The 71,596-nt window shown below is 41.5% G+C and overlaps 5 protein-coding genes and 1 long non-coding RNA gene across 6 annotated transcripts; 1 reads left to right on the top strand and 5 right to left on the bottom strand.

Annotated features, from left to right (window-relative positions):
* Positions 1-2,026: 2,026 nt before the first annotated feature.
* Positions 2,027-3,723, bottom strand: LOC125378082. Its single transcript, XM_048392925.1, has 2 exons — positions 3,618-3,723; positions 2,027-2,901 (listed from the first exon to the last, which is right to left on the bottom strand). Exons 1-2 carry the CDS (start codon positions 3,658-3,660, stop codon positions 2,324-2,326), a joined length of 621 nt encoding a protein of 206 aa, XP_048248882.1. The 5' UTR covers positions 3,661-3,723; the 3' UTR covers positions 2,027-2,323.
* Positions 3,724-4,472: 749 nt separating this feature from the next.
* Positions 4,473-5,741, bottom strand: LOC124152266. The gene is made up of 2 exons (XM_046525142.2): positions 5,657-5,741; positions 4,473-5,041 (listed from the first exon to the last, which is right to left on the bottom strand). Exons 1-2 carry the CDS (start codon positions 5,739-5,741, stop codon positions 4,473-4,475), a joined length of 654 nt encoding a protein of 217 aa, XP_046381098.2.
* Positions 5,742-8,000: 2,259 nt separating this feature from the next.
* LOC124152278 lies at positions 8,001-12,380 on the bottom strand. Its single transcript, XM_046525154.2, has 4 exons — positions 12,257-12,380; positions 10,967-11,524; positions 10,198-10,263; positions 8,001-9,116 (listed from the first exon to the last, which is right to left on the bottom strand). The coding sequence occupies exons 1-4, from the start codon at positions 12,330-12,332 to the stop codon at positions 8,527-8,529; spliced, it is 1,290 nt and encodes a 429-aa protein (XP_046381110.2). The 5' UTR covers positions 12,333-12,380; the 3' UTR covers positions 8,001-8,526.
* Positions 12,381-17,698: 5,318 nt separating this feature from the next.
* LOC124152277 lies at positions 17,699-21,897 on the bottom strand. The gene is made up of 5 exons (XM_046525153.2): positions 21,572-21,897; positions 19,983-20,195; positions 19,027-19,341; positions 18,541-18,644; positions 17,699-17,906 (listed from the first exon to the last, which is right to left on the bottom strand). Exons 1-4 carry the CDS (start codon positions 21,591-21,593, stop codon positions 18,541-18,543), a joined length of 654 nt encoding a protein of 217 aa, XP_046381109.2. The 5' UTR covers positions 21,594-21,897; the 3' UTR covers positions 17,699-17,906.
* Positions 21,898-29,992: 8,095 nt separating this feature from the next.
* LOC124152301 lies at positions 29,993-35,091 on the bottom strand. Its single transcript, XR_006863502.2, has 3 exons — positions 34,995-35,091; positions 33,286-33,373; positions 29,993-30,017 (listed from the first exon to the last, which is right to left on the bottom strand). It is a non-coding gene; the product is annotated as an uncharacterized LOC124152301 (long non-coding RNA).
* LOC124152299 (cell division cycle and apoptosis regulator protein 1-like) lies at positions 34,712-69,489 on the top strand. Its single transcript, XM_046525196.2, has 22 exons — positions 34,712-34,775; positions 35,908-35,965; positions 36,411-36,604; positions 49,188-49,414; positions 50,293-50,407; positions 52,675-52,891; positions 53,318-53,588; positions 54,349-54,574; positions 56,619-56,890; positions 57,261-57,465; positions 58,713-58,799; positions 59,718-59,846; positions 61,050-61,121; positions 61,717-61,908; positions 62,765-63,025; positions 63,688-63,726; positions 64,358-64,438; positions 64,725-64,764; positions 64,882-65,048; positions 65,824-65,968; positions 66,502-66,723; positions 67,409-69,489. Exons 2-22 carry the CDS (start codon positions 35,911-35,913, stop codon positions 67,699-67,701), a joined length of 3,510 nt encoding a protein of 1,169 aa, XP_046381152.2. The 5' UTR covers positions 34,712-34,775; positions 35,908-35,910; the 3' UTR covers positions 67,702-69,489.
* The last annotated feature ends 2,107 nt before the right edge of the window (positions 69,490-71,596 follow it).

Below are 71,596 nucleotides of genomic sequence, written 5' to 3'. Positions count from 1 at the left end.
TGAGGGCCGACACAGCAATGCCGATGGAGATAGTTCTGAGTAATGCCCCCCTTTCACTACGACCACGAATATCCCGAATCACTCCGAATCGGAAACTTTCGAAATTCGTGATAGGAAGAATGCCAAGAATGGGTTATGAAACATGTACGAATTACAAGCTTCATATACGGATCATGCACGAATTGTAAAAATCGCCTACGACTAAGTTACGAATATGCCGATTGTCTTCTTATTTAATTCTTACATAATTCGTAGTTGACTCGGGACATTCGTATTTGTTTCTGGACGTTTTAAGGTTGAGGACAAGAAATTTTGGGAGTCTCGAATCGCTAAGAATAACCAAGAATGCAAAAAAACGATTACGAAGCTGTTACGGAACATAAGAATTAATTACGAATGGATTACGATACAGCCACGAAATTGCAATTCGGGGACCCTTCCACGAAAGTGTTTGACAAATAAAAACTTTCTCTCCGATTCGACGAACTCCCGCGAACTGTACGAATGGTTGGGAATCAGATAAGATTCATTTAAGAACTTCAAGAAATGATTGAGGTTTATCTACGAACATAAATCCTATTCGGGGTGATTCGGGGTGATTCGGGGTGATTCGGGATATTCGTGGTCGTAGTGAAATGGGGGCATAAGTACGATAGACCAATGACGCCGTGATTTAAATGACTCTTGGCTGACCAGGCGAGTTGTAGGGTCATGGCTTACATTGACCATGCCGGCGCGGAACGGCAATACGTTCAGGTAACTGTAGAAGGGTCCAGTTGAAGATATTGAAAAGATTAATGCACTGAATCTATCTTTCCGTAATTGAGGCTATGGTGGTCCCGCAGTCGTCAAAGGCGTCGGCGCTGTGCGGAGTTTCGTCCCTTTAGTATGCCAATGGGTTTGAACTCGGATTATGATCCTTGGTTTGCCAGCACCAAATCCGTCATATGCTCGTGGGTTTCACCAAAGTTGTAAACGCGTAAGACTTGCATCGTTCCCGCCCACACTAGGCTGACACGTATGACTGGAATACTGTTCAATGTGGCGTAATACCCAACTCACTCACTCACTCACTATTCCCATAGCCATATAACGAGTGGGTGAATCATGTTTAACGCCGCTGTGAACCATAGTCAAGCTCTATGACAAAGTATTAACAGTGACTGACATCATGACCAACGATCCATGCTATTTGGTACTATCCAGAGTCAAAGTCACGAGATTTTCATTTTTGTGAGTCCTTACGACACGAAAGACGTACTGATAACCTATTATGGAATCTCCCTAAGGGGTCAAGACTTTATCAAAACTATTTGGAAAATTGAACTGTTTGAAAGGATGGAAATTATGAATCAAATACGGGCATGGGTGGCCCAGTCAACTATGACGCCGCAATTTACCATGCAGACTTGTTTCCCTTAGGCGTACCAGGATCCTAATATTGCAGGTTTGAATCCGTCATTCGTCCTGATTATGATTGATTGTTTACAAGCACCGTACCCTCTCTCGTGGGTCTCAAAACAACGTCATGCGAGTGGGTGTGAGTGTGTGTGTGTGTGGTTCCATGCAGTTTTTGTTAAATTTCATCAATATCAGGGCGGGGGACATCATGTGGGGAATCGAACCCGGGTTTTCAGCGAGATGAGCGAACGCTTTAACCACGAGGCTACCCCACCGCAAGCTGGAATGAAACATTGTTTTAAGGATCTATGTAGTCAGAGACGAGGAGATGGACACATGTTCACATATTATTTTAAAGCTCAGAAATGATCATATATACACTTTGAATATATATAAGTAAATTACTTCATCCGATAAATCAGTTTTATTCGATTTCGAAAAGAAACATTTAGTTTACAATCATGACACAGTAAATACACCTTAATTAAACATGTACCTGAGTCAAAAATTGCTGTGTTTAAGAACGTATTTGACAAACATATTATAAACGTTATCAAAACGTTACTAGTAGTTTACAGATATCACAAATCAACGGAGAAAACAAGGGGAATCGCATCGTGCAAAAGAATGTTAGCCTTAGCTTAAGTGAGTGAGTATGGTTTTACGCCGCTTTAAGCAGCAATATCACGGCGGGGGACACCAGAAATAGGCTTCATACAATATACCCAAGTCGGGAATCGAACCCGGGTCTTCGGCATGACGAGCTTCGGCGTTAAACCACTAGGCTACCCGACCGCCCCTTTTGCTACAGTAAAGAGAAGTAGCTTTGAACAATCCGTTTTAACAAAGAAATTGTCAAACATTGCACGAGCATCTCAGACAGTTGACCACACTGAAACGCTGACTCCACGCTCTACCAGGCCTACATAGGACATATACTAGAGACCAAATTGCTTGCAACCGGTGGAAGCTCCTGGTCGTCGTTCACGCTGATAATACGACTTGGACTGCGGGAAATTGCCTCCAGCTGGGGCTGTGTGATAGCCATGCCCATGAGGGTCGGAAGTGTCACTACCCACGTCTCCACCCCCATATTCTCGGCAGCAATAGCAGCAGCTTCCGTAGCAGCATCATTATTAGACGATCCATCGATGAGGACTACCAACACCTTCTTCGCTCCAGCAATACCGTTGTTGATCAGCTGGCTGGTTGCCTCGGTGATGCCTAAGTCGACCGCGGAACCGGCAAAGGGGATGGTGTTGTCGGTGGCTAGGACGTTGATGGCGCCGGTTAACATTGTGTTATCGCTGGTGATGGTCTGTCGTGTCTGAGCATTGTCCTCAAAGATGGTGAAGCCGACGGGACATCTGTCGAGGGGGAGATTGGCGACGAACATGTTGGACCAGTCAATGACGGCGGGGTTGTAGAAGACATTGAGGCCCTGAGAACGGGTTGTACTGGCCGAGTGGTCTAACAACACCACAATGTCCACCATAGTACCTATTGAAAGAAACGAAAACGTAATTGCGGTGAAACAACCCCTCCCTCCTCCTTTAAAAACCGACCCGTGAAGATTCCGGGATAGAATAGGTCTTCAGCAACCCTTGCTTACCGTAAAAGGTGACTACGCTTGTCGTAAAAGGCGACTAACGGGATCGGTTGGTCAGGCTCGCTGACTTGGTTGATGCATGTCATCGATCCCAATTGCGTGGATCGATGCTCTTGATATCAATCCCTGGATTGTCTGGTCCAGAGTCGATTATTTACAGACCGCCGTCATACAGCTGGAATATTGCTGAGTGCGGCGTTGAACAACAAACCAACCAACCAACCAACCAACCAACCTTTAAAAACCAAACCTCGTGGCGATTACGGGTCAGAATAGGCCTCGATGGGTTGACAATTGACAATGACAATACAACTGCAATTCTATTCTACGGGGAAAATAAAGCTGGAGTATGGACGACGGCGACATAAAACACTATTCACTCACTTAATTTTTTCCCACTTAAAAGAAAGCATTTAAAACTCTTGGTGCTGCGTATGGTTCCAGAGCTTCAGACCTAACGGTACATGGGTGAAATATTGTCTTATAATGCCTTTGATTAGTTGGTAAAATATTGTAATCAAAATTGACAGAACACATCTGTTTTTTATAACCTGTCTAATGTATGACTGAAAAGATAGCAGTTTGACTGATAAAGTAATGTATCTACCGGCGGTAGTCGTTGCCTCATCAACCAGCGTAGTCATAACCATCACAGCCGTAGTCGTTGTTGTTTGCGTTGTAGTTGTTGTGGGTGTCGTTGTAGTCGCGGTAGAGGTAGTTAATGAAACTACAAAATGAATAGGAATAGAAAGCGTTACACGTCGTTTAGAAATTGATTTTTTCTTTTCTTTATCAAATAATTACTATTAAGATATCTAGACCTTTTATATAACTGGGGATGAAGGGTGGTGTTCACGCACCTTGTTATCTATGGGGGGGCACGGGTGGCCCAGTCGTCTAAAGGCGCCGCGATTCGCTGTGCAGAGTTGCGTCCCTAGGGCACGCCAGAAACCTATGATTGTGGGTTCGAATCCCGGTTCGCCCCGATTATGTTTCTAGGTTTGGCAGCACCATACCCGTGCTCGTGGGTTTCACCGAAGTGGTAAACGTCTGAGACCTGCATCACTTCGGGCTTTCCTCCCACATTAAGTTGACACGCCGTGATATAACTGGAATACTGTTAAAAGCGGCGTAAAACTCAACTCACTCACTCACTCACTGTTATCTATGGAGAATTGCGACATGTAAATTGAACACCTCGGGGTATTGATTTTCGGATGTAGTTTTCATTCCGTTTCCGGTATGAAATTTTTATGGTATCCAGTATTGTGAAAAAAAGTACATACCTTTGGTCAAATTGTTCTGAAATGCCTGGCTCACTGTCAAAGAAAATATGAATAAAATTACGGGCGTATAGTTTCAATTTAGTTTTATGTCATTATTTACATTTTCAGCTATATATCTTAACCGTTAATTCGGTTGGTAATATGGACGTTATTTTTCACGATCTGATAATTCTGTTTTACTCACGTGTACAAATAAGTTGCTTAATTGGCTTCACGAAGTAAATAAGGAAGTAATCGTTGGCCGTTATTAAGACTCGATTACGACTTCCGGTCATTGCCATCAACTCTTGAGAGGGGGCGTAACGACCGTAACCGACGCCAATGATAGCGACGTGATCCGCCCTCAGCTGCAGGCTCTCAGACAGTGTGGCGAAGTAGTTTTCGGATTGCTGTGGGGTGACGTCAATGACGATGCGGGCGGCTTTTGGACGAGCGTCTGTCTTGAAGTACGATCTGATGGACCTCAGAGCTAGAGAGCGTTTTGCTCCCTTAAACTGCGGTCTCCAAGACTGAATGGCAAGGTGAAGGTCGTTTGGGTTGTTGGTAAATGGCGCAAGGAGCCTGACGGTGTTGCTGACTGCGACAATGGATATTCGGACTTTACTGTAGTCACACTGTGATACGAATGTTTTCAGGAAGTGGACAAGCCCCGGGGAGAGGACGATTCCTCCCCAACTGTGATACATGGTCGCCTTGGAGTCGGCAACGGCAATCACGACGTCGGTGTCGATGGCCAGTGAACATGCTGAAAACGTCATCGAATAAAGCCACATGTTAATTATACAGTTGTGGTCAATGAAAGTGTTCTGTATGACACGATACCTAAATACGGTAATGTACTTTATCTTCAGAGTTGTCAGTTCTATTTCAATATACAAGACATCATCCTCTGAAGCCAATATGCCCGCACAGACATTTTGCATGTGCTTAGTTTCAGGGGTCCATTCATTTAAACCCCCCCCCCTTATTTTGTCTTTTACGCCCAATGCAATATGTTTTAGTTGATCATTATTCTTTTGCGTTGATTGTTTATATTTATGAACGTATCGCATGATGTTCATCCAGAAATCGTTCATTCGACATCATTTGAATTAATCAAAAGTTGTCGATGTTTATCAGTGGTGTGTGTAGATCACGTTCGATGGTTTTGGTCTCAGAAAACATGACACACCAATACTAAAAGTAAAATAGTAAAACCTGTCTGATATTAATTAGTTCAGCACTTGTATAAACCGACACCTGGGTAGTGCAACCATGTATATATATATATATCTGAGTATACGGACACTCTGTAAGATAGCATTTGTCCTTTTCAAATATATTTCTCCATTAAAGAAGTGTTTCAGTCCCGATTACTCACGTGAAGCGGAGGCATTTCCCCCCAACAGGAAACACACGACCAGGCAGACGAGATGAAGGCGAGCAGACGACATCAGGACCTCCATCTGTCATGGAGCGAGCAATAATACGTGAATGTCTACAAGGGAACAAACAGATATCTAAAACATCTTAATCAAATTATTCTAATCAAAATAAATAGCCTTTAGTCGCAATGGTAGAACCACACTTAAATGGCACTCAAGCCTAACTCAGTTTTGGACATTTGACGGTAAATCCACCGAGACAGACCTTGCTGAAAATGGTGTACGTTAAAAAAATTAAACAAACATACAATGCTCTCTCTGTGGACGCAGTACAGACTATGGACAGACGAGAATGATAACGCTTCCACTGTTCCATCTGATATAGCCAAGTGGCCACTGCCCGGGGGTCAAGATCGAACTGGACTGAGGTCAAACATCCAGCGCTGTCCCAATTCCGCAAATCGAGCGTAAGCAAGAACGATGTCACTTCATGTTGATTAGAACAGATTAATATAATTAAGATGATAAACACCGCCCGGAGACATGGCTTGTACGTAACATGCAGGTGGGATGTACGTTGTAGTAGTGTAGGAGATAAGGTTCTGAAATGTTTCACATTTGTTTACAAAAATGAAGGCCCGAATCAACAAATTTGTATCAGAAATGAATAAAAATACTGTGTTGTACATCATCTCTTTTTCTCCTTAAACCACCAACAGCGGTACAATAGCGGCAAAATAGCTGGGACAGTCATATGAATGTACCACTAAATATCAGTGAAGACACAAGCTGTTCGCGAAAAGAACAAGCATGTCCTGCCCTGCTGATAGTTCACGCCATCCACGCAAATTCATAAAGAAGGTAAAATGTATTGTCTGACGCCGCGCAGCAGTACACCTGACGGCGGCCTGTAAACAAGCCAGACATTTAGGTGATCGGGGGACCAAAAAATCCGATAGTTACAAGAACATCGCCTTAAGATTGAGTAAATAAATGACTACTTGTATGATTTTATATTTTAAGAAAACGTCGTTCCGTTGCTAACTGTGAATAACACCAAAATAGAATAATTGTGTATTGTTTTAATCCAATCCTCTTTATCTTATTGCTGTAGGAAATATGTGTTACTGATTGTTACTGTTGTTTGTTACATTCCCCTATCAGCAAATCTTGCTGGGATGCTGTATGGGAAGTGCAAGTCATGACCTCGTGAACCAGTTATTTCAGCTCTACCGTATGATGTTCAGCCTTACAATACGTCTTGGTGACCTTTAACTTTATGACATCGTAATGAGGTGAATTTTGCAGATGATTGCACTCTCAAACAGTTGTGCCGAATACTCGCTTTCCTTCTTGACTGGGTCCTTTATTTCGTTTCGACAGTTCCTACTTTCATATGTTCAAGAATGTTTTCAACAGATTTTGGAAATATTCTTGTGTTTAATGGCATACAGTAAACTACGGTAATAACGAACTCAAAGTGACTACTAATTTCAGTTCGTTATAACCGGAGTTCGTTGTAAGCATATATATATATATATATATATATATATATATATATATATATATATATATATATATATTCGCAATGGCCGAGACTAAAAATAAGTTCGTTATATCCGTCAGTTCGTTATAAGCACGTTCGTTATAATTACTGTACATTAGTATCTGTATCGCCAATAAAAGGAGTAGGGCTTATTTCCGAATATATATAAACTACATAAGATGACGCGGTATGCGAAGTCAAGGCCCGTAATGACGTGTGATATGGAACATCATTTAACACGACTGACTTGCTGAAAGAGTGAGTGAGTTGGGTTTGACGCCACTATGTACGCTGTGTCTGTCATATCAGGGCGTATCGGCTTGGTGATAGAGGAAACCTGTTGCGATGCAGGTCCTGGATGTTTACCACCTTTGGAAACCCATGAGCACGGGTATGGTGCTGACAAACCAACAAACATAATCAGGGCGAACCGGAATGCGAAACAACCATCACAAGTCTCGGGTACACAAAAGGGGCGTGTCTCTTGATGGCGAAACGCGGCGCCTTAGACGACTGGACCAAGATATATTATACAAACATTTCAATCGTGCACATTTGGATCATGTGAAATCATGTTCTCTTCTAGTTCAAGGATGTCGTGAAAGCCAGCATCTTTTAAATAATAATTATGATGTTTAACTTATTGAAATTCTGTCCCGCTTGTTCGTAGCAGCACAGCCGTTGCATTTAACTGTTACCAAATTGTATTGTGTAAACACCATGAGACAACAATAACAGTGAATACAATAAACATTATTCCAGACGTTTCTATACAAAAACACAAAATTAAGACAAAATGGCAATCATTTATTGATTCTAAACAATGTATTCATCTTTCATAAATTACATGACATAGATGATTAAATGAAAATAAATATTTACATTCAACACATGCATCACAATAAGCTAGATCCGTGCCCTCCATGTGCAAACACTGTTGCAATTAGCCATGACCCGATAACAATACATCAAAACACCATTTAAAATATCTTTAGTTGACATCAAAATCGCGCAAGACTACTGATAGTCAAGACAGATGATAATTAGGGGTCGATAAACTGGCAATGTTGATGTGACATTTACAGAAAGTGTTCATAGTCCATAAAAGTCGTAAGTCGTAATCCAAGTACCAAGATCCGTATCGTGATTTAAACTTAATTAAGACGACCAACACCCAAAGAAGTTAAAGTGAGCATTAACGTATCAGGGAGACTTCACAATAACGCTGACCCTAACCCGTATTCTATGGGCAATAAATTAACCCGACACCGTAGATCACCAATGATCTTAATGTGAGAAACACACGTCCCCGTTTCATTACTAGAGGACAGGGGGACAGATTGCGGTAGGAAGACTCGTTGTCAAATCTACAAGATTTGCGTCGTCCCGATTCGGGAATGTCCGGACAGGATCCTGTGCGATGGAGTCGAGAGTCGCCTGTGTCACCGCCAGGCCACTCAGCGTCTGCAAAGAGACAGCGTATACGGTGATGCCAGCAGCGGCGGCGGCTTGGGCAGCAGCTTCCACGGCGGCTGCATCGTTCGGAGACCCGTCAACAACGACGTAAATCACTTTCTGAGCTCCTGCGTTGCCGTTGTTCGTAAGTTCATTGGCAGCCTGGGTAATGGCACCTGCGATGTTGGATCCGGCGAAGGTGATGGTGCTGTCACCTGCTACGGTATTCACTGCGTTCGTGAAGGTGGTCGCGTCACCTGTAAGTTGTTGTCGTGTTGTCGCCGTGTCGGAAAACGTTGTGAGTCCGATGGTACAGGCTCCGTTAGCGGGAGCTATACGATTGGCAAATGCATTGGCAAAGTTGGAAAGAGCAGATGCCCAGGTGAAGGTGAGGCCCGAAAAACGTCTGGTACTGTCTGAGTGGTCTAACACCAGCATGATGTTTGACACGACAGCTGAAACACGGATTATAGGAGTATTTATTAAATTATTAATCCCAAAACGATTCAGGGACAGTGAGCTCAGTTTGATGACGCTTTAAGCAAGGATGGGTAATAGAAGGTGAGAAAAATCAAGTATCATCGAATCAGCTATCATCAGATCCTGGCATGGATACGGAACGCAACTCCGCACGGCAAATTACAGCCTCTTACACCACTAGGTCACAGAGCCCCAAAAGCAATGCTTGTTTGTGTAAGTGCATCAATATTGTATCAGAATCACCATTAACAAGCACATTTTGTCCAAATACCAGGTTGTCCTGATATAGCTGATAAGTTGTGTCAGCTGATCACGCCAGTATTAGAGAGCTTTCTCCTCGAGTGAGTGAGTTATGTTTAAAGCCATTTTAAACAGTATTTCAGTTATCACGGCGTGCCGACTTCTTATGAGTGGAAAACCCAACGAGAGTCAGTGAGTGAGTATTGATTAACGCAGTGTTCCGTCGGGAGACCAGAAATGCGCTTCACACATTGTCCCCAATTGGCATCGGACCCTGGTCTTCAGCGTGGCGAGCAACTGCTTCATTAACAAGGCTACCCCACCGAAGACAAACTAGAATCAAGGACGAATGTGGAATCGACCAGCATGTCCTGGCAACATGTCTGCGCAGAATTGCAGCGCATTGTAGCGCCCAGCGTGTGCTCGTCGGTTGTCCTTTTCCACGGGTGAGGTGAGGTGAAATGGGGTTTAACGTCGCGTCCAAGATTATTGCACTTATATAGCTACGTGCATGTACGTGTGTGTGTTTGTGTGGCTGCGGACTGATGCCGATTTATAGTGCTAGCACATTGAGATACCATGCCGCAGTTTAACATGAATACCCCACTCAGACACAGTATACTGACTCCGAGCCGACTTGTTTTAGCCCCTTAATGCCGAGCGCCAGACAGGGTAACAACAAGTACCATCTTTTAACGTCTTTTGGTATGGCGCGGTCGGGGATCGAACCCCGGACCTTCCGCTCTACCACTAGACCACGGAGGCGGTCTCCACAACTGGAATACAAACGACATGACGTCAGAGCCCAATACTTACAGAGTGGAGTGACCGTCGAAGTTGTAGTGGGTCGTCTCGCCAATATTTGCTGGTACAGCTGAACAACTATAAAAAACGAAGCTTGTTTATATAAACACGCATAAAAAGTCACTTACTACAAAGGAATAGAAGCCGAAAAATATATATTAAGAAATACATTGACTTTCGTTTTCTTTTAATCGTATCATTTTCTGTCACTGGGTGATGAAATAAAATGTTTGGAATTCGTTATCATAATACATGGAAAAATAATTGTAAAATGACTGAAATAGTTTGACGTTTGGTAAAGTGCTTAAGTAAAAATTTCAGTCATTTTACACATTGACTGTAACACATGTACGTGTATTCATAATGAGCCCATTTGCTGTTTCGGAGAGGGATTCAAGTTTATATATATATATATATTCAAAAGGCATAAAATAGCATTACTTTGATCAGAGCTTCGGGTTCCTATGATAGTAGTGTGATAGAGGGAGTTGAATTTAATTAACGCCGCTTTGAACAGTATTTTAGTAGCACGGCGTGTCAGCTTGATGTGGGAGAGCCCGAAGTGATGCAGGTTTCAGACGTTTACCACGGGTATAGTGCTAACAAAGCAAGAAACATAATCAGGGCGAACTGGGATTCGAACCACGATAACAGTGTCTGGCATGCCACTTAGTCACCCGTGCCCCCCTGTGTCATGTTGACAGTTGAACTTAATGGCTTGCTGGTTTAAAAAGTCTAGAAGTGGTCAACAGACTGTGTTCCTCCCTAACGTCCTACTCACGATAACAGATGGTCCTCTTGATCCTTGGGCTTTGTTGTATCAGAAGGTAATCTGATGTCGTGGAGACGACTTGTTGGCCGTTCCCTCCCGCCATCATGACCAACTCTCTGGTAGGACTCTGTCCGAAAGCCACGCCGATGACAGCAACTTCCTCCGCCCTCAACTGGATGCTCTCGGACACTGTAGCTATATAATTATCAGACGCTCTGTTGGTGAGGAAGATTGCGAGTTTGGCTGTGTTTGGGCGGGCGTTTGCTCTGAATTGGTTGCTGATGAAGCGGACAGCGTCATAGGTTCTTGCTGCTCCGAATTCCGGCCTCCATCGTAACGCGGTCTGCAGCGTTTGTGGCTGGTTTGTGAAGCCGGTGAGTTCACGTGTCGTTGTACCGTATGCAACCAGCGAGATCCGGACCTTGGTCAAGTCGAAGAGAGTGACGAATGAGCGGAGAAAGTTGGCTAAACCAGGGGAGATAACTAACCCTCCCCAAAACGACTGCATCGTTGATGCACTGTCGTGGATGGCGATGACGATGTCGGTGTTGATGGCCACGTTACAATCTGAGGGAACAAAAGCGATGGTTGTGAGTCAGCGTAAGTCAGTATAGTTGATAGCGGCAGAAAACTTTTTAACGAAAACATGTGAACATCAACTTTGTTGGTCACTCGATGAGCTAAAGAAGGTATTGACAAAGTAGGACTAATATCCTTTATTTGAGTGAGTGAGTTGGGTTTAACGCCGCTTTTAACAGTATTACAGTTATATCGCGGCGTGTCAGCTTAATGTGGGAGGAAAGCCCGAAGCGATGCAGGTCTCAGACGTTTACCACTTCGATGAAACCCACGAGCACGGGTATGGTGCTGACAAACCTAGACACATAATCGAGGCGAACCGGGATTCGAACCCACAATCATAGGTTCCTGGTGTGCCCAAGGGACGCAACTCTGCACAGCGAATTGCGGCGCCTTAGAGGACTGGGCCACCTGTGACCCCAATATCCTCTATGTATTCTGCTACGATTATTATTATTATTAGTAGTAGTAGCAGCAGCAGTAGTAGAAGTAGTAGTAGTAGTAGTAGTAGTAGTAGAAGTAATTTTTAGCACGGTACTGATAAAGGCAAAGGAGACCGACTTTCCAAACAACGAATCGTGTTCGTTCAGGACCGTCCCTAAGACCTTGATACGTACACAGGCACGCACACACACGCACACGCACACGCACACGCACACGCACATGTTCATGCTCACTCAATGCCTCTTTTCTTTGAACACGTTGGTATAGTTTACTCACAGTTGCTGCGGGCACTCTCTAACGCCACACACAGGAAGACCAGTGCCGTCCCGATGACCTTGACTGACGGAACCATGGCGGTGACGTTGTTGAAGATGGGTGGTGTTTAATTACTGGTATGAAGCAGACAGCATGAATGAGTCGTTGCTTCATCGGTTGTATACAGATATAGATACTTTTTCATAAAGTTTGGTAGACTCATATTGTGATTGAGTTTTATGAACGTTGCCTTAAACTCTTATGTAATACACACGGCGTGCCAACTTCAGGGGAGGAAAAATCTTTGCCTCAAACAACAGACTTACTGTCGTATACTAGTATGTCACCTAGTTAAATGAGAATTGCAAGAATCACGCCGTGGAAAGTTGTCCGATAAAAATGTTGAAAGAAAAATGACACAGAAGAATGAAGTCGCCATTTTGAATGTTCTAATCCTAGACAGACGAAAATAAAGTTTGTTTGTTTGTTGCATTACGCCTCACTCAGCAATATTCCAGCTATATGACGGAGGTTTGTAAATAATCGAGTTTGGACCAGACAATCCAGTGATTGACATCATGAGCATCGATCCACGCAATTTTGGTACGATGACATGCATCAACCAAGTCAGCGAGCCTGAACACCCTATCCCATTAGTCGCCTCTTACAAGTCGTTTGAAACGGTAAATGTTAGAGAATAAAGTTCACACAACATACTCCCTTGATAACAGTCATTTAGATACATTTCATAACGCGTTGTTACAATTTACAAAATTGTCCAAATAAAGCCATCACACTATATGCTCTCGGACCTACCTGATGTGTCCCGGTGCGTTTACTGTAGTAACACGGCAAGGGCCGGCTATTTAAGCTGTCCGTCGTAATTAGCCCATGGCATGACGTAACGCTAGGACCTCATGATGCAAAGAGGCGAGATAACGGTTGTTTACTTCATAATTCTTACCTGGAGTTAATGAGGTGTAACTGATAACCATGCCTGTCATCATGTTGTATAACGGTTAATGTTATTTGTCTCATAGGAAACAACATTCTACGAATGTTATTACGCTAAATCTAGACAGGTCGGGGTTAGAGGTTCGGGGTGACTGTAGATACAGTAACAGATGAGTAAGTTGGGGATTGGATGGTCACAACGGCGTGCATTAGGACTCGTGTTCTCATTATGAGGTGAGGTGAGATGGGATTTAACATCGCGCTCAAGATTATTTCACTTACACAGCGGATTGTGTGTGCGGGCGTTTGTGTGGGTGTGTAGGTTGGTGGGTTAGTGGATGTGGGTGTGGCCGCTTAAACGAGTCAGGAAAATGCCGGTTTTATAGCGCTACCCCTCTGAGAAGCCATGTCGCAGTTTAACATGGAAACTTCACTATGCCATTCTGACTCTATACTCGTAAACAATCAAGTGAGTGTACATAAAAACGTTGCTATGAAAAGTATTAAAGTGAAACTTAAACACCTAGCGTATTTATTTTCCATTTTAGGGAAGAATCGGTGCCTGATGCTTGTCGAAAGCGTGCGTTCGTCACGCCGAAATCCCGTGTTCGAATTACCACAAAGTACAGTGTGTGAAGTGAATATTTGGCGTACCTCGATGTGATATTTATGACTGGAATATTGCTAAAAGCGGCTTAAAACACTACTCACTAGACACATAATGGTGTCACAATCCGGTGCACAATGACGTATACGGTGTCGCCTCGTTATACCGAACTCCTTGTTCCATGACAAACTCTTCTCCTTGTTTCTTGTTCCGACCGGGCGCATATTATTCATTCTATGGAGCTGTGTACAATATATCATCAAGAAATCTTATCTAGTGAAATTTAGTAAAATAACTAAGTCGCATTCTCGCGTGTTGGTTACATTTGACACTTTTTGTTTGTTTTTGATAGCGCGACAAGGCGACAATATCCCTTCTAGGATTCCATAGATGAGTGGGTGAGACAACGATGCAGTATAATACGAGAGACTAAACACGCCAACAGGTACTTGGGACCGATGATTTGTTTTAGTTCAGTTGTGATGTCGGCTACAAAACGAATGTTAATCTAGATGTCACCGTGGTGAACATGTGCAGGACCACTTTTACGTAACAGTTAAATAAACATAAAGTTCACAATTTATTTTGAAAAGATATATCATACTTTATACATATACATAGAAGTAATTATTAAACAATGATACAGTACGCGTGTACAAGTCAACCTTTACCCGGACAAATCGTCCATCCTCCCTTTTAATATAAAAATATACCACGAAGCACTCGTAGTACTAAGACGATCTAACTCTCATACTTAACATAGTGAGTTAGTGAGTGAGTTGGGTTTCACGCCGCTTTTAACAGTATTCCAGTTATATCACGGCGTGTCGGCTTAATGTGGGAGGAAAGCCCGAAAGTGATGCAGGTCTCAGGCGTTTACAACTTCGATGAAACCCACGAGCACAGGTATGGTGCTGACAAAACTAGTTACAATCGGGGCGAACAGGGATTCGAACCCGCAATCATAGGTTTCTGGAGTGCCCAAGGGATGCAACTCTGCACAACGAATCGCGGCGCCTTAGACGACTGGGCCACTGCACACAATTGGGATCGATGACATGCATCAACCAAGTCAGAGAGCCCGACCACCCGATCCCGTTAGGCGCCTCTTACGACAAGCATGAGTTGCCGAAGACCAATTGTAACCCGGATATTCTCAGGGAACAATGGCGTTTCATGCTAGGAAAGCCCTAGTAAACGGTGACTGAGTGGGTGAGTTTGGTTTAACGGCGCTTTGAAAAGTATTCCTGTGATATCGCGGCGGATAGCCAAAACTTGTTTGATTATTGTTTAACGCCGCACTCAGCAATATTCCAGCTATGTGGCGGCGGTCCGTAAATAATCGAGTCTGAACCAGACAACGTAGTGATTGACATCATGAGCATCGATCCGCGCAATTGGGATACGATGACAAGCATCAACCATGTCAGCTAGCCTGACAACCCGATCCCGTTAGTCGCCTCTTTCGACAAGCATTATCGCGAAAGCCAGAAGTAATTCAGGTGTGGAAAATCGGGGTCGACCGTTTCATATTCGTGGAAGATTAAGGGGCAGAGACTGCAGCTTAGTTGTGGGGGGAAAAGATGTTGAATGTTTTGAAGCACTGACACCGCCAACACGACCAATATAAAGTGGTCGGCTATGACTGTACGAAATATGCTGGACCCTGTGCAAGAGGTCTAACCGCCCTCCATCATTATCATCACCTCGCTGTATCTGCCGGGGGCGCCGGTATCCGACAATCGGCATATCACGATAAACGTAATCCCTTATCTTTCAGCACCGTTGCCTGATCTGCCCCCGAACCCCGTCGGCCCCAAGACACACTCGTCTGAGTCGCCACGGTCATCGCTAAAATTGCGATTATTTATGCAAAAGACCTTATAAAGAGTATATGGTTCATATCTGTACGACCCGTGAAGATCAGGGGTAGAATAGGTCTTCAGCAACCCATGCTTGCCGTAAAGGGCGACTATGCTTGTCGTAAAAGGCGACTAACGGGATCGGGTGGTCAGGCTCGCTGACTTGGTTGATGCATGTCATCGATCCCAATTGCGTGGATCCATGCTCAATTGGATCAATCACTGGATTGTCTGGTCCAGACTCGATTATTTACAGACCGTCGTTATATAGCTGGAATATCACGGCGTTAAACAACCAACCAACCAATCATATCTGTACGTAAAGGTTGCTGGTTGGCCGTGTGCTGCGTTGCAGGGCATCAGTGTTAGTTTGGCGTAGCTTCAGCAACATTGTGCTATCAAGCTGGAGTGACTGCAGCCATGTAATGAGAGGTATATACATGACACGTGGTGACAAGATGTTGTCCAGCTTGATATCGGTGAAAGAAGAAAGAATCTTCAGTTACGTTTGATTAGTATATCTTAGGCTGAGGGAAACATTCGCGACAGAGCTGTTCAATACTTGATATGTTTTGCAGCCTGATACAAATTAACTACATGTGTATGACGTTTAATATTTTACCTCGTTAATACATGCAGCATTATTTAGGGAATCGGGGGGGGGGGGGGGGGGGGGGGGGGGGGTGTACTTGTACGAGGCAGATTTCATAGAGCTAGTCCACCGAGACACCATGCCGCAGTTTAACATAAGTTTGACATACCCTGCTCAGACACAAAATACTGACTTAGTCCTTTGTTTATCCCCTTAATGCCGATCGCCAGGCAGGGTAACAACAAGTACCATCTTTTAACGTATTTTGTAATGACGCGGCCGAAAATTGAACCCATGACCTTCCGCTCTCCGGGTAACTTAACATCGTTTTAAATCGGAAAATAGTAGGGGGTAGTTCTTATTGGGTATTATTTAAATCGTACCTTTCTCGAACCTACAGACCTCTGCCCTCACACACCACTATTCAAGATGGACTTGGACAAGTTCCTTGGTAGTTTTCTTACACTTTGGACTAGAACGTTTTTTCTTCTCCCGTGTATCCTCCTCAAGCGGAAGTGTGCTGCCTATTCTGATCACGGTGCCGTTGTACAAAACAACCTTAGCGCTACGACTGTCGTAAGTCTGTCTCTACTGTGGGGGCACGGGTTGCCCAGTCGTCTAAGGCGCCGCAATTCATTGTGCAGAGTTGCATCCCTTAGACATACCAGAAACCTATGATTTTGGGTTCGAATCCCGGTTCGCCCCGATTATGTTTCCAGGTTTGTCAGCACCATACCCGTGCTCGTGGGTTTCACCAAAGTGGTAAACGTCTGAGACCTGCATCACTTCGGGCTTTCCTCCCACATTAAGCTGGCACGCCGTGATATAACTGGAATACTGTTAAAAGCGGCGTTAAACCCAACTCACTAACTCACTATGTTAAGGTTTGGGAGTTACGATAACCTTAGCGCTACCATTGGTCTGTACAACGGCCCCCATAGCCAGACATTTCCCCATAAAGTGGATCAACGTCTATACTTCTTTGAGTGGATGTACGTAACACTAACATTGAGTGAGTGAGTGAAAATGCAGTCAGAAATCTTGCAGCCTGTAAATACAACACGTTGGGTCCAGTGATTGAGACCATACTAAGATAGATAGACTGCGTTACCAAATACCAACATTCACAGACTAAAATGCAGTCCGGGAATTTACCATTACTGAGTTAAGCTGTCAACTGAAAACTAAGCATTGTCTTGATCAGCCGTTAAATGTTTGAATCCCCAATAAGCGTAGGGGGAGTCACATCACACATCCGAGTCTCTCTACCGTATTTCCTCTAAAACAGGTTTCACTTTATCAATCTCTCTTGGGTATGTACCCCAACACTTCACAGCCAATACACAAAGTATGCGCTTCACAAACAGAATTCATGTGGGGAGTTATCAGGCCCCCAGTCAATAAACGTTCCTGTATCGTGTATTGACAATTACAACACAGCCATATGGTAAACGTCATAACAATTTATTGTAAAAATAACAAAACTGCAATGTAAAAATAAAATAAAATATAACCAATTTAAGTAAAAAGTCAGAAAGTTGTACAAGACTTCCCAAGCAATCACAGATCAATGTAAGTACTCTGACGTATTAAACACTATATCGTGAATCTCCATGTAATAATAGCCAGGCTGTAACTTTAGGCTGCAGCCACCTTCTGAAAACAAAAGAAAAGAAACATTAAATTCTGAATGAATATATGGTATTAAATAATATTTGTAAATACTATCCAATGAATTAAGAAATGAAATAAAAATTGAAACGTCTCCGTAGCATTATAAAAAAATCGTCGAAAAAAATAAACGTCACAATTAAGGAAGGGACGCATTCTTACTTTGACGCAATGCCAGTGAAGACACTATACGAGTGGTTTGGTTTGTTCTGAATAGTTAATTTGCAACCTACAATGAAATCATCAATTACTACAAGATGATTAACAATAATAGCACTAAAAAACGTTGATTACATTACCAGCATAAAACCGACTCTCATTTATTCATGAAGATTCGAGGTAGAGTAGGTCTTCAGCAACCCATGCTTGCCGTAAAAGGCGACTATGCTTGTCGTAAGAGGCGACTAACGGGATAGGGGGGTCAGGCTCGCTGACTTGGTTGATGCATGTCATCGATCCCAATTGCGTGGATCGAATGTCTGGTCCAGACTTGATTATTTACAGACCGTCTTCATATAGCTGGAATATTGCTGAGTGCGGCGTTAGACAACAAACAAACCAACCAACGAACTCATTTATTCAGCACGAAATGTAGATATTGATAATGTCCTGTACTAACCTAGGGACCACGTTTCACCGTCCTCCTGCTCCTCAGTCTGTTGGCGATGTTGGAGGATGGGTGGGAGCCGCCCGATCCGTTGTGGACGAGGAAGGTGCCACTGTCTGCAAGAGAGAAACATGTGCATCGAAAACAATAGTTTTTTTCTAAGTTTGAAAAATTGACAAAACAAAGTTTCGTGTTATCCTGGTTTCAAGAGAGCTATCTGATTTTATTCAGATTCTTTTAAAGTCAGTTTTTCAAAATTTTAAATGATGAATAAATGGCTTAAATCTATTATAAACCGTCTACTCGGTATGTTCGGAGGGTTTTTTTCATATTTCCTAAAATGCAGCGATTAAACCAATCTCATTAAAAATCAGATCTTTTGTTTAGCTGAAGCAAGATCAAAGATCTGATTTTAATGAGATTGCTTTGAACATAACCTTTGGTCTTAACCATTGAACCACACTTCTTCAACGACTAAAAAACTAAACCGGTGCCTACCATATTTGGAGTTTGGTTTCCGAGATCGCTTCGGTCTGGTTTCCGCCATGTTGATTGTCTCCTCCAGTTTCCTCTTTCTGCATCCCGCAGCCGACATAGTGTCTCTCGTGTCTCTCTCCTCCCTGGTCACTACTCTCTCCTGGGTCAAAGCTTCTCTCTCACGACGTTGTTTACTTTCTCGGACCAGTCTCAGTCTCTCTGCTTCCTGCACTTCGTACTCAATGACCCCGACACGCCCCCTCATGTGGGTAGGCAGGGTGGGCGCTACCGGACCGGTGGATGACCTCATACTGGTCTTCTTTATGATTTCAAGGTCTGGAAGGAATAATTTAATCAAATTACAAAATGTTCCCAGATTCCTTGAAAATATTAATTAAGGGTTGAATAATTTAAAAAAAAATATTTATGTTGTTTAAATTGATGTATCGGTTTAGTATTCAACACAATGAATTCTCGTAGTTATAATATCAAATTATAAGGGGGCGTGAACAAAATGTCCCCAGATTCCCTTGAAAATATTAATTAAGGGTTGAATAATTTTTAAAAAAACCTTATGTTGTTGAATTGAAATATCGGTTAAGTATTCAACACAATGAATTCTCCCAGTTATAATATAAAATGATGGAGGGGCGTGAACAAAATGTCCCCAGATTCCCTTGAACATATTAATAAAGGGTTGAATAATTTTTAAAAAATATGTATATTGTTGATATATCGGGTAAGTATTCAACACAATGAATTCTCGCAGTTATAATATCAAATGATGGAGGGGCGTGAACAAAATGTCCCCAGATTCCCTTGAAAATATTAACTAAGGGTTGAATAATTAAAAAATATATACTTATATTGTTTAAATTGATATATCGGTTAAGTATTCAACAGGAAGCAATGAATTAAATTTATTCTCGCAGTTATATCATCAAATGATGGAGGGGCGTGATACTTAGAAGTCGTACCGTTTCGGACATAGTCAAGTTGTCTTTCCATCCAGATAATGGCGGCATCCACGGGACTAGTGCATGTTTCGGGAACGCTGAGATCGGAATGAATGGACGCGAGGTGGAGGTCGGAATGGAAAACCATCCTTCCAGCAAACAGGAGCATGTCTGTGCCGGCCATGTTGTATACTCGGGGCCAGGCTGTGTCTGGGTACGGGAAACAGTTGACGCCTGGAAGAAAATTCGTCACTAGATAAGAAACTTGGTCTCATAACTCAAAATGAATCCTTCACATACAACATAACTCTTCACAACAAGGTTAATTCAGTATCATTAATTCATAAAGATCAAGTTAGCAGATTCATTAATTTTTTTAAATCAACAAAAGTCCGAATTCACCTTGAACTGACTCTCCCAGTATCTACTGACTCATAAAGGCCTTGTTGATTTCTCTTAGGCCACTACCCGTGAGTGAGTGAGTGAGTGAGTATGGTTTTACGCCGCTTTTAGCAATATGCCAGCAATATCACGGCGGGGGACACCACAAATGGGCTTCACACATTGTACCCATGTCGGGAATCGAACCCGGGTCTTCGGCGTGACGAGCTAACGCTTTAACCACTAGGCTACCCGACGCCCCGCCACTACCCGTGAAGAACCGGGGTCAAATAGGTCTTCATCAAACGATGCTTGCCGTAAAAGGCGACTAACGGGATCGGGTGGCCAGGCTAGCTGACTTGGTTGATGCAGGTCATCGTATCCTAATTGCGTGGATCGATGCTCATGGTGTCAATCACTGAATTGTCTGGTCAAGACTCAATTATTTACAGACCGCCGTCTTATAGCTTGAATATTGCTAAGTGCGGTGTTAAACAACAAACAAACAACACAAAATCTTAGGTCACACAGTACGTTTGCATGTATATCAGTCCTGTACAAAACATTTTTAATAAATTGAGGGACAAAAGAAAGCATTGAAAATTAAAAGAACTTAAGTCTTTATATTGTCGGTAATTCAATATTCTTAATTCGTACATATCATTGCTATTTTAGTGAGAAACACAGCTAAACCAGTTCACGCTTATTCGTGAATTGGCAATACCGGTTCATATAAACCAAAATGACAAAATGAATCTGCAATTATTTTGCATTGAAGACATGTTTTAAATTGAAACGCAAATCTTTGTGTTTAATAACACAGTGCATCCGTGACAAGTAATACAAATTCGTCATTCTTGGAGACCAAGGTCCACTTGCATAAAGCGATCTTTGCGCTAAGACTATCGTAAGCCTATGTTAAAGTATGGGAGTTACGATTATCTTAACGCTAAGATCGCTTTGTGCAAGTGGGCAAGTTCAATTGGCAGTGGTCAGATAACAGAAGATTCACAAATTAGTTAGCATGTGTTGCGTAAGTGAATGTTTCACATATTGTCTATACTGGTGCCGAAATGTTCTCAATATACAATATGTAAGGATAATATATTGTATTATATGTTTCATTTGTTGACGTTAAAAACAAAAGCATGAAGAGTGTAGAGATGTTACATTATGCTGATAATATAGAACGATAACATGACATACAACTAAATCTTAATAGTTCTTACCTTTTTTTCTTTTAGAATCCATCCGAAAGTTGATCAGTCAGTCAACCAAAACAATAAAGTAGGTTAATATCGTTTCAAACAACCAATAACGCAGTGGAAGTGGTGATTTGGTAGAGCGTGGCAGTAGATCGACTAGGGTGCTGAATGACAATTGTCTATGACGTCACAATAGCGTCAACGCCATGACAACATCCTCCAAAGCTAACCAAAATTTGGAAGCGTTTCGTAAGCCTTTTCTGTCTAAATCGAAAAATATTTGTAGCGTCTGCTTCAATACAGTGATATTAAGGGGAAACGAACACTGTAGATTACCCACCCTTTTGGATCCCTCAATGTTACGATCAATATTGACGAAGTAAATCAAATAAATCATGACGTCATCTTCGTTATGACGTCATAGACGGACCACTTCTACTTACGGCCAACCTCGCCCCTTTCCGTACCCGCAAAAAATTCTATTTTCACCGGAACATCCGATCGTTTTGCGATAGGCACCTCTGACATTCGTGACCGTTCCGTGACAAGCCGGTTTCGGAAAGGGCAAGTTGTGACGATTGCCTTCTGTTGGAATTTATCCAGTTCCACAGTTGGAACGCGCAATTACCGGTCGACAGACCCCTTATATGTTGTGGTTCCATACGACAGTTTTCGATGTCCGGCAGATGTGACTACTTGACCTTGACTACAACAAAACGCCCATCAAATGGCAATCCAAAGAGATGTTTTAGGTTAAGATAACACATGTATTGATAAATTTGAAATAGGGATATATTGTTTGTGTATTGTTCGCCTTGATCACGGAATTAAGCGAAGAGAGATATTTCACTAAAGCAAAAGAAAAATTGCAAATATTACAACGGTTAATTTGTTACTTAATTCGCATGTTCACAGTTCCTTGTCACAGTAGAGTGAGTGAGTTTGAGTTTACGCCGCTTTTAGCAATATTCCAGCAATATCAAGGCGGGGGACACCAGAAATGGGCTTCACACATTGTACCCATGTCGGGAATCGAACCCGGGTCTTCGGCGTGACGAGCGAACGCTTTAACCACTAGGCTACCCGACCGCCCCTGTCACAGTAGACATACGGTAGGTATGTACAGAGACCGTGCAGTATAAATGATCAGGAATTAATTTTTTTAACATGTCAGGGTCTTTTTATGATAAGAAGTATATTTTTGAAATTGTGATTAGATGTCCAACCTTTAGATAATCAGTCAGACAAATTAATTTATTCGTTTGAAAAAAAAAAATGTTTTCATGAATAAATCATTATAGAAAAATCACAAAATACCTTTACTCATCACTTTATAAGACTAGAGTATTCCTTAATAGAATTATTTGAATATAACATTATTTCGGGGACTACATGTTTGTCTATTGAATCATCTTGAACGGTTATTACTACAGTCCCATGTAACCGCAGGAGCGACTGACAAAGCCGTCTCCACATGTATCGGGTGGTCAGGCTCGATGCTCATGATGTCAATCACTGGAATGTCTGGTCCAGACTCGATTATTTACAGACCGTCGTCATATAGCTGTAATATTGCTGAGTGCGGCGTTGAACAACAAACAAACAAACAAACATGTATCACGCGATGTAATACCATAAATTTCCGAGATAGGATTGATCCCCATCAACACATACTGGGCCCCGTGGCACAAAGTGATCTTAGCGCTAAGTCGATCGTAACTCCCATTCTTTAACACTGACTTACGACAATCGTAACGCTGGTCGTTAAAGGCTACTTAATGGAACGATTGGTCAGACACAGTGATATGGTTGCTCTCTGTGTTTCATCGTTGTTTACGCGACACCAATCACTGGACTGTCTGGTCCCGACATGATTATTTCAAGGCTACCGTAATATAGCTGTAACGTTAAACAAATAAACAAATGAATTGCGCTAGATGCTTACACTATTTACAACACCAATAGTACAAACCATTACACTGCAGTGATGTATAACATTCAGTACTACTTAGGTGATGTGGCATTCTGTATGACTTGGTCAGAGAAATGTAGACACCTGACTTTCCCCTGGTAGAGTGGTAACGCATGCGACATTCTCCAGGATAGACAGGCAATGCAAGCGACTTTCACCAAGACAGGCGTCCAATGCATGCGATATTCTCCAAGACAGACAGGAATATTAATAGATACGATCTTCTCCAACACAGACAGGAATATTAATAGATACGAACTCCTCCAAGACAGACAGGAATATTAATAGATACGAACTTCTCCAAGACAGACAGGAATATTAATAGATACGAACTTCTCCAAGACAGACAGGAATATTAATAGATACGAACTTCTCCAAGACAGACGGGAATATTAATAGATACGATCTTCTCCAAGATAGACAGGCAATGCATGCGACTTTTTCCAAGACAGATATAGGCAATGCAAGCGACTTTCACCAAGACAGGCGTCCAATGCATGCGATATTCTCAAAGACTGATAGGCAATGCATGCGACTATCTCAATGACAGACAGCTAATGCATGCGACTTTCTCCTAGCCACACAGGCATACAATGCATGTTATACTTAATAGGAGAACGAGACGCATTGTCTCAATATTACTCATTTCACATATTCAGAAAACTGTTGCAACCAAAAAACAGTCTGGCAGATTAGTTAGTCAATCATTCTTAAATGTAAAATTCTATTCCTTGTACGTTTTGTTTGTTTGTTTAATGTTTAACGCCGTACACAGCAATATTCACCATATTTCAAACATGTTAAACATTGCGAATTTGATTCACTCCGAGTCAAATTTTCCGCTGTTCTTGCTGTCAGTGTACATTTACACGTGATTATGTTGAGTTTATTTCTAATGAAATGAACAGTTGATGTCATCTCTCTGCAATAATGGAGTTTAGAGTCAGGGCCTGGTGCTGGTGCTGGTGCGCAGCTCGCGTCCCGTACTAGTATACTGGTTACAGGAAACCGGGGTTCTTGCTCTAGCGCAAATCAACCGTCGAACTAGTCAAATTCCAGCTGAAGGGCCTTTCGTGCCCAAGTCGTGTCATTCCGGGACAGACCAGTAAAGATAGGGTAGAATAGGTCTTCAGCAACTCATGCTTGTCGTAAAAGGCGACTAAGCTTGTCATAAGAGTCAACTAACAGGATCGGGTGGTCAGGCTCCCTGATTTGGTTGATGCATGTCATCGTATCCCAATTGCATAGATCGATGCTTATGATGTCAATCACTGGATTGTCTGGTCCAGACTCGTTTATTTACAGACCGCCGTCATACAGCTGGAATATTGCTGACTGCAGCGTTAATCAAACAAACACACAAACAAACAAACATTCCAGGACAATCTTCTTGCAGGTTGCGAAAAGTGGCGAGTGGTGACCGATGCATTCGGTCTCAATCTTCCGTCAAGCCAGGAAAAAAAGTTTTCTCTCTTTGCAGATGCCTAATCGAAGATGACGTCACGGTGTGTTCGGAATTCATCGTCAATATGACATTTTGTAATTTGCCTAAATTGTTCCTTCCAGACCTTGAAACCATAAAGACCAATATGAGGTCACCCACCCTGCCTACCCGCATGAGGGGGCGTGTCGGAGTCATTGAGTACGAAGTGCAACGAACAGCAACGATTGTTTATGCACCCTCGTTCAAGCATTGGTAAACAATGGCAAGTCACCACATAATGTGATTTGCCAACTTTCTGAACACAACAGAAAGCTTAAATGAACTCTCGTGCAGAATGCGTTTTAAATGAGTTGCATTAATTAAGTTGATCACGAATGAATTAACAATGCAAGTTTTTACACATTATGAAGAAATTTTCTTTGGATTTGTTTTCAGGAAAAGGATTCTCTTGGGGTGGGGACTGAATCGTGCTTTATACTGCAACAATTTTACATTTAACTGATCGTTTCTGAAGCCTTTCTTGTAAGCCGGCCCTGCAATTTGCTGTGCTTGGTTTCGAGACCAATGTCCAGTGGTCTAGGGCCCACTTGCACAAAGCGATCTTAGCGCTAAGACTATTGTAAGCCTATGCTAAAGTATGGGAGTTACGATCATCTTAGCGCAAGGATCGCTTTGTGAAAGTGGGCCCAGGCGTGTCTTCCTTTTGGATCGACCATTTGATTTTCTGGTGGTGGAAGGGGCCTGCATTTTTGTACTGAGACCAGATATTTCTTTTCAGCGATAGCTGAAAAACAAGATACATTTTTTTATTAGAACTATGAGCCCCCAACCCCCAACTTAAGAATATCAAATGGTCGGCTGCCAGGATCCGTTTGTTGCTGTTTCGAATCAAACTTCGTAATACACGATTATTTCCCTTTTCTGCTATAAAGGTATATCCAATCCGGGTATTAGGTGTGCGCAAGCCCATGAACCACTCCACCAGCAGCATAATGTACTGTTCACGGAAACGTCCGGGAAATTAAAAGTGTATCAGTGGCATCTGTATATAAGCTTGTGATACAGTGTTCGAAAACATGAACCTCACACATGCTGTCAGGTACAAAGACACCCACACACCCTGCGTCCATTAGATCCTAACGATAATCAGCTCTGAAAACAGGCATGATGTGTGCTGGAACATTCTGGCTTGCAGCGACGGTGTCGCTTAATGCCCAAGTCAGCAATAATACAACTGCATCACTATGGCCTGTAAATAATTGGGAAGAGACAAACCAGTGGTTGGTATTAAGAGCAAAGTCCCACTCAACCGAGGACATGACAACACGATCCATTTCAGTCGCCACTTGCTAGTGACCAGTTGTACGAAGCTCTTAGTAGAAGCAGAATCAACCTGACTTGATTAACATGACACCCAATAGTATTTGGAAGACTCATGTTTCTAAGGTATCAATTCAAGTAACACACTGATTTTAGTAATACCTGATCCACATTTCATAACAGTGAATCAGAGCTCCAGATAACTGGAGTTTTTACTCGAAGGTTTCTATTTTAATTGGGTTATTACATTTTTCATTGGGTGACCAATATTTTTTCACTCATCTTTTCATCACCAGTCTTTTTTCCAAAAATTAGTGAACATTTCCTTGATTTACTAAAAAAAAAGAAATGTTTTAGATTACATAACGGTCTAAATAAAAAGGATTGATTGTTTCCGAAATTGGCTCCTTTGTCAGATGCTGAAAAGGCTTTATTGGGTATTTAGGCATGTTGTACGAGTTTTTCATTTAATGCATGCGTTTCTGTACGCTGTCAATTGAAAGTACAGTAAACTACGGTTATAACGAACTAAAAGGGACTAACTTGGTTTGTTATAGGCACATATTCAGCCTAAATGCAGCAAATGGACGGGACCCAAAAACAGTTCGTAATATCCCTCAGTTTGGTACAAGTGTGTTCGTTATAAAGGTAGTTTACTGTCATTGAGTGTTGAATATTTTGGGGGTATTTTACGCAAATACTCTACTTATCTGTAGCTCTGATTAATACTAATGACTCCACTTCTGATTTTAGTGAATTCAAGTAAAGGTTTGTTCTGCTGGTGACAGAACATTCCAATACACACCCATAAGTTCAGAAGGGTCTTTACAGGAAAAATGGATAAAACAGAGAAAACACTGAGATTTTTCTTGTTTTTATTTACAGCATTTTCACTTGAGTTCTTTCACTGCCAGACCTGAAAAACAAAATACAAATCTTTAATTTCCAATTCAATGGAAGGCTTGATCATGACTTTGACTTGTTGTTTAACGCCGCACTCAGCAATGTTCCAGCTATATGACAGCGGTCTGTAAATAATCGAGTCTGGACCAGACAATCCAGTGATTAATATCATGAGCATCGATCCACGCAATTGGGATCGATGACATGCATCAACCAAGTCAGCGAACCTGACCACCCGATCCCGTTAGTCGCCTTTTACGACAAGCAGAGTCACCTTTTATGGCAAGCATGGGTTGCTGAAGACCTATTCTACCCCGGAATCTTCACGGGTCGCTTGATCATGAAATATTTCCATTCAGATTATATGAATCATAGAAAAAGATGTGCAAGATGAACTGGAAAATTCTGCTTGTTTTGGGGCCAAAGATCCTTGGAGTGAGTGAGTTGCATTTGACACCATTCTGAACAGTATTTCAGTTATATCACAGCATGTCAGCTGAAGTTCATGTGAAACCCACGTTTCTGACAAACCCAGGGATTTATCAGGGATTTATCAGGGATTTATCAGGCCTGCTCAGTCTGCAGCATATGCCAGTACATATTCCCAAATTGGAATTACTGCATATAGTAATAAAAAATGTCATGGCTTTGTGCAGGTGTTCAATTTCAGGAACCAATTCGAGCAAATCATTTTTCTTTCGAAACTGCATGCCACTGGGACTTAGTTTGAAATCCTGGACAAATCCAGGAAACCACGGTTAATTTGGATTCACAATCCTAAGCTTAAGAGATTGAAGTGCCTTAGTTTGGGCAATGTTTTATAAAAACAAATTTTTAATGGTACTGTTTTCATTTTGTGAATTGGACTTAATTATTACATTTAGGATAATGGCTAGAAACTCATGACTGGCAGCACTTTCTGAACAGGGCACACCCAATATCCGAGGTCGATGTAAACAACCTCTAGTGCCCCTAGACAGCTTGGGTTGTATACTCCCAAGGGAGTTGAAAATGATAATTGGAATGTAAACGGATCCACTTGTAGAAGAACAAATAAACCGCAATTGAGCAGATACTAGTACTGAATACATGTGGTACGTATAAACATTTAAGATAATAATAATAACAATAATAATTGTATAATTAACTATCTGAACACCAATGAAAGTCTCTTCCCCTATCAATACAATGCCCTGTGATGATCACAACCTCTTGCAACAATACCACATCAGTTTACAGCAAGTGGTCATGTGTGAGGGACCAGTTACTCACCTGGTGGAAGTGACTGGCGGAGTTTCTCAGCCTTTTCTCGGTCCTGGATGACAAGGGTGTACAGGTAACGACTGCATCGCACCTTGAATTTCACATTATCCTTGTTCTTCTTTATTTTAACAGCTGGAATGACAAATAAAGATATTACAGGTTACAAGTACACGATCCATAAACTCAATGTGAAAAGAAATATATCCATAAGCATGTTCTAAATTTGGTGAAAAGTAAGAATTCACAATTACCCAGTGGGTTATTTCAGACATTGAGCAAATGAATTCGAGTCAAATGCTGTTTTGGACAGTCTTTCAGTCATATCAAAATGTGTCAGCTTAATATGGGAGGAAACTTAACACTTGGGTTAAACAAATGTGGGCAGTACGGAAAGACCAAGATCATATTCTTATACGGGGAAATACAGGATTTAAACCTATCGGATCCTTTCATACATATCAGGGTTAGAAATTGGCACTAGTCTTATAGTCCTTCCCAAACTGCCCAATAGTAAAGGTTTCCTAAGGACTAGTAGAAATTTGCCATTTTTATTTTAAAGGTTTTGCTATATGTTATCATTATAAGAACTAGTGGACTGAAACTGTTAGTTTCTACCGCTGCATATTACAGTCTGCCAAACACTTTTGAGTCTACCAGCCCAGACCTGGCACGACAATCTCTGTAGATCTTAGTGTTAATGAATGGACTTATTTGCAAATATTACTAGACTAGTTCTAGACTCTGGCTAGCAGCTAAAGTCACAGACTGATATCACATCACCTCCTCAATAATCTGGACATTTGCTTACATTTGGCATCTTTCCTCCTTGCTGTTAGGAGAAAGTCCTTGATTTCTGAAATCTGCTGAGGCTGAAATATGAACATATGAATTAAGTTGACAAGCATGGAGCATGTGGAGCTAGACCGTAGTTTTCTTGCATTATTAGCAGAAACATTGATGTTTGCTTCAGATTAAAAACAATCTCTCACTTTGTATCTCAGATAAGAGGTGTCAAGTTTTCATCATGTGCAAAAACATCTGAGCTTCTGGGAGTCATGGAAGCTACTATCGGCATCACATGCAAGAATTTTAATCAAGAAGACATTGTTGGCATGAAAACAACTTAGATTTAGATCATATTAAATCATTATGATTATCAATTTCCGAAGATTTATCATGTTTAAAGTGAAAAGACAAAATTGCTGTGTGCCCAAGTTTGTTTGTTTTTGTTTGTTGTCTAATGCTTAACTCAGCAGTATTCCAGCTATATGACAGCAGTTTGTAAATAATTGGATCTGGCCCAGACAGTCCAGTGATTGGCACCAATGAGCATCGATCCACCCAATTGGGATACAATGACATGCGTCAACCAAGTCAGTGAGCCTGACCACCCAATTCTGTTAGTCCCCTTTTTACAACAAGCATGGGTTGCTGAAGAATTATTCTACCCCGGATCTTCCCAAGTAATCATTTTGGTTTTTACAGACAAATGTTTCTCACAAACACTATTATTGAGTATAAATTTTAAACAGTGAAGACTCACCATCCTTCTTTGCTGAATCTTGCCTCTGCAAGAAAATAAATACAAATGAATAATTACACTTCGTGGGGGGTTTGCATTGTCATTAGTTAAAATAAACATGATAAAGCTAAATAATGGCAGCCTCCACTGTGTTTTAGTCCTTGAATAGGAAGTTAGGAACAGGAATGTGTATGTATCCCAAAGCATTGTTGGGACAATACCTTTATCTCAGAAATGAGTATTTAACATGGTGATGGAAATACTACAAAATTGAAAATGTCATTGCAATAAATTGCTACCAGAATATGGTTAAGTGTCATGCCCCCACTAGAATGCTCCATTTCATAATATAATTCCCTGATGCGAGGTTATCTCAATACCGTTTCAATAAAGGAAACAGTTTCTGCTTTTGTGGCAAAGCTTGGATTTACTCTACATACAGGTGACAACTAACAGGAATAGTGGAATCAATGGTTACTTAAATAAAAGTGCTAAATTATCCCTGGATGCGAGGTTCAGCGACTTATTCAATGTCAGCAATATTAAAGGGCCCTGTCAAACAAAGCTATCTTAGCACTAAGGTAATCATAACTCCCATACTTTGACTTGGGCCGTAGCGCCAAGGTCACTTTGTGGAATGAGCTGAGATGCACACAGTATCACAGAGACAGGGTTCCTGTAAATAATCAAGTCTTCACCAGGCAAACCAGTGGCAGAAAGCATGAGTCCACTAACCACCAGATCAAAGCACGTCACTTCTTACAACCAGTAATGAGATACTGGTGAGTGACTGTACCTTGTATTTTTATCAAAGACAGGCCCCAAAATGTCTTTTGTAACCACATAGTCTTAGCAAACACTTCTCCTACCCTGAAAGGTCTAGATTTTAATCATCTGACATTTGCATCAGTTAAAAAAAACAATCTCTCACTATATTTCAGATAAGAGGTGTCAAATTTTCATCATGCACAAACATCAACAAGTCAAAGAAATTTGAAAACACTTTGATTTTTACATAAAGTGCATGAGACAGATGTTTTACACTGGGGCTAGATCTATGCATCTTCCCGAGGCAACGGAGTTAACTGACTTTAGAAGTCCAGTTTCCACCCTTGCCGAGCTAGGCTGGAATTCCTGGGCTCGATCGTAGCGCCACCAGTGGTTATTATGAGTAATGTCCCTTATAAGCCTCTCCTATCAACCAATCACATTCCACCTCTCGTATTACTTTCATTTGTTTCAAACAAAACAGCTGCGCCCAGTCAAGACGATCTGATCGAAAATCAAGATCTATATTGTGATAAAACAGGTCTTACATCGCCAAGTGCATCAAATCACGTATCAAATATCTGTTGACGAGTTGGTCGTGCACATGCTTTGCAAATCCTGCAATCGATCAAAATCTGCACGACTGTTTACTAACCGGATTTTGATTTCGTTGCGAGATTTTGATTGGGCTATGCATAGACTCTTTAGTCCAGCCAAAATGTAACTCCATAATGCCAGCCTAGTTCGGCAAGGATGGAAACTTGACTTTTATAGTCAGTTAACTCTCTTGCCTCGGGAAGATGGATCTATGAAGTTGAGAGCAGTTAGGGGTGAAACTATCAATCAACAACTGAGTCAGCATGCAGTATACCAGATACCTTCCGCCCTTTCGGTACAATCTCCTTCCTTAATAACGGTTTCTAAGTTTTTCAGCTGCTTATCTTAATCATTTCGCCAAAAATAACAGGCGGGTTTGCTGCACAACACAACATGCACAAGACCATGTAATTACTTTTGTAAATTATTGTCTTTTTAGTTGCCAAAGTAAATCGATTTGAATGTTTGTCGAAATGTGTGCCAATGCATGTAACTGAGGTGGTTGCTGCACACCATAATGTAACATTTTGATGTTTAGGATTGCCTTCATATTCAATTTCAAGGTTTAACTATATTAAACCATACAAATGCAGGGGTGGGGGAGATCAAGCAGAGCAATTTTTCTGTGTACTTTGAGCTTTATCCCCACTTTATTAGAAGCACACAAACATTTTTCACAGGTGTTGCGTATAATCAGCCCTCTTAGTAGCAACATTTTGGTGGCGAAATGTGACTTAATTTTATCTACTGCTTGCCACTTGCCTACCTTAAAGCAAACAACTCGCAACAATATCTGTTTAAGATATAAATTGCAAATCTTGTTTATCAAGTCGGGATTGCATGGCAAATAACTACATCATTCATAAAAAATGTTTCACATCATCATGATCATGATGTTTACTTATTTACAGTTAATACAATTACAGGGGTTTCATAAAGAGCTACAGTACTTGTAACCATGTTGCATTTTCATGAATTAAACTTGATATTGTATCAAAAGGAAATATTTAAATTGTTTGATAGGCATATCTTAGAAGTTGACTGAGATAGACAGACAATTTTATGGATAACAACTTCTTTAATACTGTGAAAAGAGACGTTTCGGTATAGATCCTTATACCATTGTCAAGCAAGAATGAAATATTTACATTATTGTTTAATGTACCAGTCTATTACAACTGAATTCCCATTCTCACACAATGAATCCCCTGCAAACATAGGTATCATATCAAATGAAACCAGTGGAAACTTGTCCTATCTCAGATTCACTGTCTTGCTCCTTGGGAAAAAAGGGTTTGCTCCTAAGAACGTTATGTTAAGAGTCGCTTGGCTCCTTAACAAAAAAAACGAACTTAGCGGGCTGATAATGCATCATACTGGAAGATATTCAATAGACACTATGGTCAACAGATCCATAGACTATTATGTCTTGATGTTTGCATCAGTTAAAAAACAATCTCTCACTATATTTCAGATAAGAGGTGTCAAGTTATCATCATGCACAAACAACAAGTGAAAGCGTTAGATAAATAGTAACACTGTCCATAGGAATTCGTACTGGCCGAACACAAATAAAAACAGTTTGGGAACCCTTGTGTCATGCTCGGCCTGCTGCCTTGCTATATTAGTTGCTTATTCTAAATATGGCCATATATATGGAAATGCAGTACGTATCTGGAGACAAACGCTGAAATATACGGGCTGCAGTAGTCATACTTTACGGATTTTCTCTAAACAGATCTGATCACATTAAATGATTCCTACGAAAACAATCTTCATTACACGCCCGCATCAGCACGTAAATATTCAGTTATAAACGTGTCATAGGAAAAACATAGTACGGCTAAGTAATGCCATCATCAATGTTATATCCAAATAACGTTGGTGATATATAACTTCGCATTCTAGTTCAAAAGATGAAGGTGGATTTTATCAGCATGTCAACACACCTAGCAGATGCAGCTATGGATTCCGGTTGAAAGGAAGTAGAGTGGCGCCGCTGCCCCGAAGGGGGAGACAACTCTTACCGTAGTTCCACTAAAATGAGATCTCATAATTTGGTGATTTAGCAAAACACATTTCTAATTTATGCAATGCTTGACCGTAAAAATAAATAACATTACTGTTTATATTTTCAATAAAGTATGCACTGCAATATTTTCGTGAAAGGTGTCCAAATAAGTTACACTAGTGAAATAATAGGATGGCAGGCTAAGATTTCATGAACACTAAATAATTAACACAACATAAGTCAAAGCCAAGCCAAACCGAATAGATGAGGGTGTATTACTAATATACTCAGTCTGAGCCGTCAACAGTTATTGCCATATCGGAATGTTATTATTATAATTTGTAAATATAAATTTATCTATTATTTATTATCAATTCAAATAAATGTATTTCACAAAATATCACGTGATCAGCAAGCGAAAACGGCTACTATTGCCTGGGGAAAACGGCACCTTATTTTTTTTAACCTTGGTCAAATAAATGAAAATAAACTTACATGGTAACTTGCAAACACCAATAATTGTGAAATGGAAAAACAACGTTACATTAGAAATAAGCCTCTACTCCAACTATTGATAGACTATAGAAGATATAATACTACATAAATCGTTCGTATCATTATTAAATGAGGTGGCGTTTTCGCCCGACACGTAGTAGCCGTTTTCGCCAAATGCGGTGCCGTTTTCACCAGAGAAATCGGTGATGTTTTGCTGAGGTGCCGTTTTAACCTGCACCCGATCAGCACCATAAATTGTGTTGATTCCCCTATTCACACAGCAGATGATATTTTACACTCATAGCAGCTGTGAAAACGGTCTAAAGTCCAAGAACATTCTGAAAACTATAATTTATTCCACATTTTAGAGTTGCTTGGTCGGCATATCCATAAACCAAGTAATTAAATGGATCGCCTTTCCATTTCCTAAAGTAGCAAGCAATTAAAACGATAGTCTTTCTGTTTCCTTAGGGAGGAACTATTTGGTTGTGGAGGGGAATGTTTAAATCAAAGACCATATGATAATATGGTCTCTGCTTAAATGAATAGTTTGTTCTCTCTCTCGCTCCATTTCTGTCATTCGATTGGTGAAACGAAAAACAAAAATTTAAACATTTTTATACCAAGTACGGTAAATTTCATCTTTACAAACAGTACTATTCCCTGACTACTATTGCTATTAAAGGTAAGTTAATTTTATATGTCGTAATTAATAAACTTCTTATGGATACGCCATTTAATCTTTTTCAATTTATAAGCTCATATATATTGTGGTATTACATAAAGTGTAACTCTTGCAGTTTGTGTAGCTCTTAAAACGTAATTTGCATTATATATGTAATCAGTTTTCATGCAACGGGTATGACTTCTCAGAACGCCATTGTGAACTGGAAAACACACAATATTATTGAAGTTTCCCAGGCATATACCCTCGTACGTATGATGTATCATGAATTTATTTAAAGTGAATAAAATCTGATCGTGGATTTTTATAAGCATGTCTCACTTTTACTCCTGATATATGTTCTATGTTGGAAGAAGTCGATGAAATGGAGAGCTTGTGAAGCCATGTGAGAATGTTGCCTTTTCGCACCAGGCAAGATACAGCATAATATAAAAACTGTAAGATTGGCGGGTAATTTGTACTTGTACATTACTGCGCATTTGTGTGCTCCAACCAATGCGGCAGATGTTAGATGTGTTCAGGGCTCTGCACTTTGTTGTCAGTTGAAATGCAGCTTGCGTTTATCATGAACAAATAACAACCAAAGGGGGATAACTAGGAATGACGACGAGCAATAGTTGGTATAAGATATAAAACAAGGTTTATCCCTATAGGCTAATGAATTTACTAACCACCTTTTGCAGTCTCTCTTCTTCCAGGTTCTTGTTTTCATAGGGTAGAGTATCTTTGCATATGAAAGTAGGTTTACGCTATATTAGTAGTAGATCTAGTTGGATATGATTGATCGTAATGACGCATGATTACTAACATATTCAATATTTCATACACAAAATGTTTCTTGTTTCAGTTTTCATGACACCTAAATTAGTATTGATCTATGCTGATTTTCTTAACCGAGTTTGGTAAACAAAGTACTTGTCATTAGCGACTCAAGGGCGGGCAACTCTATGGCTTTTTTTGTGGTGTGATACATGTGGATTAGGCTATGTGGTTTACATTTCCTGTTTTGGATTAGGCACAATCAGTATGCATTTAACCTAGGTTGGGTCAAGGGACTTCGTCTAAACAAATGTGTTCTTTTCTAATAAATTTCGAATGGAGGAAGGGGTAATTCCACTTCAAGAACATCTCAGAAACCATCATAAAAAAGTTAACGTGTATACTTACGAGTAGCCGCGACATATCACTACGACTCCTGTATACGATCAAGCGATGAAATATTGTGCTTAGATTTGCATAAGTTAATAGTCAACATGGGATGTGGATTACAAGATTTAACGATACCGTGATAATATAAAGTCACACTAATTACTATACAATATACATACACCCTTTGTCATGTTTATGGCGTTAGCATCACATTTTAATTTCTCATTTCAGGAAATGGCATCTCAATTCGGAGGAGCAAAGAACCCTCCTTGGGCCAGACCAGCATCAGGTAATGTAGTTTCGGTGTATTGCATCTAACCAGGAGCACTTTGGGGGATTTCAATTAGCATCCCGCAGAGGATCAAACTTGCGTTGCCAGCTTGAAGCTTAGCAAGGCTAATTCTAATTAGCCAACACTTTACCAGGAGAAAACAGGGCGCTTTTTAAAATAATTAGTACTCCTTTACCAAGTGATCTGTACTGATAGTTTACCTTTATGCGCAACCAACTTCCGCCAGTATGATGCTTTTTCTTTTATGAATGTAAATAAATATTGCATTAAATTGGAGACTATAAGACCGACATAAGTCTGCACTAGACTACAAGCAGCTTGACATGTGCATGTATGTTGCTGTACAAGTGATGTTATCTTGAATGTGTCCTTAAACCCCTTAGATTAGATTGCTTTGTGAGAAGGCGCCAGCCCAATTTATGGTTTTGTTCTGAATTTGCAGTTGGCCCAGAGTACATGTCATCAGCAACAGGACCAACCACCGTTACCCCAACATCTCTAGCTCAGGCCCAGAATGCACTTCTGAACGCAGGCTCGGTGACAGCAACACCTGTCTACAACCTCGGCACACCTGGTGGTGGAATCTCGCAGCCACAGTACAATGCACAAATGGCAGCACTGGGTTTACAGGCACAGGTAATTCAAACTATTAAGAAGAAACAATTTTTATTGCATCTACTGCTTACCATACGAGAAAGAAAAGTGTTGTCAATGGAAAAATGATATTTCGGTTTCGGTCTACTTTTGCAAGGACCCATTGCCGCTGTCATGTGACCGTCTGTTGTGACATCACATCTGGTCACATTGCTGCTTGTCGCCAAAAAGACATGTTGTGCCCTGTTTTGTTACTCAACTTTTGGCTTAATTTTGTTGTTATCGCTCTACTGCCCCGTTAAATTTTGTCGGCAATGGGTCAAGTATACCTCTTCATTTTATGTTCTCTTTTCTAAATAATCTGTATGTTTTCCACATGAAAAGACTTTGTCTTTTTTTTGTTCATGTCTCGTTTCCCGCCATTTTGTAATTGCATTACATGTTTGTCTCCTATATTCGAGGCAGTCATTATTGTTTGCAATTCTTTGGCTAGTGTAATATTGGAGTTTCAATTAAGTATGACCTTGGCTCTGTGCACTTCTGCTTGACAGTACCTGGAGTCCACAGTCCTGTTGTTTGATCTTGAATAGGGACTCTCTGTCCAGTTAATGGTGGCAAGTCGTGGGCTTGCCTGTCATGATACATTCTCTGTGAGTCTTGACGCATTTTCAGGTTATCTTGGATGTTGTCTCTGTCATGTTTGTTGTTGTGCATCTTGCATGGTAGGTTACTTTTAAATCTTCTACCGCTGAGTAATTCTCCTGGTGATGGTAGGTAATTATCTATTGGTGTGGTCCTTAGACACAGCAGCGCCATATAAGGATCCATATGTTCTTCTTTAGACTTTATTAGGGTACTCTTCACTGTCTTGATAGACCTTTCTATGAAGCCATTTGACTGGGGGTAATGTGGTGAACTGGTTGTGTGGTCGAAACACCACTCTTCAGCAAACTTTCTGTAATCTTTGCTATCAAAGTGTCTGCCATTATCGCTGATTATTTTGTCTGGTACTCCATGTTCTGCAAATATACTCTTAGTAGCTGTGATTACAGCAATACTGGTGCAGGGCTTTGGTAACTTTCTTATGACTGGAAACTTTGAGTAGTAGTTTGCGACGATAAGAAACTCGTTGTTATGATGATGAAATAGGTCTGTACCTAATATCTTCCATGGTCTTGTTGGGATCTCATGAGGCATCAGGGTTTCTTTAGCTTGTAAGCCTTTGGCATGTAGGGCATGATTTTACAGCTTGATCAATATCTTTGTTTATTCCATCCCAGAATACACATGATCTGGCTCTCAATTTGCACTTGGTTGCACCTTGGTGACCTGCATGTATCTTCTGTAGTACTTCATGTTGCATTTCTTGGGGAATTATGACTCTCTCCTTTAGGGATGAGGCCATCTTCAACTGATAAATCATCTCTGTAACACCAGTACGGGCGGATTGGTCCTGGTATTTCTTTGAATGTGCTAGGCCATCCTTCAACAATCATGTCTCGTAGTTCGCTGAGCGTTTGGTCTTGACTTGTGCATGACTTTAGCGTTGTTAGCTTGTCTGATGAAAACTGTACTGGGCTAACCTTGACGTCCAAGTGAATTTCTCTTGTATTCTTATTATTTGGTAGTCTTGATAGCCCATCAGCCAGTGACATTTCATTTCCTGGTCTGTATCTGATTTTGACATCATAGTTTTGGAGACGTAGAAGCATTCTCTGTAATCTTGGTGGGGCTGCAGGTCTGATGTAATTTACTATGCCAAGGAATTCTTGTAATTCTTTTGGGGTCTGTGGTGTCTTGATTGACTTTATGTCTTCAACTTTCTTTGGGTCTGGGTGAGCTCCTCTCTCATCTTTACCATGCCAAAAAAGCTGATCTGCTTTACTTTGATTTCACACTTTGGGCTGTTGAATACAAGTCCATGTTCTTTAGCTGTCTTCATGAGGTTGTCAAGATTGGCATCATGCTCTTCTTCTGTTATGCAGTGAACGGCGACATCATCTGATATTCCGAGTGTTCCTGGGCATTTCTCTAGTATGATATCCATTTTCTGTTGGAACACGTCTTGTGACATAGCAAGTCCGAATGGCATTCGTAGGAATCTGTATCTCTTAAAGGGGCTATGAAATATTGTCAGCATGCTGCTCTCCTCATCAAGTTGTATGGACCAATATCCATTCTTTGTATCCATCTTTGAAAATGTAGTAGATCCAGCAAATTTATGGGTAATCGCTTCTAGTGTTGGTGTTTTATGATGACACCCTTTTATGGCTAGATTCAAGTCTTTTGGGTCCAAACAGATCCTTAATCCACCGCTTTGTTTGCGTGAATATACAAGGCTTGATACCCAGTCTGTTGGTTCCATAACTCTTTTGATAACCCCTTGGTTTTCCATCTTTGTCAACTCTTCTTTGATTTCATCTTTCAACTGAATTGGGCACTTTCTTGGCGAGTGAACTACTGGACTAACTTCTGGATCCGTATGATATGTTCCGGGAAAATTGCCTATGGTATCAAATCTGTCTGGGTACTGTGATTTCAAATCTTCTATTGATTTGATGTTTGTTAGATTCTTTGTAGTTCTGTCATCTTTATTGATGCTGTTTTCTCTTATCTTCTGCTCAGGAGCATTGTCTTCTGTTTTCTTGTCAATGGCGCAGTTTATTGTTATCAGTTTCATATTTTACAGTCTTTTATTACATTAAGTAATACGTTACCACTGTTATACCGAGGCTGTTGTCTCCCACAACTGCTGCTATAGCGAAATCTACCACAGAGATCTCAATTACCTCATGCAGCACGTGCGTAGCCACCTAGCTGCCATGTGACACCCTTCACTCTTGTCTCCTTCGTCTGCTTAGCAAGACGTGTTTTCTCCTGCTGAAGCGTTCCTTGAAGATTTGGTGATATTTATTATAGTTTATTCTCTAATAAACTGTGCTTTTATGGGGTGTTTCGGTAGCTACGCTTGGTTATAATTTTCCCGCCCTTTTTTCTATATACTTGCGGGGTTCGCGTATGCACGTTGTGTTTTACGTTTCCCCTGTTCTTGTATGTTTTGGGGGTTAACATAACTTATTTCTTTAATAAAAGTTATATGTGTATGTAATATGTTCACATTGCTCGTTTATTTTCTTGTGAAAATGCTCGTTTGTGAATCGTTGTGGTGCGTGCGTTGTAACCATGTTTTGTTCTTTGTTTATAGCAAACAATCAATGTCTGACATGGATATGTCCCCAGTATCCACCCCCTCTACCCCTGCTCCTCGGAGTTGTGGGGTGTGCAGAAAGTTTTTGTCTTCCCGGGATGCCCACAATCGTTGCCCGCGGTGCAGGGTTCCTTGCGGGGACACCCGGTGTACCCTGTGCGAAGGTCTGGGGCCTGCGGAGTTTGAGCGGTACCGGCTGTACGTACAGTCCGTCTCCACCCCTGTGGTGGCCGGTTCGTCCGGTCGGGGTCCCCGTGCGGGTACCACCTCCTCGGCTGCGGCGGATCCCCTCGCGGCCCTCGGGCTGTCTGGGGATTCCGTCGCCGCATTATTGTCGAAACTCGTGGACTCCAAGCTGGCGGCCTTATCGCAAGATAGGCCGCTGGCTGTTCCGTCCCCGGCCTCTTCGGTGGCCGCGGGTTCGGACGCGGGGTCCACCGGTACGGCGGCGGCTGCCGTGGTTACCGGTCCTTCCCCCGAACCGTTGCTTCCGCTATCAGTTAAGGACCGCGTTGCCATGGTGTATGACCTCTTTGAGGACATGCCAAAGCCCCTGCCGATACCGCGGGGAATCCACGGTTCCGTGGGTTCCTCCGAGGTATACGGCGAGACGTCCGACAAGGCTTTCCCGGCATCAACCTTGCTGCGCGGGATTAAGCCTTCTTTGGAGAAGGCCTTCACGGCTGCCTCCGGTCGGGGTCTCCCGTTACCTCCCCCGTCGTGGAGAAAAGGGTCTTTCCCAGTACATGACCTTGCCTTTCCCGAGGCTGGTCCTTCTGCGGAAGCCCATGTGGAGCGTTTGGGGGTCCGTGCCCCACCGGTTGCCACGGTACCACAAGGTACCTTGCAACAGCTGGACACCCTCGCTCGACACTCCATGCTGGCAATGTCTCACGGAGACACATACCTGGCTGCAGCGGCCAGTCTGGTCGAAGGTTCTCCCACGGACCGAGACCAGCGCATTTACAACTGCTTGCTCGGTTTGAATGCTTCCCTGGAGTACGTTGCCGGGGCTTTGGCCTTTGTTTCCGGCACGTGCCATTTTCTTCGGCGCCAGTCGTATCTGGTTGCTTCAGGGTTGGACGCTGCTAATCAGGAGGTGCTCCTTTCGCAGCCTTGGTCTGCTCGGACCCTGTTTAATAACAAGATCCCTGGGGTTCTGAAGGAACAACAGGCCGCTGTGTCTGCCGAGGCCTCTCGGCACACACTGGATCTTGTGGGGTCCTTGCATAGGCGCCTGGGTGCCGCTCCGAAGCGGAGCGCGCCCCAGGATGCTGCGTCCGGCAGGCCTAAGGGGTCGGGTCCTTCTTCCTCCGGGAAGAAGCCCCGCTCTGAGGGCTCCGGTAAGGGTTCTCAGCAGCCCTTTCGCGGGAAGAAGGGGAACTGGGGGAAGCCCAAGTCGTCTAAGGACGGCAAGGGCCCCTCCAGGTGACTCTCATTGGAGGGGTTCGTATGCCGACAGCGCCAACTTCGGTTGGCCCGTAGGCGAACCCGAGTCACTTGGCCCTGGAAAGTTGCGCCTGCCGCAGCCCGTCCGGCCCCCCTCTCTTTCCCCAGTGGGAGCCAGACTCCAGACTTACTGGGAGAATTGGGAACAAGTGTTCGACGACCCGTGGGTGGTCAACACGATTCGGTACGGCTATCGGCTCGATCTCAAAGCGAATCCGCCGCTCACCGTTGCCCCGTCGGCAGGTTTCTATTCGGAAACCGATCTTCCCTTCCTCGCCGATGCCATCGGCAGGTTGGTGGAGAAGAGGGCAGTTCGGGAGTTAGCTCTACCAGAAATAACACCGGGGTTTTACTCCAGGATATTTCTCGTTCCCAAGAAGGACAGTGCCGAACTCAGAATGATTCACAACTTGAAATCGTTCAACGAGTTCTACCTGCGCAAACCGCCCAAGTTCAGAATGTTGAGCTTGACGGACCTGAAAGCACTGATCATGCCGGCCGACTGGCTAGCTTCGATCGACCTGAAGGATGCTTATCTGCATGTTCCGATTCACTCGGATCATCACAAGTATCTCAGGTTTGTCTTTCAAGGCAGGCACTACGAGTGGGTTGTCCTCCCATTCGGTCTTTCATCCGCTCCCTGGCTGTTCACCCGGTTAACCACCCCCATAGTGGGGTTCCTCCACCGGAGGGGTGTCCGGTACTTCGCGTACCTGGACGACTCGCTAGTAGCAAATCGAATGACGGACACCCTGTCACGCCATCTCGTTTTCGCACGTCAGCTCTTGGAGCAATTGGGGTGGATTGTCAATCTCCCCAAGAGCGAGTTAACCCCTTCTCAGAACTTGCAGTTCATCGGAGGTCGGTTCAACACGGTGTCCCATCGCCTCTTTGTCCCCCCAGACCGGTGGCACAAAATTCAGGCGATGATTGCCAAAGTCTTAGCGGTGCAACAGACTGTTCACTTTTGGGAACAGCTGTTAGGGCTACTTGTATCAGCCCAGGACTGCACCGAACGGGGTCGTCTCCAACTCCGCCCGCTGCAACGGTTTTTAATCCAGTTGTTAGCAACGGAGGTGAACAGTGCGACCGTCGCCCTCCCGGATCGGCTCCGACCGCATCTGGAGTGGTGGACGCTCCCTTACAATGTCTTATCAGGAGTCTCTATGCGGCCCTACCGGGCCACGTTGAACCTGTATACAGACACCTCTCTAGTGGGCTGGGGCGCCCATCTAGAGGGGGTGGTGAGCTCGGGGCTGTGGTGCGTAGACGAACTAGGTCTTCACATCAATTGTCTCGAGTTCAAGGCAGTGATCAACGCAGTCAATCACTGGAAGCATCGTCTCGTCGACGCCCGGCTCATGCTGGCGACCGACAACACGACGGTAGTGTCCTATGTGAACAAACTGGGGGGAACCCACAGTCACTCGCTACTCGATCTCACGTTCGAGTTTTACGCTCTGGTGGACAGTGTCCCGTGCCAGATACGCGCCCGTCACATCCCAGGTGTGCGGAACGTACTGGCCGATGCTCTATCGAGGCCTCAGGATCCGAGCCCCACAGAGTGGATGCTGAACCCAGTAGTGTTTCAGTGGCTGTGCGAACGTTTGGGTCGTCCGATGGTCGACCTGTTCGCAACACGGTTCAACAATCAACTCCCGTTGTTTGTATCACCAGTCCCGGACCCGAGGGCCATCGATCACGATGCTCTCGCGTTAGACTGGACGGGCTTGGACGCTTATGCTTACCCGCCGACAGCGTTGATACCACACATTCTAAGCCGGCTTCGAGGAGTTCGCTGTCGAATGTTACTGATCGCGCCCATGTGGCCGAACAGATCGTGGTACCCCGACTTGCTGACCCAGGTCACGCAGTCGCCACTCCCACTGCCTGTGAGACCGGATCTCTTGATCCACCCTCACACCCGTCAGCTTCATCCAAACGCAGGGCAGTTCAATCTGCATGCGTGGATGTTGTCACCGAGCGTCTGAGGATTAAAGGTTTTTCTCGCCGGGCGTCTCGGGCATACGTTAGTATGCATCGTGATTCTACCCAGAAGGTGTATAATGCACGTTTGGTTATTTTCACGAAGTGGTGTTGTAAACATCACATTCATTCGCCAGATAAGGTATCTGTGCAGGATATTGCTCGTTTCATGTCTCACTTGCGAGAGACCCGGAAACTCTCCGGGGGTTCCATTGCCAACTATGTCTCGTCCGTTGCTACGGTACGGGACGTTGCTATGGGTACCAGTCTCTCCAAAGAGCCGGTGATACGGGGTATTATCAAGGGTTTCAAACAGCACGATCTTAAGAAGGGCCGCCTTCGGGCACCGGCCTGGGATCTTTCCCTAGTGTTGCAATCACTTACGGAAGCTCCGTATGAACCCTTGCATAGTGCTTCGTTCCGGCATGTGACTTGGAAAACAGCATTTCTCCTCTCCTTTGCCACGGCGGCACGTGTATCCGAAATTCATGCACTCGATGTCGCCAAGGTACGATTCGATAGGGGTGACGAAGGAGCGGTCCGCCTGGGCCTGCTCATGGGCTTCGTCGCCAAGAATCAGAGAGTCGGGCAAACGGAGAGAGAATTCACTGTAAGATCCCTCAAAGAAATCTTACATCCTGCTGATACTGAGGACAGAGCGCTGTGTCCGGTTAGGGCCCTTAAGTATTATCTTAAGGCTTCGAATGAACGTAGACAAGGGCGTGACCGTCTGTTCATATCGTGTAACCCTAATCGCACGGTTGACATAACTCGCAACTCGATTGCGTTGTGGCTTCGTTCTGTCATCAATCTGGCGTACCGGTCTCGGGGGTTACCGGTAGCGGGGTCAAACCCGCACGAGATCAGGGCGCTAGCGGCAACATTTGCCCTACACTCGAATATCTCTGTTCACAGAATATTACGAGGTTGTTACTGGCGTTCTGACTCGGTTTTTGCCAATCATTACCTCAGAAAGGTTTCTGATGAAGACGTGGAGGGGGTGCACCGTCTTGGGCCGCTGATCGCGGCACAAGCGGCCATCTAGGGGGTGTGTCCAGCGCAATTCCAAACTCCGCAGTCGTCAGTCCTTGCACGGTGGTCAATCTGGGTCGTCTCCAATGTTCCCACGCCGTAGGTACAGGAGTGGGGGTCCTGCAAACCAGCGCACTCACACCACAGGTGAGGCGGCTTTTTGTGTGTTTTGTCCTTATTTGTATTTTGACAATTATGCATTTAATTGTCTGTCGTGTATTCCAACCTTGCGATACATGCTTACGAATACTGGAATTAGGTCACGCGCCTAATGCATACTTTAAGTAGGCTTGCTCTGGGATATACGGTCTGAAGGAAATTAATTTCCCTCTTTTCGACTGTTTAACCTGATCTAAGATTTAGCTCATGCGGATACAGTGTTCTCATCCGCTGCGGCGATGAAATACCTATCCAGTGGGGCCGTTTGGAGTCACCAATCGTTTTGGCATTGACGATTGAGCCTTACGGTATGCGCTTGACAGTGCTTTGGTATTCCCATAGGGTAACGCCTAGCTAGGTGCATGCGCATCGAGTGCTTCCGCCTTGGTGTTTACTTCCGCTGGTCGGAAGGAACGCTAGCAGTCAGGATTCGGGTTGTAGGTGCTCCCCACCGCCTACTGTGGTAGTCAGCCTCGGTATAACAGTGGTAACGTATTACTTAATGTAATTTGTAGAATTTTCCTATTCGGAATATTCTATAAGTAATACGTTACCACTGGGCTGCTGCCCGCCCGTCCGTCCCCCGAGCACTTGCTCTCGCAGGAGACAAGAGTGAAGGGTGTCACATGGCAGCTAGGTGGCTACGCACGTGCTGCATGAGGTAATTGAGATCTCTGTGGTAGATTTCGCTATAGCAGCAGTTGTGGGAGACAACAGCCTCGGTATAACAGTGGTAACGTATTACTTATAGAATATTCCGAATAGGAAAATTCTACAAAATCCTAAGATTGCTGGGCCATCAGTTTCTGCTACGTAGAACTTGGCATGCATCCAGTTTACATTCATGTATCGATATGGTAATGCGATCATTCCATACTGTGGAATCCTTGTTCCGTTATATGCTGTGAGGATTGTTCCTGGTTTTGCTTGTACTGATCCAGGTATAGGGTATCCTACTGTATCTATTTTCTCTGGGAACATGCGTCTGAATATCCGTAGTGGAAGAATATTTCCTTGTGCACCTGTGTCCACTTTTACTTTCAATTCCGTCTTTATTTCTTTTCTTCTATTTGCAAGTTCAATGTCCAGTCTTGCAAATACTTCGTCTCCGTCATCTTCAGTGTTCACTGACGAGATTCTGAGTTCCTCAAATTCTTCACTAAGTTCGGCATAGTCATCAGTCCATTCATTTACGACTGCATCAACATTTCTTCTTTTGTAATGATAATCTTTTCCAAACTACTTTCTTCCAGGCCTTGATTGGGATCTGTGGTTATATTCATGTCTTCCACATCCTCTGCCTCTCCGTGATCCTCTGTATTTTGATCTAAAAACATATTTCCAGTGATTCTTGCCACCACAATTAGAACAAGTTGTTCCTATGGCAGGGCATTTCTGTTTGATGTGGTGCGATCCTCCGCATGATCCACATTGCTGTCTGTCTCTCTGTATGGCATGAATTCCATTCTGTTGAGTGTGAACATCCTGTAACTGTGCCATGTGTTGGATTGATGCTTCATGAGTACGCCCACATTCAATGGCTTTTTCTTATGTAAGGGTATGTTCATTCCCTAGCATTTCCTTCTGTAATTCAGGATATCTAGTGCCGATAATTAACTGTTCAATAAGCCTCTCACTAAACTCTGCTTCTGTAAATCTGCACTTGAATGCTTGTAGTTTACTTCTTGTTACAAAATCATCAATACTCTCATTTTCTCCTTGTCTGTATCTCTGTAGATAAAATCGTTGAACACGAAAGTTTATTTTAGGCTCTATCTGACTCTGAAATTTGTTCCAAACTTTTTCTGGATTATTCTTTTCTTCTTCTGACAAACACCATGAGTTGAACATCTTCAAACCTTCATCACCGGTATACAGTAAAATATGAAAGCTCCCACTTGGTCTGGGTTAGACCAGTCCATCTTAGGTCCAGAATCCATATTGTTGTCAATGATCAAGTCAAAAGTTCAAAAGGTTATGAATTGTCACTATTATGAAGTTTCCCGATGAATATGTGTGTTTGTTTACATTTTTTCCGGAAGAAGAACTTATGTCCGGTACGTCATATCCGGCAATCTTGTGACGTCATTTTACTCTGCTGCTTATTACTTTTCGCGGGTTTTTCAACCAACGTTCTGAGATAACATGAAAGTTCTAATAATGTCAAATAATACATCTTCAATTCAAGAAATGTGTTCCCAATAATCCAGTTCTAGTGAACGATGATATTTGTTATGAGAAGTATTCACATACACCGGTAGATTGAATGATTTTGAATACAGTTCCGATGACAGATTCTTCAAAATGGCGGTGCGTCGTTACAGACGACAGTTCATGTTCAGAGTACATACATTTCTTGCTTACTGCGATAGAGTGTTATTCCAATCCATGAATATCCTTATGAATGCCTAAGAATATGATATTTCACTCTCGCGCACAATTTCGAAGCACTCACTGATATATGATATTTGATAGATCTAGATCTATTTATTCAGTTCACCTGTCAGCCCAACGTCTCAATTGTGAGTCCCCTAATTTTGTCTGTTTTTCCAAACAATGAAAATTCTGCAATTTCAGCACCATCACTTATCCTAAATGATCAAACAAACAGGGTGACGAAGCCAAATTTAACAGATGATTTTGCGTGTTTTTTTTCTGTTCAGTGTCCAAACTGTTCGATGTATACACATCTCTTCCAACGTTGTTTCAGCGGTGAATATTCACAATTCACAGTTCTAAAGTCGGCGAGATACGTTTCTCACTTGCTGCCACCATGTAATATTCTCAGGTTGTTGTATCAGCTGAGAACTGCATAACGAACGCTGGGTTTGGTTAATCACTGTTTACTGATATATTAAGAGACGTCTGTACAGGCTGATGGCTTACTGGGACTCATGCCGCGCATGAGTATAGATGTACAATGCTGATAGTCTAAGATGCTAGTATCCTGACGGATAATTATGGATCATATATCATTATAGGTATATTAATGTTAATCTAATACAGCTAGGTATTACATTGTGTTTGTATAAATACCTTTAGCCTTTTTGGCATTATCTAGAGTTTTCACATTTGTTGTTGATACACTTCAAACTCATATTTTTGCTGATTTTAAACTTTGGTTTTGTTATCGGTATGTACAAATCTACTTTCACTACAATTTCAAGTTTTGTGTAATACATGCTTGCGCAGTGCATTAATTGTCGTGACAAAAAATCCTCAAAGATCCTCATCCACGTTGTTTAGATTGCACTTGTGTGTGCACTCCGAATTTAATATGTAATTTTTGTTCACCTTTCTCCCGTCAAGTTTCTCAAGTCATAGACAGGTCATGCACAATATATTCTACAGCAGTCCATGCCAGATTTGCAGGTGGCTTCGAGCCACTTTTCCCCGGTTATCACCTCAACCTACATCTATCTACACCCTACCGGGCTCACCGACTATGACTACATCATCCAGGCTTCTAGCCAGACCTGCAATGTCTTCGACGCTTAGTCAACTGGCCTCTGTACCAGCCAGCCCTGCCACCAACTGCCCCAGCGCCGGAGACAACCCAAGCGCTTACCAGTACATCGGCACCTGCTGTAAAACTAGGCATGGCACAAGGAAATGGTTGTTTATTCCCCTATTCCAGACATCCACAACCAATGTCAGTCGCAACACCATATCACTATGGTTACGCGCAGTCATCCTGCTGGCTTACCTGATCGCTAACCTTGATCCTCTGAAAGCGAATAATCCTCACAAGATCAGAGTGGTCGCCTCAACCATGGATCTACATAGCAACTGTTCTATTAGAGCAATCAAGGAAGGATGATTTTTTAGGTCTTAGCCAGCCATGATCTTTGAGGTGTGGGACTTGAAGACATCGAAGGCGTTTGTAGCCCAGTAGGTTACCAACCACTGATGCAAGTAATGAACTCTTCCTGCCCGGAGAGTCTTACCCGATACACGCAGTGTTATTTTGACATGTCCGTTAGGGGGATTATCAGGCATTTTAGCTTTGGCTCAGTAACACAGTTTGTTAGATTTTAGCTTACGCTAATTTCTTTTTGCTGTTTGTTTACATGGATTTATCCTCAATTCTCATTTCTTTCTGATGGATAAGATTGAACGAGTATAACCATTCAGCACTTGACTTGCCATACGGTTCCCTTGACACGCATGTGGCTAAACTGAAAACAGAAACAACATTTTTTCTTCATCAAGGGTCATTGCTAGGCGCTGTTTTCTTTGTCGTTTGCACGATAAGTATACAAACGTAAAAAATATTTTGATTATACTTATTTTACTTAAATTGGTCAGTGTAATATAAGTTGCCTGTTCAAAGCCATAATATAGGTATTACTATATAACATGAACTGGAATTTCCAATTTGGGAATATTTACTGACATTTGCTGCAGACTTTGGGCCGAATATTGGCCTCTGAGCAGGCCTACTAATACCAGCAGGGATGGAACTTAGCATTATCCCATTAGCCTGGACCATTTTGGCTAATTTTAAAGGTATCCTAAGGGCTAGTATTGGGTATTGCTGTATTGCTGTATATTGCTGTATATTGTCACTTTTCAGGCTAGTAGACATTCTTGGTTAACATTCCCGCCAAGATACATCCCTGTAACCTATTTTAAGATTTTTTCAAGTTTTGTCATTTTTGTGATTCACTATTCCGTAAACTATAAGTGAACACATTTTCCAAGTTTTAGCAAGTGTCAATATCATAAATCTGTTATAAAAATCCTTGTAATGTTTAGTCTATGTGTTATTTAGTCTTTCTTCTCCTTCAGCAACAACTACAGCAGGCTGCTGCTTCAGCTGCAGCTGCAGCTGTACTTCCCCAGCCGGGCATTGCCATCCCCACCACCCTAGCCACCTCCCAAGTAGCCACAGTGAGCTATCCACCACCACGCATCACACAGCCACAGTCACCCAAACAGAGAGTCTTCACAGGAACAGTCACAAAACTACATGACAATTTTGGATTTGTAGATGATGATGTCTTTTTTCAGACTACGTAAGTGAACTGTAAGAAGAAGTATTTAAATGAGATATGGTTCAAATTTTTATTATTCTAATCATGCTGAATTAATTTTGAAAAGAATCATTCACATTATATAGCTAATATTTGATATTACTGGAAAGTAAATAAGACCTCGTTACTTGATTAAGAAACTGAGTATTATTGTAACATTGTATTATTACAGATTTAACTGAGTTACATCTTCCCAAGGCAAGGGAGTTAACTGACTATGAAAGTCCAGTATCCACCCAAGGCTGGAATTTCTGGGTTTGATCGCAGGACCACCAGTTTCTATTACGAGTGATATCCCTTCTGTGTCCATCCTTTTGACCAATCAGATTCTACCTCTCATATAACGTACAATTGCTTCAAGCAAAATGGTGGCACCCAGTCAAGATGATCTGACCGATAAGCAAGATCTATATTGTAATTAAAACAGGTCTTACCTCACGAAATGCATATCGCTTTGGCATCTTGATTAAAAACACGGAAAGATTTGGAAAATATCTGTTGATACCGAGTTGACAGAACACATGCTTTGCAAATCCAGCAAGAGACCGAAATCTGCAAAGCAGATATCTATTTCGTTACACGGTTTGGACTATGCATAGACACTTTAGTCCAGCCAAAATATGACTCCATCATTCCAGCCTAGTTCGGCCAAGGGTGGATACTGGACTTTTGTAGTCTGTTAACTCCCTTGCCTCGGGATGACGGAGTTATGGGAGTGTAATTATTTGTCAGATGTAAGATGAAGTGAACACTTTATTTCTGAAAACATCTCATTTGGTTGGTTTGATGGTTTGACTTCTCAAATGTTTGATATCGTGTTTGATGTTGTATTGTGAGTTGACATTTTATTTATTCTACAGTTGTGTCAAAGGAAGCTTGCCAAAAGTTGGATCTAGAGTTCTAGTGGAAGCCACCTATAATGCCAACATGCCCTTCAAATGGAATGCAACCAGAATACAGGTCTTGGCTAATCAGGTAAGCAGGGGTTTCCCTGATGCAGAATTCTTGCGTATATGACTCTCAATTAAGGAAAAATACGTCCAGAAATAAATGGCTGCGTCATGACTGACGCAGTTTCAAAATATCTATGTTGTTGTTTACCAGCTTTCGAATGAAAATATTACAACTACTCACCTGAACTTAATTTATAAACATTTTCCGAAGACAATATATGCAAACGTCTTACAATTTACGTCTAGTTTTTAATTAACCGTCGTTTTTAGAAGTAACATAACTTCGCATAACACCACTGCCATGGGCTAATTTGCATAGCCTGTCACATGACCAGACTATTCTCTCGTTGTAAAACAAACGCTAAAATCAGAACAGCCGGGGGCTTTACATATTTTTTTGCATAATTATATAAATATGCTACTAAAACTGTGCGACTGTGAGGTACACGACAAAATATATTTATTCATCAAAGTGAACGTAACTCTCACACTCCGTGTGGCTTCGATGACAGCACTTGATGTAAACAAAGGAAAACTCCGCAAATGGACAAGGTTTTTCACGTTTCGGCATATTTTCTCACTAAAAGTTAACCATGACATATGTTTATCTAGATGTGTAGACTTGTAAAAAATGAAACAGAAGAAAATATTATCATTGTTGCGGTGAATAATGTGATTTGGTTAAGCGGAACCTATGGAACGGGGTAAACGGAAGTTGTAAGTATCGGAGGGACACATGTTTTTGCCGAAATTTAGGTTAACATTATTGAATGAAGTTTTAAATAAAATTAATAAAATAGATGACAAACATAAGGTCCGACATACAGAGAACACATTTTTATTACCAGATAGTGGATTAACTTGCGTAATTCAATTCGGATTTGTTATGCTATTTACGATGACGTATCATGACAGCCTGAAATGAGACTGAAGAAAAGTCTGTGCGTATTATACACGAGAGATATTTTTTTCAGGATTTAATTGCCCATAATTAGGGATGCGTATTATACACGAGAGCGTATTATACACGAATAAATATGGTATATACGAAATGTAAAGCTTTGAGCGTGTTTGTTGTTGCTAATAAACTGTATTCAACCAGAAAATATAACGAGTGTTCACAATTCTTCAGTTCAACTTCACTGTTGATAGATAATACAAGATAACTAGATAAAAGATGTTAATGAGTTAGTGGTATTAAATTATAATCTGACATAAAATGTATTTTAATATCCATCCATGATTAAAAATTATGTCTCACAGTTGAGACTGAGTTATTTATTCATCCTGTATTAGTGTCACTGTAAATTGTTTCATGAGCTGTGAAGTAATTAAAGATTGTGAAAAAATATTTCTCTGTAGTATAGTCAGCTGAGAACATTAATTAGCACTTGTTAACTTAAACTAAAGACATATAATATTTAAAAGATACTTAACTTAAAGTGTAACATTAACAGTGAACACTTTAAATTTCATTAATCATACAATAAAACATTTGATTCTCAAAAAATATTTTTGACTCACAAAAATTCATAGGCTGAGTCAAGGTGACTCTCAGATATTGGAGTCTAGGGGGAACCCTGGGCAAGAGGTGTTTTTTGCAAATTTGTGATATGCTGTAAGTGGTATGGGAACCAGGAAAGTCAGAGAAACAGTGCAGTGATCTGCACAATATTGGGTATGCAGACGATCTCGTGTAAACATAGCAAATCATCCACATAGCAATGCTCTGGAGTAGCTGTGAGCTAGTTGTTACTAAAATAGTGCAAATGTTGATCTTGAAGAGCATTTGGATGGGCAACTCCTTTCGGGAGCTTGACTCCTGAGAGTTTCTTGGGCTAGGGTTCTGCCCCAAACTGAAGCACATGTAGCACATATGTTGTCTCCTTTGGCAAGTGGCTTTGTTCAAAATATGCCTCTTCACCCAGCAGTGAATGGGCACCTGGTATTTGACTGTTAATCTTCTAGTGCCTTGCCCCAGAAGCTGAGAATGAAAATCAAATCAAGTGTACACTGATCCATTGACCAGGTTAATATTGTTTCCCTTTGAGCATACTTTATGGTGTGGATTTGGCACATTGTAGATATGCACAGTATTATTGCTGCACAGTTTGAGTTTGATAAGGGTATTTTGTTTGAAATAAAATTGATTTACTCTTACGTTTCTTCATAACTGAAATGCACATGATATCTTGTTCATGTTGTAGAAGTGTAAGATGCTATTCTGTGACTATGACAACAAAACCCTGCTCAATCATGTTGCTGAAAATAGTTTTTTTCCATGTCTAGGGAGCACCAAACATCCCCACAGGACTTAAAGGTGCACCTCAGCTGACAATTGGAGCAGGGTTGAACCCCCCGGGTGTGAGTATCCCACAACCCGTGCCTCCAGTTGGCAACATGAACCCAATGCCTGGGAACCAGATCATTACACAGTCGATTGCAGGACCAGTCCTCTCACAGCAGCCACCCCCTCTCATGGCACAGAACCCACAGCCATCTCTAGGTACTGACGATTTCTATGTTGTGGTTGCTTCCACCAGTAGACTTTTATGAGGAGCTAAACAATTACCATGTACTTGAAAACCTGTGGCAGCTAATTTTCTGTTCAGTTTGACTCAAATGATAAATGTATTTTCAAATATCATTATGAAATCTGTGTTTTGTCAAATTTGTTTGGATCTACTTATGTAGCTTATGTTAATCTATTCTGAAAATAATATACAGTATAGTGAAACTTCATCCTTTGAGTACCTGATTATTGCTTGTTACACCCAAGCTATCACACTAACTCTCAATTACCAGAATATATTGCCAGCATGATATGCTTACATTGCCCGCATTGCCAACATTACCAACTGTTTCTACCTCAAGGTGTCAGTTATAGTTGTATTCAGAATCATTTGTCTGAACTTGTTTTCCCTCCTGTCAGGTCTACTCCCAGCTCAAAGGTCAGGTGGTGGTCCACCTCACCGCAATGATGCAGGGCGATTCCAGGGGGTAAAAAACAACAGAGACAAAGAAAGAGAGAGGGAGCGAGAGAGGGAAAGACGTGAAAGGAAAGAGAACAGATTAAAGCGTCAGCGATCTCCATCTCGTTCTGTCAAGTCTCCAGCTCCAAGACCTAGGAGTCCTATACGAAGGCGGCCTGCTAGGGTTATTCCAAGATATGTTGTACAGATACCCAAGTTGTCACTTGAAACGTGAGTACAACTCTAGTTTTTCACAGGCTGTTCAATGAATATGATATTAATGTGTTTGTATCCTGTGTGGTTCCCTTGAGACAGCAGTGCATATTCTAATCAATTAAAATTTACCTTATTTGATGGTTTCTGAGAACAGCACATCAGAGCAGAGCTTCAGGTCGATTTAAATCATCTATGAAATGTGAAGGCCCAAATGTGTAGGTTGAAGGTACGCGAAGTGCTCCAAATTGGGTTCTCTGACTTATTTTTCATTGATAAACTATGTGATGTTTCAAATGGGCATTTTATGGATGCTTAACGTTATAGAACTTTTCATGATTATTTTATTAGCGCTTCACAAGTGGGAAAACTTCTATGTTCTCTACATTACTTTTAATTCCACACATATTAGTCCGATGTAGACATTTTAGAATTACTTCAATTGAATACCATTGCATATTGTACATATACAGATACTACTGTAGCTATGTCTCTATTGTGTTATAAAATGTATTCCCACAACCTAATTCGAAGCTGACATACATATCGTTTTGTACTTTGGGCCATATGGCCTGCATACTAAATAAACTTGATTCAGGCCTGCTGACAATCTGAGGGACTGTAAAAATAAGTTACCCTTTTAGATGTTTTCACAACATTAAATAACTTGATATTGTATGTTTACAATGTTTTTATCATGATTTGTATGAAATGATTCATTTTTGTCATGACAGTCAACATGGTTAATGTTCTAATGTCACTGTATTTATCTTTGCAGGAAAGGAGGAAATGTAATTGCTCTCAAGTCACGTTATAGTAACTTGTACATACCAAGTGATTTCTTCCATGCTGGCTTCTCATGGGCTGATGTATTCCCTGTTGGCCGACCTTTCCGCCTCGGCTCCAACTGCCAGTTCCACATCATGCAGAAAGATGTAGAGCCGCTTCAGCCCAATGACGCTGTCTATGAGGCCCCAGATGCTGACCATAGCTTCAGTTCCAAGGTATGTCCAACAAGTTTCCAAGGGAAATGTTTGGAAAGTTGATTGACATTTATGAAAAACTAAGCCACATCACATGTATGTTTGAATAGTAATGAATGTGATGTCACAGTTTGAGATTGAGAATAGCCAAATTTCAAGCTCTCTGCAGGGTTAGATTCGGCCACTAGCTAGTTTGATAGACTGAGACTTGTGAAAATCTAGGACTGCTTGTTATCTCCCTCAAAGTAGTTACATAAGTCACTAGCTTGATATGAGTATTGGAATTGCATGCAGGGATGGGGGGGGGGGGGGGGAGGTGTTACTTAAAAATACCAATCTGATTTGAAACCTGTAATTGACCAATCAAAATCTACTATTTTTTCCAAAACATAACAATTTTTAAACTTTCATCTGGAAACATTCTTGAACAATTTCCTTTAAAACAATTCACCCGAACACATTCCTGCATCACCATGGTCACCTACTAAACAAATGTGTCACGTCAAGCGCAAATCATCGGCTACCAAGTCAAAGAAGTCCAGCATGCTGACTGTCCCATCTGTCGTTACACTGGATGGTTCTCTCCGTTGATCCTTCCGAAACTACTTTGTCTACACCTGTGGTGGACCCTTCTACTGCTCCTAGAATGTCTGCTTCCAGCCTCCTTGCCTCTCCTGCTCCTTCGCATGTTGTACTGGGTAGTGACAATCATTTCTCCAGCCCCTTGCTTACCTTGAAGATCTCTCTTACGTCCTATTCGAGCGCTCTGAATCTACTTGGAAGCTGTGAGACCACTTTGACGCTCCTGGAAAAGGTTCTTCATCCCACTTTCAACGGCGGCCTTAACTGAAGTCTCCACAATTTCCTTTTGGCTCCGGTCGACCATAATACGGGCCTACACTTTTGCTTGTTTATTTGCCTCCGATCACGTCCAATCCTCACAAGACTTAAACTGTCACCTCCACCATGGTCTTTAACAGGAACTGCACCCTGTCAGCCATTATGGACACAGCAGCTGTCGAATGAACACCAGCACAGATAACTGATGCCTGTACCCACTCCTGCTCTCTCGTACTACGGAATAATTATACAGAATAAATCTTTAGCTCCTGTGTTTATTGTTCTGGTCCCCAGACTGAGTACCCAATTGGAGAGTGGATTCACTTGTCTGTATAGACTTAGGTCTTCAACATATAAGTCGCCTCAAGTCACAGCCGTTATGATAGTCTCCCAACCCTGTATTCTGCTCACCTCTGCCTTGAGCATGTGTTGTTTGATACTGGCTTGAAGATCCTCTTGTGGATATTGCTGTTCCTCTTCTCGTCTTGACATGCTTCAATCCCTCGAGCAAGATTGATAGCTTTGATGCAGCCTTAATAGAGATGCCGAGCAGTCACACTCTGATGTCCATGGGAGATAGTGTTGTGTCCTGTCTTGTAGAATCGATCGACTGGATACCCCTTCGGATCGATCATATGTAGTACGCTATATAGCCCGTTCTTTACAGCCATGCGGTCGTTCATGTAACGACGTCATACCTGAATATACACTCAGCTTGTTATACTCGATGTCATGCTGTTAGTCAGACTGAAGTATCAGGATTGTATCACAAGTTTTTGTGTTTTCCCGCTCATGAGTTTCTCTCTAATACGACACTAGGCAGTGTTTTAGATATTGTATTTATTTCACTGTTTGGCACCAACTTCCTCGTGTTTGTCTCATGGTTGTAGTCTATACAGGCTGAGGTATCTGCACCCCTCTAGCCTGTTAGCTCTGACAAAATAGGATGATGTGGCAGGGGTAAACACATGATCAGGTTGTGTAGGTCAATATGCACATGATTACAGGGCGTGACCCATTTGTTTGGGTGTTGACCATGGTGATGCTGTGATGTGTTCGAATGAATTGTTTTTAAGAGGCTGGAAACTCTTTTCAAACACATTTCCACATAGGATCAAAGAAGAAAGAAGAAATGGAGAGTGTGAGGTAGGATAAGTATATAAATATACAATTTTTTATAAAAAAAATTCTTTTGCGTACTAAGCATATGATATTGTGTTTGCAGGTAATGCTGCTAGCCTCACCTCTGATGGAAGAACTGTTCCAAAAGTCCTGTGCTTTGGCCCAGACAGAGTCAGATTCGTTCCAGCACCCAACACGTCTGCTACAGTTTCTAGTGGGAATCCGAGGGAAGAATGAGCCGATGGCTATAGGAGGTGCATGGTCTCCATCACTGGATGGTCCAAATCCAGCTGAAAACCCCCAAGTGTTGATTAAAACTGCCATACGCACGACTAAAGCATTAACAGGATTAGATCTCAGTTCCTGCACCCAGTGGTGAGTTTATGGCATAGAGTTCCCAAAATAATCATGCAATTTTTTTCTTTGCTTAAGCTGTTTATTTCAAATGACTGTTTTATCATGTTTATATAGCGCTGAATATATATTTTTTTCTATTTTGGTTTAAAGAATTTTGTTGTTGCAAATTTTAATGTCTTGTAAGGTATTTACGATATCAAGATTCCACAAAAAATACAGCTTTTTGTATCTTTAATTTTTCAAACTTTTTTTCAATATCATAGGTGAAATAGGTACCAGTTTTTGTGTCCTTTGTGATGTGATTGTTCATCTATGAGCACCTTTTTATCCCCACCCCAACCCCTGAAGAAAGATCCCTACTAGCTTGCATACCACTCCTTTATCGCAGGTATCGGTATGCAGAGATCGCCTATCTCCGGCCTGAGACCAACCACAAAGGCAGACAGGTTCCAGCTCGTGTTGAAACTGTCGTACTTTTTTTGCCCGACGTGTGGACTTGTAGCCCAACCCGCCTGGAGTGGGGCAATCTGCAGGTGGCCTACTCCAAGCAGCTTCAACGCAAGATTGCTGCCATCGAAGGGACAGACCCACAGGCACTTGACTAAATTATAACTTTTTCTTTCTCAATGCAGTGTGTTTGATATACCACTCTCTGTCTGTACAGTCCAGATGTAGGAGAACTGCCCACCGGTCACTCTAGCTAGACCGAACTTGCTCAACACAATCGGTGTCCTGCCATGGTTGGCTTGATGCCATAAGATTTAATAGAGAGGTTAGACGTGAAGGAGGTGTCCAGACTTGTTGATCTACGGTAACCTTTGGCCGCTCCTGTAATCATGTTCCCTTAGTTCAAAGTTGTGTTTAATTGTTACTTTATTGATCTTTCAGATTAAGTCTAAAACTTGAAAAGTTGGTACGTTAGACCCTTTGACAGTATACCCATGTTATGGACATTGAATCATCCTGATCTTTGGCCGAGGTAGGGCTGGTCACACATCAACACTATAATCACTGTTTCCTACTAACCCAGCTGGATGGTTTGGCGCTTGCTGACTCATCCAACAGAATTCACTCAGTGTAGGACTTGGATGATCAGAGAGTTGGTACACTTTACACGAAAGAAGTGCCTGGTCTAAGAGAAACTATCAAAGTGAAATATTATCCAATGGCTTGGAAAATAAAGTAATCACTATCTGTGAATATGAGGATCAAAACAGATCACTGAACAGGGATTTATCAAGACCTGCTCAGATGCTGGTTTTCGGCCCTAAGTCAGCAGCAAATGTCATCAAAAATTCCCAAATTGGAATGATAAATTTCCCAGTTCATGTAATAACTAATTTGGGGCCTTTGTAAAGGTAAATCACATGTAACAGGTCCAATCAAGAGAAAGAGGTTTCAATGTTAATTTGATATTATGGCTGAATGCCATCTCAAAATACAATGTGGAACTACCTCTGATTGAACTATAAGAACTTTTTAAAAAATCCGAGTTAAAACAAAATAATGATTTTCCCCCTTGATGTAGCCTGTCAGGGCACTTAGTTCAGAATCCAAGATAAATCCCTGGTTAATTAACTTTTATTCACTTGTCATTCTACAGAAGTACACTATTAGTTTCACAAGTTCGCTTCCTTGGAGCAGGCACATAATTATGATTCTTTTGCAGGATTGAAAAATAAGCCGAAAGTATGGGCAGTGCCCAGTACCTATGAAACTGGATATGAAGTGAATATGATGGGGGGATGGGACAAGATGGTTGTACGAGTGTGCTGCGTGGTATAACACCTAATCCAGGCAAATATGTTTCTGTAACAATGTTCTCTCTTATGTTCTGTAGGCGGAGGAAGAAACGGAGGAAGAGAAGGAAGCAGCGGAAAAGTCTGAACCCACAAACCATGCTCTCCTCGATCCCAAAACCATGAAGGTAGGACAAGCTATCATAGACCGGCATCCTGACTTAAGTCTGCTATTTCAGCCACTTGGCCAAAACCAGAGTCTATTAAAATGTATTTGGTCTAGTAACGTCAGCTATATTCTAGTCAATGTACCAAAACAAAAATCTACTGAAACTGATGACAAAGTATGTGTTTGGGGGAGAAGACTGAAAAGTACAGACTGTGACTTTTCATGATCACCTTCAAGATACATGAATGACATTGTCTATAGCAGTGTTAATTTTCAGAAGCTATGGAGGGGTGGTCGGGTAGCCTAGTGGTTGAAGCGCTCGTCACACCGAAGACCCAGGTTTGAATCCCATCATGGGTACAATGTGTAAAGCCCATTTCTGGTGTACCCCCGCTGTGATATTGCTGGAATATTGCTAAAGGCCATACTCACTCTCTCACTCAGAAGCTATTACGTGCTCTTGTCTTTCATTCATTTTATTTCCAATACATATAGACCACAGGCCTTTGTGTACAAAAGTTGAGTACAGACAGGTTTTAAGCTTTCAGTTTCGCATTTCTTACTTCATTTGCATTATATAATTATATTTTGCTAGATTTGTAATAATATATGTATCTGGTGATGACAGAAGCATATTAAATTTATGAACGTTAGGATGACAAGGATGACGTGCTCTTGTCATTACCCTAATGTTAACACTTACAGACTGAGGTGTCCCTAGGTAAATATGGGAGAAAACCTAAAGGATCCAGGGGCAAAACTTTTTTCGGGCCACTCAAAGCGGTATTCAATCTTTTTCAACAACTAACAAACAATGATGTAACTCTCCTTGTGGATTTTTGAGGCCATTGTGATTACATTGTATGGGCTCAGCTTGTATCTTCTAATGGTTGGAGATGACAAATACATCATGTCATGACTCTTCACTACTTGACAGATTGTGGACTTAAGGCATGAGTTAGAGTGTCGAACCCTGAGCTCTAAGGGTCTCAAGTCTCAGTTGATTGCCCGACTGACCAAGACTCTAAAACAGGAGAAAGAAGATGAAGATGAGGAGAAAAGCCAGGTTAGATTTGCCTTTTTATGCTTTGCTGCTTTTGCAACTTACAAGAATGTAAGACAGTAGCTGTTAACTTAGGATTATCTGTAATACTGTTATTGTGCTTACTGGCTAGTGGTAAGATAGAAACATGCACTTTCTGACCAGGCTTCTGTGTAGGTTGTATTGCCTTCACCTTTGACAATTTACAAATATTTTTTTCAGGTTGATAATAATGTGTGTGTGCCTAGTCTTAAAGCATTCTTCACGCCGAAGACCCGGTTTCGATTTCTGACATGATTACAATGTGTGAAGCCCATTTCTGGTGTCCCCCCACCGTGATATTGCTGGAATATTGCTAAAAGCAGTGTAAAACCATAATCACTCACTCACTCATTCTTCAGGTGCATAATAATATGTGTGTAACTACTCTGTCAATATTGATGTAGAGGTCTTGATTTGGAGTTGGAGTGGGCAAGCGGTCAACAGTGTCAGGCTAGCAAGTGCCAGGTGTTGGGATCATATCCCGCTAATGACCGAGTTTTATTCAGCCTTGGGACCAATGTTTACAGGTCCTTACAGTGTTGTCACTACCCTAGTGTGCAGTACATGCACCCTGTGCTCTCAAAAGAACCCACTTGTCGGATGGTAGATGACCAGATGGTGGAAACACGAATAGCTACAGACACCCAAAACACAAGTGTCAAAACTTGTGGTGTCACCGTGGACTTAGTTCAAATGTGCCTCTGTTCACCCAGCAGGGAATGGGTACCTGATATGTGAGGTGCATGTAAAAACCTTCTAGCGCCCTTAGGGAGCTTAGGTTGTATACTTCCCAGGGAGTTGAGAATGATAACTGCAATGCGAAAGGATCCATTGGTTGGGGAACAAATTAAACCGCTTTTGAGCAGATACTAGTACCTGGATACCTGCGGTATATAAATGTATAATATAATATAATGAAAATCATCTTAATGAGAATTGTTCTCAACAATATTTAAGTTACTTCTTCAGTTTACCCTTTAGTCCGAAGCCCCAGTCTCATAAACTATGTTTCAGTCAAGTAAGCTCAGCTGTTTGTATGTTAAAACCAATATCTACTGATATAGTCTCCAAAAAGACAACTAGGAGTCCCAGAAGCATTTTCAGGCTGCTTCTTTTTCCATGTCTGCCACGTGTAAGGTTCACGCACCTGAAATTCTGTTTAATATCCAACTTTGTCAATTGTAGCCAGCTGTGGTACCAGTCAAGGTTCCTGATGAAATTGAACCAGAAGAAAAAGAAGCTGCAAAGAAGAAAGACGTATGTTGGCTCTTGGAAACTGTTCAGATAATAAGAGAAGATATGTCTATGTTTAAGAATATGTATAGTTGCTTAGTCTCATGGGTGTATTTGATGGTTTAGATCGATGTCAGTCATGAATGTTTTCACTCTATGATTATCTCCCTTTGACTTGCTGCATGACTTACTGCTGTACGGTGTCTTTGCTTTATGACACAATTAGGAGCTTTTGGGAAGCTTCATGGTAAGAGTAGTGAGGGAAACAGTAGAGAAAACTATTTTGAGCCAGATATTTGTGTTGGCAGATTACAAAGAGAATTTGTCGTGTCATGATACATTAGGCCAGAATTTATCCCACACAGCAACATGGGGACAGGCGCCGAAAAACATTAATGAACCAGCCAAAAATATGTAAAACAGCCAAACATTGTGTCAAAGTTGAAGGGACCTACTTAAATACTTAGAGTTATCCGAGGTTTGACACAACCAAAAATGATGAATATAGAAGGAATATGCAGGGACCAAGATTTTACAACCGTAAGTTTGACACATCAAAGTTTGACACAATGATGTTTGACTGCATCATGAACATTAATAACTTGTAACTTTTTTCTAGGAAGAAGAGAAGAAAGCTAAGGAAAAGAGAGAGAAGGCAGCAGTTGAGAGAAAGTACTGCTTGCCTAGCAACCCAGCTATCATTATCCACCCTTCCCCCACAGCCAAGGGAGGCAAGTTTGACTGCTCCCTCATGTCACTCAGTGTCCTGCTAGACTACCGACCAGAGGATAATAAGGAACACTCGTTTGAGGTGAGATCTGTACTTCAGCATTGACTTTTCTTCCTCATCTTGTACTTTGCTCTGTATCTGAGGTTGACCAGGTATTATCAGATAAAACTTAATGTTATCAAGCTTGAGCGTGAGTTGGAACTGGTCCCTAGCAAACCCATGCCGGTCATAAGAGGCATGTGATCGTGCCAAGGTGGTGCGGCTCATTGCTTACAATAGTATTCACTTGATTGTCTGGCCTAGAGGCAATTATCTACAGGCCGCCATCATATAACTGGTATGCTGAGTGCGCCGTTGACGGATTAGTGCCAGCTGTAATTAAACTTTGCTTATCACTTGAACTCAAACATGTCGCTTGCATAGTCAAACATCCTAACAACTGACTGTCCTAACCATGACGATCTGTACACACAATCCAATTCATTCATGACATTCTAGCACTCACCAACTGTCATTCCAACAATTCCAAACACAGCCCAGTCACTTTCTGAAGAGCAAAGCATAAGAGTTATTTCCCTTACATCATTCACTCAGCATTATATCATCTGTTTGTAATAGGAATTGCTAATATGACTAAATAATGCTCTGGGACGAATTACAAAATTGTTGAAAATATTATGGCTTTATCAACATGGAAACCATGTTTGCTTGAGGGATATTTCTATGAGTACTGACTTTCATTGATGGGTTTTCCATTATCATGTTTTCACCAAGGATGTACATCTCATATTATACTCTACAGATAAGAATTCTTGCTTCTTTGACAGTAACACCCAATATGGCAGCATTTTGTTTCTTAAATAACTTGCTTTGCCTTTATTCAGTTTTATATGAATTTCTTTTGCCCAGAGATGTACTCATGGATCATTATTTACAGGTGTCCCTGTTTGCTGAGCTGTTTAATGAGATGTTGATGCGTGACTTTGGCTTCCAAATCTACAAATCTCTTGTACTTGCGCCACCCAAGAAAGAGGAAGAAAAGAAGGATGACAAAAAAGATGAGAAGAAAGATGAAAAGAAAGATGACAAAAAGGAAGACAAGAAGGAAGACAAGAAGGACGATAAGAAAGATGACAAGAAAGATGAAAAAAAGGAAGAAAAGAAGGATGACAAGAAAGATGATAAGAAAGATTCTAAGGTTTGCAGCTTGACTTTGATGTTAAACAGGTGTACATTATGACTTTAGTCAAGTTTTAAAGTATCAATGTTGCAAGCTAAATATAGTTACTATATAGCATTCTTCAATTAAAAATGAAGATTCGAAGGTACAGTTTTGAAGCTCTGATATAGGTATCATGAACTTAACTGAGCATATGCTTTCAGTCTCAGTCAAAATAGATTCATTAGAAGTGGTGGTGATCAAAAACTCTATTGGTCATGTATGTAATGCAAAGCAAGAATTACAAAGAACCAAACTGTTAAATGGGCATCATTGTAGGGCCTTACTCAGTCATTTCAGAGAATGAGAATGTAGAGAATGAGGTATCGATATATCTGCATACACAGTTGCAGGAGGGGGGATAGGCAGGTTTATTTCATCTGATTAGCTTCACTTCAAATGGCTTAACTCCTCAACATATATTTTTTAATAGAACTTCCTTTTGTATGCCAATGGTTGTGCATATAAGGTTATAGGTTTGCATGTGAAGGGACCTATTGAGATAAAAGTTCACTAGATTTTCCAAATCTCTTCTGAGTCAGTTGAGCGGTATGATTTTAGACTATTTGGATGAGTTGCCATCAAGTATCACATTGCATGTTTTGCTAACAAACACTGAAATATGTTCACTGAAATTGCAGGAACCTGTCATCAAGAAGAAAAAAACAGAAGAAAATGAGGTTTGTAAATTTCACCGTTTTCAGAAATATCAGCATCTCATACACACACACACACATATATATATTTATATATATATACTACTCAATAGAAGTTAAAGAACACCTGTTTTTTCATATTACTATAGTTATTCTCTCATGCCATGTAACGTCATTTGTTTGTTTGTTTATTTGTTGTATAACACTGCACTCAGTAATATTCGAGCTACATGACGGTGGTCTGTAAATAATTGAGTATGGGCAAGACAATCCAGTGATTGACTTCATGAGCATCGATCCACACAATTGGGATGCAGATGACATGCATCAATCAAGTCAGCAAGCTTGACCACCCGATCCCGTTAGTCGCCTCTTAAGACAAGCATAGTCGCCTTTTACGGCAAGCATGGGTTGCTGAAGACCTATTCTACCCTGTATCTTCACAGGTTCCATGTAATATGAAAAAAAAGAAGTGTTCTTTATCTTCCTTTGAGTCGTACATGTCACTATGTATGTCATTTTATTTTTGATAAAGAACTTGCCCTTTTTATGAGTGTAATACATCAGACATGAATTGTTTTAACAATATTTGGTGAAAATTTCATCAAACTTACTTAGTGAAAACAGGTTTGTGATGAATCTGTTTATCTTCTAGGAGGAGAAGTTATCTGATGGTGCTATCAAGGAGGCAGTGGAGGAGGAGATGGAGACTGAGGAGATGGGCAATGATGAGGAGGTGCGAACCCATGGAAGCTTTATTGTTGAATGAAAACAGTTTGGGGTTGGGTAGCATCTCGGTAGTCAAAGCAAGCTGGAGGATTGTTATGTACACGTGCATTTCATTTATTGATTATTGACTTCTTAAAAAATATTATCAGAGTTGTTCCCCTTGTGTTACATTTGCACTCTAGCCCTCAGTGTACTTTAGGTATGAATGACTACTTGATTAATGAAGATTATTTTTATTTCGAGACACTTTTTGTGGATTTCAAGATGTTCTCTATGTTAATTTGTCATTACAGAATGAAGATAAAACTGATGGAGACTCCAAAAAAGATAAAGGTGAGGCTTACTAAACATACTGGTCTAAAATGTCTTTATCATGCTATTGACATTTCAAACATGTAATTCCTGAAATGGCCTGAAATTTATTTATTTTTTGTTTTTCAACTTCCCTAGACAAGAAGGATAAGGATAAGAAGAAAGATAAGAAGAAGTACCTGACTGTGGATCCTGCCCTGCTTCTTGCCTTCGTCTACTTCGACCAGAACCACACTGGCTACCTGCTGGACAAGGATGTAGAGGAAATCTTGCATACTATAGGGCTCCATCTTTCTCGTGCTCAGGTGATGACAATATTGTAGTGTTCCTTACTAGATGTTGATGTACATTGTGATTTTATCTGATTTATTTTAGCGTTAAAGTGATAGTGGCTTCTGTTGTCTTGTTTGTTTGTTGCTTAACGCCTCACACCAAATATTCCAACTATTTGATGGTGGGAGGTAAATTATGATGAACATTGATCTGCATAATTGGGATACAAAGACATGCATCAACCAAGTCAAAGCCCACCTGAACGCTTTCAACAAGGATGGGTTACTGAAGGCCAGTTCCAACAACGGTTCTTGGGTGTGGCTTCTATCAAGTTCAAGAATTAAATACACCTAATGAGGAAACTGATTCATGTACATGTATTTGTGTGTCACCTTATGCTCTGTTTTGGTAATTGATGAAGAAGGCAGATATGTGAAGTGAGCTTAAGCTACATCATATCACTATTTATATTTCTACTTAAATCAAAATCATGTCTACATTAGGGAATAGAATTTATGGATGTCAACTTCTTTATTATGAGGAACACGACTTTTCAGAGTATATACTTACTCTTTCATCAGGTGGTCTAAATGCCTTTCAAAGTCATGTCTTCATTGTTTAAGAATGAGAGAAGAATGAGTAACTACTTCACTGGTAGTCTCTTCATGATTCACCTTATTTTACATTTGTGGATCATTATTAGACCTAATTGGGTATTTAGGTATTTTTTGGCCAGATTTCTTGTCCCCAGAATATAGCCAGTAATTGAACAGACTGCAGACCATTAATGTTTCGTTCTGAAAACAGGTAAAGAAATTGGTACAGAAAGTTGTGTCCAGGGACACCGTGAACTACCGGAAACTGACGGACAAACCTGTAGTGTCTGAGGGGGAGACCAAGGTGGACGAGGCTCCTGCATGTGTAGCAGTCAGTGAAGAGGAGATATGCCAAGGTGTGGTAACCAGTCTCTGTACACTATGGTTATTACCTTGTAACATATGTTGTAACAAATGTTATAACAAATGTTATGCATATATTTGGGATAACACTTTCCAACAACTGGTACTCCAGTTCACATACTTTGTGTACCCCTCTGACAAGTTGTTGGACTTCCATTTTTGTTGACACCTCGGTGGCTGAGTGGGTTAGATTGCTGGCAATTAAGTGCCTGGCACTCTGGCAGTGTGGGTTCGAATTTCCGGATGGGACTCTGTAGAATCCGTAGTTTACTTGGAAAGTGTTATCCAAAATATGACATTTGTTACATTTGACCACTTTCTAAATGACACTGTGTGTTAACAGATATATTCCTTTGCAATAACTATGGACTTTCTTATGCACACTTGATGTAGATGGTGGGCTAATGTTTAATACATTTTCTGATGGATGTTATTTGGTATTCTGTAATGTTCTTTCTAGTCGTTTGGTTGTAATTTCAGTGTAAATACAAATATACCAATACTACATCTCCTGTGTTGTTTCTAGGTAACATAGACTTCTTGAAGAAAGCAGGAACAGTAGCTCCCAAGCCATCAGATAAGCCAAGCACTCGGAACAGTACCAGCAAGACTGATTCTCCCCAGTCCCACATCATCCACTACAAGGGCTCCCTGCTGGATATCGACAGTCTCATGGCCAGGCTGGACAAGAGTGATAAGTGCCGAGGAGATCTGGAGAAGAAGATGGAGGAGATGACAACTGATAATTGTAAGTACAAGAGGCTGATAGACTCTTTTATCACTGTGGGCATTCAAGGTCATTATAGGTACCAAGTATTCTCTGCTTGTTTAAAGAATCTACTAATAAGAAATGAGTGGTTACAATGTTGTCATACTTAAGACCACGAAAAGCTGCTAATCTTGTCAGACAAAACTTGATTATTCAAAAGCTGCAGTTACTCCTATTGTCCGACTTTAAATTCATAATGGCAAAAGACGGTAGGACTAGTAGGTATTGCTTGAAAGCTTCCCATAACTGACATTGTATGGCTGCCATGATGTGAAACAACATTCACGCATCCTCAAAGGGGAAGCTGTTTAGGGAAAGTGATTTTTTTAGGAAGTTTCCGGAAAGTTTCCGGAAGTTTTAGCCTTCATGTAAACATACATGTAACCTATGTGTTTCCATATCCATTGTGTGATCTAGTGGATAGAGAGTCTGTCCGGAGAGCGAAAGGTTAATGGTTGAACCCCTGGCCTTGGATGTTCAGAGATGGCCCTTGCTGTTACCCTGCTTTGGCATTAAGGGGATTAAACAAGTCAGCTTGGAGGGGGGTATCCATGTTAAACTGTGGCATGGTATCTCAGTAGGATAGCACTATAAACCCGGCATTAGTCCAGGCTATTCATCATACACATTGTTCTCCCATTCAGTATTGATTTGTTTCTGGCAGATTCCATGAAGAGCACCCTGAATACAAGTGAGTACAATTGTCAGAAGCTGATATCCGAGTTGCGGCAGGTGAAGACAGAACTGGAGAAGGAGCACATTATGCGTGAAGAGGCGGACACTTGTAACAGGAAGTGGACTACTGTTGTCACAGAAAGCAAGGATACCATTGCCAGCGCCCTCTCAGCTATGACAGCACTTCTGGAAAACAAGCCTGCCCTTGTTCACAATTCTGAACCAGAGAAGTCTGACAAAGATATTGTGAAGGATGTCAAGAAAGAAGCTGGCAATAAATAGATTTGTTATGTTTATACCATTTGTATATATTCACCTTTGCATACATACATCTTTGCATATGTTGATGTACCAAAATGTCAGTCATGTTTTGTCACATTCATGAATTGTTTCATTAACATTTGTCAACTGCATTTTATATGTTGATCTGTACATTAATGTGTTCACTGAGTAGAAGTTGAAGGTTTGGTGTGATAAAGTCATTTATGGAACACTTGGTGTTTACTTGCCAGATACGAAGGAAGGTGGTACAGTGCATCAGAAATTTACTTCTTCGGCTGAAAGAGGTATTGTCTTGAAAGAAGCAAGTGGTCATGGCTTTTTCAGTCTCTAGATTGTTGGGGTACTTTTTACTTGTCGTATTTCTTTCAGGTCACTGTTTTAGGTCTGAAATTGCATAATAATTTTATTTCAGTCTGATTCTGTGTACCACTGTCAAAGGAAGGGTGTAGTTTCTAGTATTACTTCAATGGTGCTGTGTCTATGGTATGATAGTGGGTTGCATTCCTCCATTTGAGGGTGAATGGCATTGATTGCAGTGCAGCAGCAGTTAATTGATAGTTGAGACTAAACTGGAATACGGTTTGTTTCGCAGGCCATGCTGTATACGTATTCTAGTCGTACATTGCAATTTTGCCAAAAAGACATGATAGATGTAAATTGGCAGGCTTTGCTGAAAGACTTGTATGAATAGCAGTAGATTTGTTGTAGAAGGAAATAAATTTGAGTGTGCACATTCAAGTTTTGCAGCTAGTTGAAATAATTTGTTCCTTGTTGAGTTTCCTTGGGTAAGCCAGTTGAGTTGAATCGTGTGTCCATGTCCTATGAAATACGAGCACTGCCCTGGGGTAGCTCTGTGGTCCGTGTCCACTTAGAGGTCACATTGACTGGGTTCAGTTCACGTCGCATTAATATTGATAATGTTATCCAACCAACAGATTATTTAAAGAGATTATTATCCATACTTTGGTCAGCAATGGATTGTTCAAGAAGTATAGTATAGTCTTCTATTCCGAAACCATGGAGTTGCTTCATCGTGTCTTCATGATGTCAACAATGATAGGTTGTGATGTTATCATCTGCCTCATGATGTCAACAATGATCTCTATTTTATGTCAACAAAGTATCTGCATTAGGTCAGCAATATTGTAGAGTGTGTGAAATCATTATTGCATTGTCCTTCACATTAAGTTCTTGTTATGAGCAACATAGATGTTTATCACCTATCAATATGTGTGTGCTCCAACACATACATGAAATATAAATATTGGAGATAATATGCAATTGATGTGAAGAAAACATTCGGATCATCAAAGCTGCGGTGTTGCTTGACATATCAGAACATCACAGTTATCATGGAGGTATGGAATGTTTCTGCCTGCTAAAACTTGCAAGACATATATGCAGTGTTGTTGATTCTTACACAATTTGCAAGATTGTTATTTTAAAATATCTCTGTTTGGTTAGTTTGTTTGAAAAAAGCCCTTTCTTTATAAAGATATGTGTCTGTGTTGACCGAATTGTGCAGTTGCCCTGTAGCAAAATTTGTATTTGTCTATTTGGGGAATCACTTCCACCAAGTGACCCTTATATTTTACTCAGATGGTGTTACTAGACAAGAAGACACAGCGTAACCAGCTAGCAGAAATATACTTATGATAAAGACCAGCCAATGGCTTTTATTCGATACATTCTTGTTCTATTGAATTTACCTCAGAAAGTGTTTATGTCAGATATGTGTAAAATATTGTACACAATGATAGACATGAATAAATTATCATTTATATCAAAGTCATTTGTTGTTAATTGCTGTTACAGCAGAGATATAGATTAACATAAGGATATCGATCGGAACAAACAGAACGATATATGGTACTTCAACGGTTGTCCTGTTTGCCTCTGAATCAGGTAACTATTGAAATCAGTCTCATAATAGATTTGAAAGGAAACAACTCACCTCCGATGATTGTTTGAAATTATATATTGAATTTATACATACATTGTTAATCATAACAGGACAGGTTGATATTAACCAACCTTATTGGTCAGTATTAAATATATCCATGATGAAGTTAATGAATCCACGTATGTGTGTTTTTTCTATAAAATGGCTTAACTGATTCACTTCATTGTGTGAGGATGTCCAGTTTGTTGACAAGCCAAGGGCCGGAAAAATATCAAGTCATTGCAAGTTTGATCCCAAGTCCTTCAATAACTCAAAGGTTATGATGTGGATCAATCTGACTGTTAAAGATGGCTCGAAACTTACTCAGACAACGTCTGGCAAGTGGCTCCCTTTAATGTGTCCAGTGAAGAACCTATTGTGAGGATCTTTGCACTGAAGAATGTATTGAATCTTTCTGCAACTTAGCTAGTGCTGAGTGTCAGGGGAGATGGCCTTGTTTCTTCCTGAAGAGCAAATTGTTTCTGAAATTGAAAATCTCTTTCTATGTTGTAGCCCCACTTAAAGCTGTTCTGAATGTGATGCTTTGGCTTCATTGATAAGTTTCTTTCCAGCTTAAGGGGTAATGGGTGGCCAAGTCGTCTAAGGTGCGACGATTAGCTGTGCAGAGTTGCGTCCCTTGGGCACCCCAGAAACCTATGTTCGTGGGTTCGAATCCCGGATCGCCCCGATTATGTTTTTAGTTTTTTTCAGCACCATACCCGCGCTCCTGGGTTTCATCGAAGTGGTAAACGTCCGAGACCTGCATCACTTCGGGGTTTCCTCCCACATTAAGCTGACGCCCTGTCATATAACTGGAATAATGTTAAAAGCGGTGTTAAATCCAACTTGCTTACTCACTCACTTTCCAGCTTACATCGCTGCTCTTTTTCTCTTCTTATCTCATCAGACAACCAGGCTGTCCGAGCATCACTGTGACAGCTATTCTCTTTGGTGGAGCAAGTTTGTCTAGAATCTAACCAAATTATTGTAAAGGCTGACAGATTCTAGAACATCATCCAAAGCAGCCTAAATAGTGGGACAGAGTTCACATCTTGCTGGAACAAGACATGAATGTACTTCCACTTCTTACATGCGACATCTGTCTTATGTTTAGGTGGTTTGGGTATATTTACCATAACCATTACACAAAAATAATCAGACTGTTTCAAGTGATCATGTATCAAGTTCCAGAAGTGTAACCCATCAGATCTTGTGATAAGTAAATCCAGAATTTGTCCTTTACTGTAGGTTTGAAACAATGAGCTGCAAAAGATTCTTTGATACCAACCTCTTGGCATGGTTGTCACTTGTTATCAACGTGGATACTGAAGTCCCTACAAATGAGACTCTTCAAATTCAGAGAGTCCTCACATCAATGGGGTGTTACATCAGCAGCTGAATCGGGCAAGTTTGGTTTTAGGAAGACTAAATGCTCTGACAGCATTTCATCCGGCTAGTGTCGATGAAATATGTAAACGTCTGTTGAAATCTCTAATAACACCATGTTCCTTGGATCCTATTCCCACATGCCTGCTAATGCCATGCCCACTATACCTCGATCAAGTTATGCCTGCAACCCTTAAAGTGGACAACCAGTCACTGTCAAGTTGTGTATTCCCATCTGATCTAAAACAAGCGCTCACATGACCCAGATAATCTCAAGAACTATCGCCGAGTGGCATCTGCTGTTCATGTCAAAAGTAAATGAAAGAGCTGCGTACATGCGTACATAGCACTTCTCACGGTGCAGAATGATCTTAATGCTTCGGATTCTCAGGGTGCCGCCATATTGGTCCTACTTGACCTGTCCGCAGCGTTTGATACCATTAGTAATTATTTTCTAAACATTTTCGTCGTTTGGTGTAGTTGAGCTTCGGCTGCCCATCAATCGAACCTGATTTTGAATAACACCAGCTTAATACTGACTCTTAGTACTCAGTACAAAAACTGATA

The sequence above is a fragment of the Haliotis rufescens genome, unplaced genomic scaffold (genome assembly GCF_023055435.1).
Source record: "Haliotis rufescens isolate VD_foot unplaced genomic scaffold, xgHalRufe1.0.p SCAF_11, whole genome shotgun sequence".
Lineage (NCBI taxonomy): Eukaryota > Metazoa > Mollusca > Gastropoda > Lepetellida > Haliotidae > Haliotis > Haliotis rufescens.
Note: the sequence above shows the minus strand (reverse complement) of the source record. Positions and strands in the feature narration are given on the sequence as shown.

What these genes read in the sequence shown, in the direction of transcription:
- LOC124152266 (XM_046525142.2), bottom strand. Translation starts at nt 5,741, where the DNA reads ATGGAGGTCCTGATGTCGTCTGCTCGCCTTCATCTCGTCTGCCTGGTC. An exon ending in GGGAAATGCCTCCGCTTCAC is followed by an intron (nt 5,042 to 5,656) that starts GTGAGTAATCGG and finishes TGACGTTTTCAG; the next exon opens with CATGTTCACTGGCCATCGAC.
- LOC124152277 (XM_046525153.2), bottom strand. Translation starts at nt 21,593, where the DNA reads ATGGATTCTAAAAGAAAAAAAG. An exon ending in GGATTCTAAAAGAAAAAAAG is followed by an intron (nt 20,196 to 21,571) that starts GTAAGAACTATT and finishes ATTTTCTTCCAG; the next exon opens with GCGTCAACTGTTTCCCGTAC. An exon ending in GAAACCAAACTCCAAATATG is followed by an intron (nt 18,645 to 19,026) that starts GTAGGCACCGGT and finishes TCTCTCTTGCAG; the next exon opens with ACAGTGGCACCTTCCTCGTC.
- LOC124152278 (XM_046525154.2), bottom strand. Translation starts at nt 12,332, where the DNA reads ATGGTTCCGTCAGTCAAGGTCATCGGGACGGCACTGGTCTTCCTGTGT. An exon ending in AGAGAGTGCCCGCAGCAACT is followed by an intron (nt 11,525 to 12,256) that starts GTGAGTAAACTA and finishes TTGTTCCCTCAG; the next exon opens with ATTGTAACGTGGCCATCAAC. An exon ending in TTCGACGGTCACTCCACTCT is followed by an intron (nt 9,117 to 10,197) that starts GTAAGTATTGGG and finishes TCCGTGTTTCAG; the next exon opens with CTGTCGTGTCAAACATCATG.
- LOC124152299 (XM_046525196.2), top strand. Translation starts at nt 35,911, where the DNA reads ATGGCATCTCAATTCGGAGGAGCAAAGAACCCTCCTTGGGCCAGACCA. An exon ending in AAGATGAGGAGAAAAGCCAG is followed by an intron (nt 59,847 to 61,049) that starts GTTAGATTTGCC and finishes TGTCAATTGTAG; the next exon opens with CCAGCTGTGGTACCAGTCAA. An exon ending in TCCATCTTTCTCGTGCTCAG is followed by an intron (nt 65,049 to 65,823) that starts GTGATGACAATA and finishes TTCTGAAAACAG; the next exon opens with GTAAAGAAATTGGTACAGAA.
- LOC125378082 (XM_048392925.1), bottom strand. Translation starts at nt 3,660, where the DNA reads ATGGTTATGACTACGCTGGTTGATGAGGCAACGACTACCGCCG. An exon ending in TGAGGCAACGACTACCGCCG is followed by an intron (nt 2,902 to 3,617) that starts GTAGATACATTA and finishes TTCTTTCAATAG; the next exon opens with GTACTATGGTGGACATTGTG.